At 39.9% G+C, this 72,089-nt stretch overlaps 2 long non-coding RNA genes across 4 annotated transcripts; both read left to right on the top strand.

Moving 5' to 3' along the window:
- The first annotated feature begins 35,038 nt into the window (after positions 1–35,038).
- LOC104876206 lies at positions 35,039–52,444 on the top strand. Of its 3 annotated transcripts, none has more exons than XR_784272.2 (5): positions 35,039–35,232; positions 38,817–38,917; positions 39,932–39,990; positions 52,228–52,311; positions 52,403–52,444. It is a non-coding gene; the product is annotated as an uncharacterized LOC104876206 (long non-coding RNA). The 3 variants fall into 3 exon arrangements; XR_784273.2 differs by having other exon boundaries at positions 39,915–39,990; XR_784271.2 differs by lacking the exons at positions 52,228–52,311; positions 52,403–52,444 and adding an exon at positions 49,137–49,293.
- A 6,710-nt stretch (positions 52,445–59,154) lies between these two features.
- On the top strand, positions 59,155–69,780 carry LOC104876207. Its single transcript, XR_784274.2, has 3 exons — positions 59,155–59,443; positions 62,456–62,594; positions 68,156–69,780. It is a non-coding gene; the product is annotated as an uncharacterized LOC104876207 (long non-coding RNA).
- The last annotated feature ends 2,309 nt before the right edge of the window (positions 69,781–72,089 follow it).

Raw genomic sequence — 72,089 nt, 5'->3', positions numbered from 1 at the left:
GGCCATATGATACAGATGAGGAATAGCATTTAATGAAAAGAGAAAACTCAGGTGTTAAAGGCTATAAAACGACAGTGATTCCTGGGGATGTGGCTTTGCGGTAGATTTCCTGCCAAACAGGCTCAGGGACCTGGATTCCATCTCTAGAACCACACTCCCCACGACCCCCACCCAAGAGACAGCAGAGGAATGGAAAGGAAAGCTTCTGAAGGCATTTCTGTGGACAAAAGAGGACAGGTGCTGTTGATATTTGCAGATCCAGCCTCAGCAATGGACACCACGATGTTTTACAATGTGGGCTCTGGAATCAAATACATGAGCTCAGTTCTGGATTACACTATTTGTGCAACAAAGCAGAGGATCTAAACTGAGGCAATTGTGTCCTCCAGGGGACAGGTGGCAATGACTCGTCATACTGGAGAGGAGGGATTTGCTTCGTAGAGATCAGGGACGATGCTAAATGTCCTATAGTGCCTGGGGAACCACCCACAACAAACAATAATTCAGCACAGACTGTCAGTCGTGCTGTGATTGATAGACCTGGTCACAGCAGGCTTACTTCCTAGAAGTAACAACACCCACTTCTTGGGTATTTGGGATTTAATGAGTTAGTATATGCAAAGTCATAGGTTGTCAAATCATTAAAGACAACACCACTGTTACTGCTATTTTATCATTGAGTGTGGCAGACCCAATTACTAATTAGAGGGGGTAAAATGCTAGAAGGAAGAGTATGGCTTTAGCAGTTATATAGTAGAACCTTTGGTTGTCCTGTCATCTTTTAGAGGGGGAAAGCAGTCAGGGCTAGAGAGAGGGAGGAAGCTGCCTCCGAAGACAGGTTCATTTGTGCTTCAACTCTGGAAACTCCACTGGGTGTTCCCCAGGCTTCGGATACAGACATGCTCCCTTGCAGTTATCTTTTCCCAGATAGGAAGTACTGATCACCATCACCCAGGTTAGTACTAAAACACTTTGGACAGAAATAGCTTAGAGGCAATCAAGCTGATTCCATTTCTGTCCCTGATGAGAGTGGGCTATTTTGTGGAAGGATGGAAAGATGGGTAGAAAGTAGATGATAGATAGACAGACAGACAGACAATGGATGAAATAGGTACTTTGGGGTACCTCTAATTATAATACAGCAGATTTACTAACAGAAGTGTGTATATTTGGATGACTGCATACATATGTTATGCTCGTGTATGTTTCTATTTTCAGGGGTGGCATAAAAGAGGTTGAATAGACCTTGGGACCTACAAATATTTCTGCAACAAGAGAGCCCTATGTGCATGTGCATGTGTGTGGAGCTGTGAGTGTGTGTCTATGTGATGGAACGAGAAATTGCCTGCAAGAGAGCTGGGTGAGAGGCTTGCATTTGAAAGATTCCTCCTCTAGTCAGACACACTTAGCCCCTTAATCCCTTCCATCGGCAACTGAATCCCAGGGATGTGTTCAGATGCACAGAGGAGTAATAAACAAACACATCTCAGACCTCTTGGCATCGTGGGGGGAAAAATCACCCATTTCTTTTAAATAGATTGCAATAAAACAATAGAGACTGAATGTTTAGTGCAAGAAAGAATCCACCAAAAGGAACTCTGACTTGGTGGCCTCAAACACAAAAGCATTGAAGTGGGCTCAGATAAATCCTTTCAAGACAATTAGTTTTGGAAGGTTGATTAATCTTCCTCTTGGCCAGAAGACTATTTTAACCAAGTGAAAGTAAAAGCAAACAATAAAAAGAAAAATTTCCACTGATCATCTTGAAGATAACGTATTTCAACATCACCAGTTAAACACTTATTTTTTTTCTGCTTTATTTTTGTGTGTATGCACTGGGCAGTTTTTGTCTCTCTCAGACTCAAACTAAAAGAAAAATGGGAAGATTGGCTGTTGTTCATAGACATTTGTGGTTGCACTTTTAGCATTTGCATGCCTTCTTCTTACCCAATACGATCTGGTTTTCATTTGGAGACGTACACGATGCTTTCTCCTTAAATGGAAGGGTATGGGTTGGGATGCATGACTTAAACCAAACCAATTAGGTCCTCACATTCTTTCTACAACTGGTTCCCCTTTGGCTTGCAATCTACTGTGGTCTTTTTTATTATACCAATCAATGTATGCCCTTCAGGATTAAGTCAGTTTTAATGGGATTTCTGTTATGTATAACCCAAAGGATACTTCTTGGCCCACTCCTCAATGTCTCTGTTGATGTCTGAAGTATTAGTGTCCTATTGGTGCTACAACAAATAACCATAAATGTAGTGGCTTAAAACAACACAAATTTGTTGCCTTGTTTACCTGGAGATCAGAAGTCTGGGCAATTTAAATTATTTATGTTGACCCAAGAGGTAGTTTAACAGCAAAAATTTGGAGTCAAATGGAATTGATGTGGGATTTGTTACATAAGGAATGTGTTATTTTGACTTTGTCATTTTTACATTTCTACATTGGAGCAGCTATGTAAACATTTTAGAAAGTAAGCTTTAAGAATTATGAAGGATTGTGTACTAAAGGATCCCCGACCTCTACCCCAATCCTACCTCTTGGAGTAAGAGATGAAAGAAAGGCAGAGAACCAATAGCAGGATAGAGACAAGAAATGGGGTTGGCAATGGAATGACATTCTCGTGATCAGGGCCAGGACCAGGTAATAGGAGCCTGATTTATAGACCTTCTTTAGAGAAGACAGCACACAAATATGAGCAAAAATGTGTCACAAAATTGAATGTTTACTTACAATTAGAACATAAACCACAGCAAATGGAATATTTTTACAAATTTAGACAAAAGCACAAACATTGGGAGATTCAGAGAAAAATAATCTCCTTGACACTCCTACAGGATAATTTTTTCTCACAACATTTTAGCTGCAAATTCGATTGCTTCTTTATATGACAACAGGTTAATAATGCTTTTCATAGAGAGAAAGGAAGATAATTGTTTTGTTGATTGGGGTACATTTCTAGTATTATCAGTGGTTATAAAACCTGTGGCTTTACATACGTTATCACTGTATGCAATAATGATACAGGCTTGGTCCCTAAACACTCAAAACCTCTAATGAAATTTTATTCACTGTATTTCCTTATATGACAAAAGAAAGATATGTAACATTCAAAATCATATAAGCTGTATCTTTCTAAGTATTCATGTTGGTAGTAAATTCTATTTTGATTTGAACTAAATAAGTTACATCAAATTTGACACATCTAATAATTGGGAAAATTTTCTACAGATTTATTCTCTCTTCCTCTCCCCTCCTTTTTTCTTTGCAGTGCTAGGGACTAAACCCAGAGTCTTGAGCATGCTAGGCAAATGCTCTACCACTGAGATATATTTCCAGCCCCAGTCCTTATTTCTTTATCGCCACTCCCATAATTCCAGGCCTGGGGGCTAAAAGACCCAGAGTTTAATGATTGTAGGGATCCAATGTGACTTGATTATAGCAATCTTGAACCATAACTGCAACGATTGCATCATAGTAACCTAGTGATGTTTTCCTGCATAGTTTCCCAGCAAACTACAAATAGATGAAACCATCTGAGTGGGAGGTAGAGTTTAGAAATATTCCTGACTCTTCAATAGGAACTTGAGATAAACCAAGTGCATCGCATCTGGAATGGGTCGTTTTAGTTCTGTCTACTTATACCTGACCTATGTCATGGGGATTCACTTGATCTTGCTACTATATGGAACCTTGCTTTTGTTGGTAAATGCCCCAATAAATTGTACTCCGTGAAGTCCTGGACCCACCTGCTTCTTTCGCTGGGACTGGTTCTTGCATGCTGGGGTAGTTATTCTGGAAAGATAATGCCTCTTTTGCTCAGCATTTTCATTCCCTGACTCTTGGCAAACATGCACAGTGGTTAGAACACATATGCTTTGAAACAATTCCTACACTGAAATGTAGCAATAATTTAATTCTCCAGGGGTGTAACTGAAAACTACATCAATATATCATGCTCATCCAAGTAAAACGTGTCCCCAGATCAAATTCTCTTGGGTGAATTCTCTTATCATTTTAAGGATACCTATCAGGAAGAGGGAGTGTGATAGAAAGAAAGGTTGATGGGATATAATCAATAACCGGAACCAATAGCAGGCAAGTATTTTCCTTAGACATTATTGGAAAATGTATGACCAGCAGAACATGTTGCTAGGTTTTGTCCCAGGATCTTGGGAAGCATCAGTGCAAATGAGAGACCTGAATGCATGATACGAGGTTCAGGAATTGTAAGATGTTCATATATGTGATAAAAGGAAGGGATTTTTATACAAATTATGTGATAAACTGAAAGTTTTGGGTAATGCTCTTTGTTTTATTGGCTGATTGAGTAGAAACATACCTTCATCTAAACCCATATGGTGTGGTACAGAAATATGAGGGTGGGTAATAGAATAGACGCAATCAAAATATATTCACTGAAATAACAAATGTGAAGCTATGAGAGAGAGCAGGGTAAAGGGACTAGGGAGAGCGGAAATGTTCAAAGTACATGCATGTACAAATCTGCCAAAACGAAACCCACTGATCTGTATAACCAATATGCACTAATAAAAAGAGACGCGAAAAAAAACCTGTATGGCACTAATTTGGAATGGATACCTTATCCTCTCATTCTCCAGTAGCTTGGCATTTTACCATTTTCAAAAACACTTTCACAGTCACAGTTTTGTTAGAATGCTGTTTCCTTGTCTTCTGATAAGATCCAGCTTATATTAAGGGACTTACATAATGAAAGTGGAGTGTGTGTGTGTGTGTGTGTGTGTGTGTGTGTGCACGCATGCGCACGCACCTGTGTGTGTCAGGTATGTGGGTCCTCATGATCAATACGGATATCATTTTGAGTGAGTGTTCTCCCAAGATTCTGGTGGAACCTCTCCAAGTGTCTGTGAGCCAGGGCAGATACAGCCCCTAAAGAAACATACAAAAGGTGGAAACTAGGAAGCAGCTACTGGGTACAAAACATATTTTCTTTTGATAAACATATCTGCAAAATAACTCTTTGTTTAATAAAACTTTACTTAGCATCTGTTATATCATGAGTTCTCTGCAAAGACAATGAGCAAACTAGGAAAAACTAGGAAATGCTTTGATATGAAACAAAAAGATCAGTCAACCCCCTGTCCGTTACTCTCTTCTGCATCATCTCAGCCTTTCCTTGTTTTTTGAGCTATCTCATAGCTCTTTAAATTGTGCAAAACTTGTAGTGTTGCAAATGAGTCTTGTTCATGAAGATGCAAATGTCTCCTGGAAAGCCGCTGATTTGTGCCTTGTGGATATGAACCAATTTGGCCAGTTTTGTTTCCTTTTATAAATTATTTTCCACATTTCTAAGGCCTATAGATTTTTTATCTGTCCTTTGGATTCTTCTTTGAATCATTCATAATGTTGTACAGATTCTTGCATTCATTAAAGGGTTAAATAAAGTTTTGGACATGCATTCTGGTAATTTCTGCAGGGGAGCCATGATTTTACCATTTCAAGCACTTTTCCTTTAGCGACAACACAGACTTCATGAAGGTTATAGGGAGGTTGACCATCTTATCTCCCACGATTACACACGGGCAGTGCTGAGTGGCCCTGAGAGTCTGTAACAGGATGGCGAACCTGGTATTGTCTTAGGATCAAAGCAGCATCCTCCATGAAAACTGACGCTGGAGCCAGTGAGTGGAGTTTCTGAGATGTGTGCAGCATGTGCAGGAACGAGGGAAGAACTCAGGAGCCAGCCAGTTTGTCACGGATGCAGCTCAATATCAGTTCTCCCAGGAGGAGAGCTGTGGTCCTGGGAAGGGCAGACATTGGACAACACTTTGGATAACCTGGAAGAGTGGGCAGCTGCCATGGCCTGTGCTTCCTAGGAGAGTCTGCTGCAAGTCATCTTTAAATAGGATGAGTCAAGGGTTTGGGGAGGTGGGAGCAGAGAACCCAGGGGCTGCTGTCACTCACCTCGATTTCCTGGGACTAGTATTCCAACCACTTGCTTTGACGATCAGTCACACAGCTTCCTTGGAAACACATTCATTCTGGGTCCACCATGGCGCATTTCAGACAGAAGGCGCTTGATTTGTCTGAGACATCAGTATAGCTCATTAAACCTGCATTCGCCAAATCCCATCATTGCTTTCAAAGGGCCATTACATAGTTTCCTGACTATTTGCATTCTGAATCTTGGGTTCAGGGGACGCCCTAGATAAACCCCATTCCCTGGCATGCCCTCACTTAGGGTGTGGACTTATTGCTATACTTTTGTTTTTCAACCCAGTGTCATCTCCTGGAAGTGGACTTTCTGGATGGCACCATCTCATTTGCATAGTTTCCTTGATTCTCATCATTTTACCCTACAGTGGTGCAGGCTGACAGCAATCTGCCATGGGCCAATCTCTTTCTCTTGCGCAAAAAGTTCTAGCTGAGGTCAAGGAGACAGCAGGAAGGTGAAACATCCATTAAAGTGCTTCTTTGTGCTCCTTTAAAACAAGTTTTCAGGGGATTCCTGTCCATCTGGTAACACACACACAAAAATAGCTTCCAAATGATCAAAAAGAGAGAAAAGATCCTTTTCTGAACCTTAGAGATTTGTCAGTGGAGTAAGTTTTTACCGATACCATGTTGGGAGCTGACTTCACTGGAGGGAAGACATTTCTGGAATCTAATGGTACCATGCAAAGTTTGAGAAATACCAGAGTCAGCAGGTCCTGATCACATAGATATGATCACCCTGATTAATGCTAGACTTGCCTTAACCTTGCTAATATTCCCTAAGAATGCGAATGATTTCATACACATCCTTTATGTTGTAATAACCAAAGCACACCTTCTCCCCACAAAGCACCCATTTGCTCTGTTACCTGCACTTCCCAGTTTGCAAATCTAGTCTGCATCCAAACAAAACTGCTTTTGCTTTTATTTTAGCCTGGTTTACGCTTCCTTGGTTTCCATATCTGTGGTGCAAAGTATTTCTTGTCTGAGAGACCCACTCATTAGCTGACTGGATTTATTCAAATGAAACACAACTGCAAGGAGGTTTTTCAAATGAAAGGATTTGGACAACCATAGCTCGTACACACATAATTATAAGATGTCGTCTTCAATGGGTTCTCCCAGCCCTGAAGAATCCCACTCCCCACCTAGATCACTGGTGAAGCTTCAAAATCTACTACTAGAATTCATTTCTCTTAGTCAAACAAAATTGCTGTGGGCAGCATAGAAATACACATATTCAAAGAATTGTTTGCACAGCTGCACATCTGCCTTGAGGAAGCTCACTTTTGACCTCGGCAAACATTTGCACCTAGGTGTGAATGGCATCATCAGAGTATTTACAACTTGTCAGACTTCTAAGAATATACTGGTTATATAGTTTGTGATTGCAATAGTAATACTTATGTTTATGAGATCCATATGCCAACCACCATTTTTCACAGATTATATCGCTTATCCCACTCAAACACCCTTGGGAAGTAGGTTTTACTGCCTCCCCATGTTCATAGGAGATAATATAACCAGAGAATCTATGTGGCCAATAATAAGTCACAATAAGATTTGGAGTCAGGGTTTCCATCAAGGTAATCTGGCTCCAGTAGCATAATCAGAACTCATGAGATTTCTTTTTCCTATTTATCCTCTTAGTCATGCAACCAATGTTGTAAAATATGGTACCTGTCACATTTGTTTGAAGTTATAAAAGTTGATACTTGGCCAGTGAAGTGATAGTTTTAATCCTGTCTACATAGCAGAATCACCCAGAGGTTTCAAAGTCCTTTCCTAGACCTACACTGATTCACCTGTTCTAGGTGAGGCCTGACGACTGATATGTATTATCCTCTTAGTCATGCAACCAATGTTGTAAAATATGGTACCTGTCACATTTGTTTGAAGTTATAAAAGTTGATACTTGGCCAGTGAAGTGATAGTTTTAATCCTGTCTACATAGCAGAATCACCCAGAGGTTTCAAAGTCCTTTCCTAGACCTACACTGATTCACCTGTTCTAGGTGAGGCCTGACGACTGATATGTATATAAAAATATGGATTCCTGTGTAGCCCAAGTTGGGAAGCACTAGACAAGCCTCACTAAGCAAAGATAAAACTTTTGACACAAATTATTGGACCAAACCTTTGGGCCTGCTCCAGAGAAGAGATCCTCAGAGTCCAGATGGAGTTTGGTGAGTTGTTCTATGTTGACTTCAAATACCAGGCACAAGGTGTCTTGGTAGCAGGGCTTGGGTCTTGCCCTCTACTGCCACCCACCACCACATCCCCTTGGGACCTCCATGGGCTACCTGCAGTGAAACCCTTGTAGCGTCTTCCAGGAAAACATCATCTTTCTGGTCTCCAGGCTGATAGTTCATCCTCCTCCTCCACTTCCCACTCACCCGTGAGGATCAGTGTCAGTTTCCGTGGGAAAGGGTCCTCGGTCTTGTTCTTCCTTCGCCTAACTCTAGATTCCTGGGATATCCTCCACGTCCCCACCACAGTTAGATCTGTTAGATCTCAGGGATCCTCAGTAACGTGCTACGCTCATTTATGTTTCCACGGAAGTAGGACTGGCAGGGTTAGCAAACGATAGGCAGGATTCGCAGCTCGAATTGAGTTGAAGACAAGCAACACCTTTCTTCTAGTATGCCTACACTGAAAATACCATACAGAACATACTCGTCCTCACGAAAACTTGTTACTTTACAAAATTTAAACTTGACTGTGTTTTACCTGATACAGACACCTTTCAGAACGGGAGAGGGATTTTTTTAATTTTTAAAATTTTATTGATACAATTTAGATTTGCATGATGGTCACATTCATCATAGGGAATTTGTACCTCTGCATGATGTATCTTGATTCTTTTTATTCCCTTGCCCCTCCCCTCCTTCAACTCCTTTTCTCCTTCCTTATATTCAAAAGTCCTATTTCCATTTTTCCTTCTTTTCTCATTTTTTCTTTTTCTTCTTTCCTTTTGCCCTCCCTCCTCTCTGGTTCTTCCTTCTTTGAAAAATTTTTCCTTATTTCAGTTTTCTGTTATGCAGTTTGGTCCCTATTTATCTTTTCAGTTTCTTAGACCAGAGAAATAATGTGATATTTATACATGAGTGTCCAATTTATTTCACTTAAGAGCATAGCTTCAAGGTGCATCCATTTAACTAAAATGTCTCAAGCTTATCCTTCTTTATCCACTCATTAATTGATGGACATTTGGGTTGTTTGTGCAAGGCTGAAGATTCCGTTAAGTTTCTCATAAGAAGACAGGACCTCAGAGAACCCTGCTAGTTGAAAAATGGGCCACAGGCCACTTATTCTTAACTATTCAGAAATAACGTATTAAAACTAAGATTCCTGAAACTGCTGTGGACTTGCTGGATCAGATCCTCAGAAGCTTCACCAGGATGTTTTGACAGAGTGAAAGTAAATTCTGTGTGTCAACCTGGTAAGTCTAAAGAATGATCAGATAGCTGGTAAAAAAAACATTATTCTGGGTATGTCCTTGAAGGTGTTTCTGCTTGAATCAATGGGAGAAGTAAAGGTGATTAGGTGATGAGGGTGATCACCCTCCAGACTATGGAGGAACTCAATGCCACTAAGAAGTAGGATGATCTCACTCTTTTGGCTTGAGCTGGGACAGTCATCTTCTCTTCTCCTTGGACACTGACGCTTGTGGCTCTCAGACTTTTGGATTCAGACCAGGTCTTATACCACTGCCCTCTAATTCTACAGACTGAGTGGCATTGCCACGTTTCCTGGTTCTCCAGTTGGCAGATGGCAGGTTGTGGGACTCTCTGTCAATTCCTCTAACAAATATCCTTTCATGTATTTCTCTATGTGGTCTATTGATTCTGTTTCTTGGGAGAACTCTCACTAATATTTACATTCATCTGCATTCCTTTTTTAAAATTATTTTTTTCATTACATTTATTGGTACATTTTAAGTATACAGTATAGTTACATTCATCGTTGGGATCTTGTACCTTTACATGATGTATCCAGGTTCTTATATTTTTTCCCATTCCCCTGTCCTTCCTTCACCCCCTCCATCCTTCCCTATTTACTATGACTTTGTTTCCAGTTATTACATTTTTCTCATATTTTCTTTTCCCTTCTTTCCTTTCCCCTACCCCTGTTTTCCCCTGCACCTTTAGACCTTTTCTTCCTATTTCACATTATCCATTATACCATTTGAACATTATTTACACTTTTAGTTTTTCACACCAGAAAACCTATTTGGTATTTACACATATGTGTCCTATTTATTTCACTTGAGTATATCCTCAATATGCATCCATTTAGCTATAAATGTCTCTAGTTTCTCATTCTTTATGGCTGAGAAGTACTCCATTTTATAGAAAAACTATGTCTTCTTTATCCAGTCTCCAGTTGATGGGCAATTGGGCTGTTTCCAAATTTGAGCTACTATAAACTGTGCCACTATAAACATGGGTAAGCACATAACACTGTGGTATGATTCATTTAATTATTTTGAAAAGATACCCAGCAGAGGAATAGCTGGGTCAAATGGGACCTCTAATCCTGTTTTTTTTTGAAGCATCTCCATATTGGTTTCCACAGTGGTTGCACCAGTCCGCACTTCTACAAACAATGGAGAAGGGTTCCTTTCTCCCCACAGCTCCACCAACATTTGTTATTGGTTGATTTCTGGATAGCAGCCATTCTTACTGGAGTGAGGTGAAATCTCAGTGTTTTCATCTGCATCTCTCAAATGACCAGAGATGTTGAACATTTTCTCATATGTTTATTTGTTGCTTTTACTTCTTTGTCTGAGAAATGTCTGTTCATTTCAGATGCCCATCTTTGATTTGGGTCTTTATATTTGAGGGGGGTCTGATTTTTTAATATTCTTTTTATAGATAGTAGTCCTTTGTCTGAGGAACAGCTGATACAAAATTTTTTCCTACATGATAGGTTGTCTCTTAGCTTTATTGGTGGTTTCTCTGGTAGTGCAGATTTTTAATAAGATGAAATCCCAGTTGTTTATTCTTTCTGCTAGTTCCTGTGTTACTAGGGTTTTGTTCATAAAGTCTTTTCCTCTGGCAATGTCTTCGAGAGTTCTACCTAACTTATCTTCCAGCAAGTTTAGTGTTTCTGTCTTAATATTTAGATCTTTATTCCACTTCAATTTTAGTTTAGAGATAGTAAAAGATAGGGGTCTAGTTTTAATCATTGCCAGGTTGAAATTCAGTTTCCCCATTTATTAAAGAAGCCATCTTTCCTCACACCAGAGAAACTATTCGGTATTTTCACATATGCGACTTATTTATTTCACTTAGGAGTATATCCTCAATATGTATCCATTCTCCTATGAATGAATCTAATTTCTCATTCTTTATGGCTGAGTAGTATTCCATTTTATAGAAAAACCACATCTTCTTTATCCACTTTCCAACTGATGGACAAATGAGCTGTTTCCAAGTCTTAGCTATTACAAACTGTGCCACTATAAACATAGGTGTGCGTATATCACTGTGATATGATTCTTTTAATTCTTTTGGAAAGATACCCAGCTGAGTCAAAAGGAACCTCTAGTTCCAGCTCTTTGAGGTATCTCCATATTGATTTCCATAGTGATCTACACTCACACCAACAATGGAGAAGGGTTCCTTTCTCCCCACAACCCTGCCAACATTTGTTATTGTTTGGTTTCTTGATAGCAGCCGTTCTTTGTGGGGTAAGGTGGAATCTCAGTGTTGGTTGACTTTTTGTCAAAGATGAGGTAGCTGAATATATCTTGAGTTATTTCTGTATCTTCTAATCTATTCCACTGATCCTTGGGTCTGTTTCTTTGCCAGTACCATGCTGTTTTTATCACAGTGGCTTTGTACTATAGTTTCAAGTTGGGGATTGTGATACCCCTGCAATATCACTGTTGCCGAGAATTGCTTTTGCTATTCTAGGTCTATTATGATTCAGAATGAATTTTTGGATTGTTTTCTCTAGTTCTGTGAAATATACTGTTGGGACTTCAATTGGTATTCACTGAATCTTTATAGCAGTTTTGAAAGTATGGCCATTTTCACTATATTGGCTCTTCCTACCCAGGAACAGGGGATGTCTTTCCATTTTCTTATATCCTCTTCAATCTCTTTTTTCAGAGTGAGGTAGTTCTCAATGTAAAGGTCTTTTGCTTCCTTAATTAGATTAATTCCTAGATATTTCACTTTTGGATGCAATTGTGAAAGGAATTGTTACCCTAATTTCTCTCTCAGTGAGTCCGTTATTTGTGTACAAGAAGGCTATTGATTTTTGAGTGTTGGCCTTCTATCCAGCTACTCTGCTGAATCTGTCAATTAAGTCTAGAAGTCTTTTGGCAGAGTTTTGTTCAGTCTTCTATGTAGAGTATCATATCATCAACATATAATAACAGTTTAACTTCTTCCTTTATGATCTTTACTCCTCTTATTTCTCTTGTCTAATTGCTGTGGCTAATGTTTCCAGAACTATACTGAACAGGAGTGTGATAGTGGACATCTTCATCTTCTTTCTGATTTTACCATAAAGGTTTTCAGATTTTGACCATTTAGTATAATGTTGGCTGTTGATTTTTCATAGCTATCCTTTATCAGGTAGAGATAAAGACCATCTGTTCCACTTCTTAATTAACAACTCAGGCAACTCTGATGAACTGTGAAGTCTGAAAATCTATGTCAAGAAAATCACTTTGTTATGGAACTTTGAGACCTAATTCCCAAATGTGCATAGGTAGAAAAAGTCAAGGCTCATTTCAGTTTTATCTCTATTTTTCCCCTTTAGATCAAATTTATCCTATTCACTCTTCTATTCCTACCAACTAGCATAGTGCCTGCCATGTCATAGTGGTAAGCTGACTACACACACACACACACACACACACACACACACACACAATAAATAAATATTGAATTGTGATAAAAGTCATTTAACAAACAAAGTTCTTTTCAACAAATAAGATTTATTTAGCATTTACTGTGTTCCAAACAGTGTTAAGGAATGAAGATACTACTGTGAGCAACGCAGGCTCATGCCTGCCCTTACTAAGTCTATATTTTAGTAGAAAAACATCATCATTGAACAAAGTAAATTTAGTCTCAGAGAAAAGTACAATGAAAAAAATAAAATAGAAATTTGATATCAAAGGCAGGTGGGTTGTTTATCTAACATTTCTTTCCTCGTTTTTATTTTGTTCTAATATCTAACCCCCGAGCGAGTATACTTTGATTAGCAATTGGTTATGGTAATCCCATTCTCCATGGCATTAGCTGCTTTATAGTTGAGCAGGAGACACATTTCTGGAAGGTGAAAAATGAAGTAAAATCTATTGCTGGGGCAAGGCTTGCTTGAGTAGTTTCTTTTCACTTCAGATAAAATACACATAGGAGCAATGGTCTTTTCCTCCAAGGAGTTTGTGTTTGCATAGAATACCTGGAGTTCTGCATCCTTTTTATGCCCATGAGGAAAGACACAAAAATGGGACATACCTTGGTTTTTGACAGTTCCACTGAGCACCTGAATTTACCCATTGTGGTTTGCTTCCATCTATTTTTCTTATGTAACATGATATGTAGTTTTGATTTCTTCAACTAGTTTGAATGGAATTGTCTCGGCTTATATCACAAATACTCTAATAAGGACAATGAAATTGAGCATGATGTGTGGGCAGAGGATGTGAGTAGTCCAAAGACTACTGGGAGTTTTTTATGGTCTGTTAACAGTTGAGCTGGAAATTTACATAGTGAGAAAACAACAACAGCAACAATGAACCCTCTGAATAGCTGGGAAGAACAAATTTAAACAAAGAGTATATAAAGTTCAAAAATTCTAATTTGGTAATAAACTGTGTTCAAATCTTTGAAAGATCAGCTGAGGTGGGGAATGAACTTGTGTTATATGTATGGATCCAACAATGTTATCATTTAAGATCCCAAAGGTGAAAATGGAGACTAAATTACACAGGTTTCACAGGCTAGTTTCTGTTTCCTTTCCAAAGATGGCTACAGTCTAATTCCGGGAATGTGTGAAGATGTTACCTTGAAGCGGTTGTAAGAAAGACTGAGCAAACATTATTAAGTTTGAGATCATGTGATGATCCTGGATTATCCTCAGAAACCAATGTAATCAAAAGAGGTGGCTTAAAAGTTCTTGTAAGGTGTGGAGGATCAGAATTGGAAGACAATGCAACCACAGAGCAGGGGGAGAAAAGGCTGTGTTGTCAGATCATAAGCCAAAAAATGAGGGGGTTCAGAAAAGCTGTGGAAACAGGCTTTTATCCAGAGACTCTAAATGGAAATACTCCTGCCCACCTACTGCCTGCAGGCCCATAAAACTGATTTGGGGTTTCTGACCTCTACAATTGTAAGATAATAACTTATGTTTACAATTGTAAGATAATAATTTATGTTTTCAAAGATGCTGATTTGTGACAATTTTGTTACAGCAGAAATAGGAAACTAATAAATGAATCATTGTGCACTATGGAAAGCAGTTGAACCTAATAGAAGGAGCGTAGCAGGCGAGGAGAGCTAACTTTGGGACAGAAGAACAGGATCGGACCCTGCTGTAGTCGTGGGGAAGAGGGGACTCTGGGCATGGAGTAGAAATGAAGTGGTAACAGGAAGGGTGACTAACTGCTTACATTAGCCAAAGATTGAAGGGGTTTCCCAGTACATAGAAATTTCTGTTTTAAAGTAGAGATGGTCCTGACATGCCACATGGACAGAAGTTGCTGAATTTTGGGGAGTAAGAGATAGAGGAGCTGAGTAATCCCTGGATTTGGGTAAGAAATTGAGTAAACGGTGGGTCCATTTAAGGAAATGAGGGAGGCTGATTGGGGCATATGTTGGAAGGGTGGTGAAGAGGCCAGTGACACCCATGGTTGGGAGATGGGAGACAGGACCCTGACCAAGAAAGGGTGCAACAAAAATCAGCTAATTCCACTTTATCATCGTGCTGAGCACCAGCCCCGAAGTTACCCAGTCCAGAGGCTACTTTTCTTCATTTGAAATAATCACGATAACAGCTTTGTCCTTACAAATTGAGTTTGTCTTCCAAAGTGTTTGCTAGAGTTTTACAAGAAGTTTAATCAGTTTCACATGAATTAATGATGGCTATCAAATGGGGGTGGAGAATGAATTCCAAATAAATACTTATTGCATCATTGAAGTTGCAAGAATCTACTATGAATAAAATATATTTGTATTTGCAAGGCATAATCTGATGGTGAAACTGTGGGGTGATGCACAGCTTTTTTATAAGAACCCCGAACAGTGTTAAATTAGGAATAGGCTGAATACATTTCTTAATTATGTCACAGGTATTGTGCTTGGGAATATTGTTTGCAATAAATTGAGTCCCATTTGTATGCATGCAGCACAAGAAGAAAGTGTCGGTATTGTGGAAATCCTAATGAACTCATGGGAATACAGGTTAATGTCATCTGCTGTTCAAATGAGTCCTTGGCTTCAGAGTTTGCAATTGTATTAAGACTTACCATGCACCCTTTCATCAAAGTAATAATCACTATAGATTTACACATCCTGCCACAACAGAAACATGAGCCCTTCAGGGCTTTTCAAAGGGGGATGCAATGACATGAGAGAAGTATATATGTATTTTTAAATAAAAATATACAAATAAACATTTTTTCTTATTGAAATGACTGTGAAATAGGTGAAGATAAAATGACAAAAATTAAAAAGCACTGTGTAGTAGGTTAAATAGTGAAACAAACAAGCAAACATATCCTAATCCCTGGAACTTCTGAATTTAACTTTAAAAGAGCTTTGTAGATGTAATCAAATTAAAGAACACAATAGAGAGCCCTAAATCCAATGACAAGTGTCTTTGTAAGAAAGCTTTGAGATTTGAGACCTAGTGCTGACCCAGAGTTGGGGCTCAGCTTCTGTGGAAGCCGTGTGTAATAGAAGAAAGGATGTAAAAAATTGGAGGCAGAGATTAGAGTCATGTGTGTGCAAGCCAAGGAACATGGAGCATCACCAGGAGACCCCAGAAACTGGGGTAGTCTTGGAATTTAGTTACATAATACAGCTATAGTGTAAGAATTGAATACTTGAGTGATAACTCATTCTGTGCAATGAGTGTTTAATAATTTACTATAATAATGAACTCCATGTAATAACTGGTTCTTCATGCAATAATTAACTACTTGTGTGATAATTTTCAGTGCAGTAATTAATTCTGGTGAGAAATTAATTCTGTGTAGTAACTGATTCTGTATTGTAACTGATTGTGTGTAATAATGGATGAGTTCTTTCTACAATAATAGTGTAACTGTTAGTTTTTAGTTCTGTCATCAAATACCTGAGAAGAGCAAATTAACAGGTGAAAGGTTTATTCTGGCTCATGGTTTCAGAGGTTTCAGTCCATGGTGATCTGACTTGAGGTCTGTGGTGGGGCAGAACGTCATAGTAGAAGGGACAGCAGAGGAAAGTTGTGTCATTTATGGGGGCCAGGAAAAAAGACAATGAGAGAGCCAGATAAGAATGAGCTAGGGAGAAGGCCAGGAATTTGGTTTAGTGGCACTGTATTTGCCTCACAAGTGCAAGATCCTGAGTTTGATTGACCGGAAAATAAGAAGAAAAGAAGAAGGTGGAGGAGGAGAGGAAAAGGAAGAGGAAGCAACAGCAGCAGCAGCTGGGAAAAGATTCTGCCCCAAAGTCACAGTTCCATCATGTGCTCCCATTAACTAGGACCCCGTCTCCTAAGTGCCATGACTTCCCAATAATGCCAGCAAAGTATTAATCCATCAATGAATTAGTCTGTTGATATAGGTAGAGACTAATGATCCATTCACCTTCCAAAAGCCAAACCTGTAAGCCTATGAGCCTTTTAGATCCAAAGCATAACAAATGAGCTTTCTAATTATAGGCACAAGCATGCAAATGTTGGATTAGCAGAGATTCCAATAATGGGGCTCTTCTAATTTCACGCAATAGAAGACCAATGTATATCAGTTTAAGATGCAGAGAAAAGATAAGAATCATTAGTCCATATGCCTGGAAAGTCAATATGGTACTTGACCTCCAGCCTGGGTAGATCTACAGTGCCCATGAGCTCTTTGGGACTCTATGTGCCTTTTAGCTCTGGATTCTTGGCTTTACTTCCAAAAGGGTCCCCTCTCTATATGACGGGAGATGACCCTAGCAGGCTTCGATGGCACACATTATGTTTAATCCCAAGGAATTTAAGAAACAAAGGTCTGTTTCCTTTCCAGCATCCATGTCTACTCCCGAGGATATGATGGCCAGCCCCGTCTACATGCCCACATCTAAGACTGCAGAGGCAGACATCTTGATGGACAGGTACATCGTTATCACGGAGGTGAGCATATTCGCAAAATAAATGACTGTGGAGCAAAACAAGCAAGTAACAGATGTCTCTTCCTGTTCACAACTTGTGAGCTGCAGCCTCCCCGAAGGGTGAACATGAGCTTCTTGAATTTGTTCCAGCAAGTTCTTCAGTCTTCAGGTGAGCCACGCACTGCCTAAAAACACTGATAGTTGAATATCTACATATTTATCTGGAAATTTTTTAAATAAGCATAATTGCTGTTATGAAGAATATCATGCAAAAATCACTGAAGGTGACAAGTTTATAGTAATAACTTGTCTTTTTGAGTTTTCTAAATCAGTGGCTACTGACTGCCCACGGACTGCCCACAGTGCCACAGACTATATATTCTTTTTTAGAAGACATCCTATGAAGCGCCTGTAAAACCTGGAAGTGTATTGTATATTTTTACCACCTTTTTGTGCCTTTTATGCCATGAATGTAAAATTTTTACAAATATAGAAAAAACTGCAAATATTGTCTATGTATGCTCAGATTGGGACGGTAAAGATGAGGATCAATGAAAGAATCCTCAACTGTCTTTATAACCTTTTCTATTCTTTAGATACAACATAAGCATTTATTCATAAGGACAGCCTTCCAATTTCTCTATGTCTATCGTGCCTTGTGGTTTCTCTCAGAATGACGTGTGCTGTCATTTCCATCCCCACTTTTAATACATGTGCTGACATTTATTGTAGGTGTCTGCATGGCTGAATAGACTGTAGCTGCAAGGACAGAAGGACTGAGAGAAGGGTGACTTGGTCTTATTCGAGTCTCTGACATAGTGCCTGGGACCTCATGGGTCCTCACTAAATACTCACTGAATAAATAAATCAGTCCATCCATACGTAAGCACTAAAGAAAAATCACAGGGAAAAATCTAATTTTCTTCTTAAAACCTTATACAATCAGAAGATACAATGCCCAATTTATAACAATCCTGAGGAAACAGATGTCTAAAGATTTTACGGTGTAACATCTTTCCAGTTCGTGGGGAAATTGTGTTAGTCTTAAAAATGCGTCTAGAAAAAAAAAAAGCATTGTAAATAATGAGAGGTGAATAGAGACAACTCAAAGAGAGGACTGAAAACAATTGCCCAAATATGCTTGCTTGATGAAGAACTTCAACACCATTGATTAATTTAGAGGGTTAAAATTTTACTTTTGAGTTATGCAGAAGCATAAATCTCAGGTCACATCAAGGTAAAATCCACCAAAGAATGGACTTCGGTATGGTTAGTGGAGAGTACCCCAAATAGGCTAGCAAGCTGTGCATGGAAATGCTACCCTCAAGAGACCCAACACCAATGGTAGTAGTTGGTCCCATATTTACCAGCCCAGCATGTCTTCTTTTTCTACTGCAGCAATGGATTTTTCTCAAGGGGAAGCCATCCCACAGGCTCGGTACTCTGTCTGGCTTCCTACCATCCAAGTCAGAGCGCTCTGTAGCATTGGTCAGTCATTGACTCTCGAGTGGACACGTGAGCTGAGCTGAGCCAGTCAGAGTCTTCTCAGGCACTTACCTGCCAAAGCTAAGAGGAAGTCACAATCATTTTCATGGGTGGAATAAGCTTTGCTAGTTGAATTTGGGAAGGCCAGCAAATTTTGTGTCTGCCACATGCACACATTTGTCTAAGAAATAGTGAGAAGTGAATGCTTGCTGGTCTCCTGTGGGACTTTCGCTAAAGCAGGTGAGGCCAAAGTCACAAACACCTTGCTTGGGACTTCTCACTTATTTGAGTTCATCAGTTGATTTTTTTTCTTTAGTTTTGCTTGGGTTGTGTCACTTTCACTTTTGACTTGAAAATCTATAGCTTATATCATGCTAATGTGGATTTTTAAAATTTCGAGGCCTGGCTAAGCAATGTTTTATGATTGTTTGGACCAAAGGAAGACAGCTTCATAGGACTATCCATGACTGACTTCAAACAGACTGATACGAAGTTTCTCCCCATGTTTTGGGTTTCCATTTAATCCTGCCAGAGAATTCCAAGTGGCCTATAAAACAGTAGAGCCAGACAATGCCTCCAAAAAGCACCCTGAGTGTACGCCTGTTTCTCTGTGTGCGTGTGGCGGGTATTCTTTTTAAAGCTTAGGAAGAAAGTAGGACATTTTCCACATCTCTGGCAGCTCCATTATGATACATTTGGACATTTTTGATAAAATTATGAGGCATAAAAAGTTTGAAGCATTGAAGATTAATTTTCCTCCATAAATATATAGATCATAGTCAAATTCTATATGAAGAGTTGTGCCCAGAGCAAAAACATATTTTCAATGTAATTTCATGGCAATACGGAAGCAGATGATAGGACAACGGCACTGAAAAAGGCTTTTGTGGATTGTAGGTGTCAGGTTAACACTCATAGCCTGATGAATCGAGCAGAGGCTGCTGTGAAAATGGAGGGTTTTGTTGTTTTAAAGTTTTTTTAAAAAAAGTCTGGAGCTGGTGCAGAGGTAAAATTAAAGTAAAAGAAAATAAATAATCCATATCTCTTCTGTTCTGTTTAAATATTAAAGTGTCAGCTGAAATTTAGAAGTGACACAAGAGGCTTGCTGAGCTGAAAAAGTGCTTTATTTGTTGGGTTCCCGTGCTGTCTGAACTGCATTTTCATTTCAGGGTAAGATGAGGCTGTGCTGTACAGTCTTTTACAGGTTAAGAGTCAAGTGCACTGCTCACTTGATGTTTTTTGTTTGTTCTTTGAATTATTCTCTGAGCTCATGGCTGTTTTCAGGAGCCTAGTAGAGTGAGGCGCCCAGTAGAGTGAAGGCACTCACTCTAGTTAGAATTTCAATTCCTTCCCAGCACTTCCAGCTGCCCTATTTGTTCTGGCTCACTGGTTGTCTCATTCTTCATGGGATTCATAAGGACCAAAAAATGAAGGGCTAAAATAGTTCCTGTCATTCCAACCATCAGGGGATCCCTCTGGGGCCATTTACTCTTGAGACACAGTCTTGGACAGAAAGATAGATATTTGGCCCTAAATGTTTGTGTCTTTGTTAGAATCAGCCCAGGAACTTTGAAAACTAGAAATACACACCTGGGGTCCTGGTATGGTGTGTTCTCTCCCTGTGCAATTAACAACTTTGTTCAGAAAACCATAAAGGAAGGTGAAACGGTATTGGAGCTTTGCGTTGCTTGAAGGTGGTCTCATAGCATAAGATTCTAAGTGCTACAGGGCTCTCTTAGAACAGATAGAAGGGGGAAGCCACTATAGTCAAGCAAAAGTGATACGAACAGTCAAGAACCCAAACTGCACTGAGTCCAAAGGCAAATTTATGAATACTGGATAAGACTCAGGTCAAAGGATTTGGAGAGGGACTGAGATAGGATTGCAGCATGTAGATATCAGGAATGAGTGAGGAGGTTTCTAGGAGACAAACAAAGATGGCTTTGCAGCATCTATCTACAGTTGGGCATTTTGTTTTGTTTTGTTCTGTTTTACAAGAGATCCCCCTTGTCTTATCCATCTCATAAAGTTTCATGGGAAGCAGAGAGCTCAGCTCTCACAATAGAACATAAACTCTTCAGATAAATAATTTTTCCAAAATTTCTTTCATCTAGAGCAGTGTTCCTCATGCTTAGCATGGTTGTCATCTTAGGCAAGACAGTCTTTTGTTGTGAAAAGCCTTCCTGTGCATTGTACAATGGTGAGCAACATCACTGGCTTTTAAGGGTGACATCTCAGCAGGCAGGATCTCCCCGCTAGTGTGACAGCCAAATAGCCTCTGAAGGCAAATTGCTCTCTGTCATGTGACTCATGGTCTAGACTCAGCTGATCAGACACATCTTCTCCAGAACTGGAAGTTAGAGAGTCAGTGAAGCTCACTCCAGAAGCTTTTTCACCTCTACACCAGAGAAAATAGCACCAGCAGCACACAGCTCTGACATTAGAACCAGCCAGGGGATTTTGCAGAGAGAACCAGTAGTGTTCAGAGCTAGTCAAGCTAGCTAGCTAGCATTGAACATCTGGGACATTGTCACCAACTGAATTCTGGACTGTGCTTTTGGATGAGTCAGTCTACCTAACTTCTTTTCTGCTTTTCTCTTAAGTCTAATTCTCCGTTTTTTTCTGGTGACTCCATGAGCAACTCAAATAGTCTGTTGATAAATCCCTTTTCTGCTTAAATGAGCTATGGCTCATTTCTCTTGCTTAAACCAAGGACCATAATTGATAGACCAGCCCTGATACTTCACAGAAAAAATAACTAGATCAGAGAATTGCAAAAGACTTTCATTCACAGGTCATCATGGATGGAGAAGCAGCTGAATTCAGACCCAAGGTCCAGTGGATTTAGAATGAAACAATGTTGCCAGAATTTTCTCCACTGCTCTTCCTTCCACCGGCTTTCTCTCTAAATCTGAACCTTCAAGAAATTTTTAAAAATTAAATAAAATGAAAGGATGCATAAGGTTTCTTTGCAGAACCCTTGTGTACTTAGGAGTGCATTTAGAGGCCGCCTGTGTGAGTTTAATCTAGACATTTAATAACAGGTATCTTTGAGTATCTAACTGCCCCAGGCTTCAGTCTTCTCATCTACAAAATGCAGACAAATCTTCCAGTGTTAATGATTGTAACGGACAGGAAGGCTTGGAGCAGTTCTCAAATGGTTTTTGCTTTTGTTTGCCTGTGTGGCATGTATTTCTCTTCTGTTTGTTTTTCTCCTTAGGAAAATCACATCAGCCCAGGACATTAACCTAAGCCAGCCAGTCAGTGTGGTCTATTTCCTAAACTTCAATGACTGGTTTAAGGATGAACTCATGACTCGAGTTTGTATAATGAGATCCATATATATGTTCCATGGCTGAAGCAAACAGCAAGAAGGATTTCCTGTCTGCAGAGCAGCTCCAGAGAGGCTATAAGTACAAGCCCGAAGCAACTGGCAACCGTCTTGTCATTGAGAAGTGGGATCAACCTGAGAATAGAGAGGTAAGGAGAAAAGTACAGAGAAGAGAGTGAAACAACCGCCTTGATCTCGATGTCCACATTTGTACTTCCAGATCCAGCTGTACCTTCATCAGGTTGTCGGCATGGCGTCTCTAACATATTTCTTATCTTGCTTGGGTCAGTTTGAGCTAAGTTTCTGTCTTTTACAACAAAGAGAGGCTGGATTATATTTCCCCTTGACGTGTGCTTAGTGGTCAGAACATAAGAACCAACAACAAAACTGTAATACAAGTCTGAAGAACCAATCATGGTAACTACTGTTTAAGTTTCCTGTGAAGCACCTTGTGTAGCAAACATCAATAAGCATGTATTATTTTTGGAGTTTAATTGCATGAAAGCAAGGAGAAGGATCTCATGGTGCTGTATGATGAATTGCCATTTGTCCGGGCTTTGGTTTGGGGATAAAGTCTTTAGGAAAAATGAACCTCTTGCACTTTCATGGATAATACTTGTGTTTCTCAAACACTCCGTAGCTTTCTAACTCTGTGGGGAGTACACTTCCTACGTCCAGGGAGCTTTTAGGGTAATGAAATTACAACAAAGGATACCAATCTGGGAGTGCCGCCTAGGGCTTAGTCATACCTCCTTCTCTTCCAGTGCTGTAGCTCTGAGATCCAACGTGATCTCGGGCACCCAGTGCCCAGATTTCAAAGTGACTGCCAAAGGGCCTGCCGATCAATATTACACCCCACCCCGTAGTCTTTCCTCACATATTACTTTAAAAAGGTCCATCCCTTGGGGAGTTGTAAAGATGTTTGAGTGTAGAGCATATATTATGAATGTTTCATCGTTATTCCTGAGGATTTATTTAACATTTTCCTCAACAGTCCCTTTGGATTTCTGATTGATTACTAGGCAAATTAGATAAGAAAACTCTTTCTGTCAGAGATTTCCACACAGTATCTGTAGTGGTGGCGCTGATGAGAATAGCGGTGGATTATCTTCTCACGTCAACAACTCTGCCAAGCATTTCCCGGGTACTCTTTGGAGGAAAATGCTTTATCTCCATTTTAGAGGAATTGAAATTCAGAGAGTTTAGGCGTCAAGCTCGGAGCTTCGGCCAGGGTCTGTCTCCCTTCACAGCCAGTGATGTCGATGCACACAGTCCAGAGCACAGCCCTGAGGGGCCGTGTTTCTGCACCAAGAGGGTAGTGAGTCTCCAAACACACGGCTCACACTGCCCGAGCCTGGCTTGATCCCACGCTGGTGTGGGAAACTGCGATCCTCGTCTTCCCGGGTGTCACCATGCTTCCAGGGGTTCGTGACCCGGCATTAATATAGCCTGGAGGATAGAGCGTCAGATCGGGTGAGTTGGAGGAGGGTGGTTTACCCTCTGCCTCTCTTTGGGATTCACAAACATATGACTCACTTAAATGCTACAAGATGTCCTACAGGGAAGAATCAAGTTTAAATTGATTTTACAAATGCTTTCAAAATGGCTCACTTCTGGAACCTTCTGAAGGTTGTTTCCATCCAATGATGACAGTTGCTGAGTATATTAGAGAAACTCTTCGGCTTTTGGCTTCTCCCCTTAAGGCCCCTCAGGCAACAATGCAAGGAGAGAAATTGGTCTGATGTTGATGTACGAAACCCCCAGTCTAGAGGGAGGTTTTCAGTTTCTTTGAAAGTCGCATCATAATTGTGAGACTGACTGGACTCACTTTTCTTCTCTCCATGGGCACATCAACCTCAAGGGTCTATGGATCACAGTTACACTGCCAACACTGTTAAGTGATAGAACATTGCCAAGCAGTGGCACCTTGGTCAGTTTCTGAAGTACTTTGTGGGGTCCATAGCTCAATTCGCACAGTATTTCAATAAGCCTGCAGGCCATTAGGACTCTGTGCACACTTAGTCTCTCTGTGGAGCAGCACAGATTCTCTCTGGGAATGATGCTTTCCACCCCGGAGGACGGTGGGCGATGTCTGGAGCCAGTGCTGCTGTCACAACTAGGGAAGTGCTGCCGGCACTAACAGGTAGAGCTATATATATGTCTTAGCAGGCACGGGTTAGCCTTTACCACAAGTAAATGTCCAGCTCAAAATATCAACAGTGCCAAGGTCAGGAACACTTAGGCTAGGCTGTGTTGGGAGAACACAAAACCATGCAGTCTGGTCTCGGAGACTTAGTAGGCTGTGAGATTCTGTGGTTATTGTTTTCTCATTGAGGCAAGATGAATTGTAACCTGACGTTTGTAACCTGTCACCCCCCTGAGACACTTTCCTCCAAGGTGATAGTCAAATGATGTAGGCTTCCTGTATCTCAGGGTTTCACTGTCTCAGAAGCCATGGTTACCAACCAAGGACACAGGGGAAAGAGCACATAGATGATGAGATGTTATCTTTTGCAGTCCAAAGCCCCAAAAGGATGCAGATTCTTTCCACCTATGATACCAAGATCTCAGTAATGTGGGTAGAGCAAGACTCAGAGGGACAGAGAAATAGCCTGATTGCATTCTCAAACAGAAAATTAGATGTTTTGATGAGGAACACATTATATTATCTCTGGCAAGCACCGAAAGTTCATTTTGAATAAATGCCAAATAAATTGTTGTGGAAGGAATTGGTAAAGTGACAAAATAAGGGACAAGAGCCAGAATGTTTACACAGCAATTAAACAGTGGGAAACTAATGCTGCTTTTGGGAACAGCTCTCAGGCCCATACATAAGGATTGAGGCAAGGCAACTAGTATTTATTAAAGACCCACAACCATCAGTCACTTGGAGTACACTCACTCATTAAATCACTCTGTGACATAGTTATTATGCTTGTTTCATAGATAAGGTAACAGATGATCAGAGAAGTCAAGACACCAGTGTAAATACACACAGCAAATAAGTTACAGTTTAGGTACAAAAATCAAAGATTACAAAACCCACACTCTTTTATTTTCACACTAGCCTTTGTCACCTATTATTCCTATGAAAATGACACTTGCTAAAACAGACCTATTAGCTAAGGCACTTGAAAAATTCTGAATACTGTATTTTCCTCTAGAAAAAGTTGCAATACCTCTAAGGATATTTAAAGTACATGTCTTGGGCCAGGGATTTAGCTCAGTGGTTCCACCACCTGCCTTGCAAGTGCAAAGTCCCAAGTTCCATCTCTGGTAAAAACAAAACAAAACAAAAAAAACTCACCAACAACAATAAAGCATATGTCTTGCTTCAGAGACAAATTAAACCAATTAGATAAAAGATTTCTGTATATTTCATTACAAATATTAATATTCCATGCAATTAACTGGAGCGAATCTTGGGGAATGCTGCTTTCTCACAATATTTCTGTTTTCAAATTGGCATTTAATTTTACACCCACACTCATCCATATAAAATGCACCATGCTATCTGAAAGCTCGTTTGAGGGAGCATCATGGTGTACCACATTGGCATTCGCTGGGGAACTTAGTGGTAGAAGTCTGGCTCTTGGGCATGGTTAGAATAAGTTTCCTTCATTAGATTTTAGTTTCATCCCACATAGTTGTGGTGACACTGAATTAGCTCAGATGTGGTACATAGGTCTTAGTATCTACCCCAAATCAAACACGTTTTGTTTTGCTGTGTGTTATTTTGTTCATTTGTGTCTTTGTGGACTTACTCCTGCATTCATAATCAATATCACCTAAAGCCATCCCCCAAGACAAAGGTGTTTACTTTGGTCCTCCAGTCTTGCTGATAAGTGTTCCCACAGTGCCCCTGTGTTCACCTCTCAGGGCCCTTTGGGGCTCTGAGTATGTGAAGTAGCTTAGGTCTAGAAACTAAAGAGAAGGCCAAGATTCATCAGTACTGTGAATCAATTGGGCCTCTGCCTACTAAATCTAGACTCACTGCCTGAATACATCCAGAAACACTACGCAGACTGGCCCTTGTATTTAATCCCTAAGATCTCGTGACCAATTATACATTGCCACAGATCCCTGGGCCATGCACTCTGCTGTTTGGTCCCTGTGGGTCATTCTGTAATTGTATTCTCATTGTGGACTGCATGTGTGGGTCCCCCTAGAGTTCCCCAGGCCTACTGATGTTGAATGTGGCTATCTGGAACCATGTGTTGATGAGGATTTTAAGGCCAGGCTCAGTGGAAGAGAAGAGTACTCTGGGTGGAGAGTAGTATTCCAGGTGCTATAAATTTTCCATCTCTGAAATAAAGGAAGCCTAAGACATCTTCAACTCGAACATTCTTGGATTCAATTTGATGGCAAATGTAAGAATTTCTTCTCCTCCTACCTACAAGTAAAATGTGGTGAGGAAAGAAGGATAGATTGTTCACCTATGCCTAAGGTATGGGACTCCCGGCACACCCTCAGGTCCAAAGGAGAGGAAAAGATGCTACACAGATCGCAGATGTGCATGGCTGATCGGTACTGGACAGCATTTTCTAAGAAGGGATATTTGAGCTGGGTTTTGAAGGTTGTGGGGGATCTTGGCAGGCAGAAATGGGGAAAAGTCCTCCAGGCAGAAGTAACAGAAAGATGTCTTTGAAGTTGGTGAATGCCTGGACCACTGGGAATATTTGGTAACTCTGAGCATGAAACAGGGACAAGTAAAGGAAGAGAAACAGATGAGTCAGGGAGGTGGGAGGTTCCCAGGTACCCCCACATGCCAAATTCCGGAGTTGGCTCACTTTCTGGTATTCTGAGACAGAGAAGCCTCATGGTCACTGGGATGATGGAAAAGCCAGCAGGGTCTACACACAGGAACTGATCGGCAAGAGAGCTTCTAGCTCTCCACTGCCAACTGAATTGGCTTGTGGCATCTGGTCCCCTCTGCTTCCTTACATGGCCCGAGGCACCCTTCCTGGGACCAGGCCTAATGAAATGTTTCCCATTTAATTTCAGCTCTGCTGGGAGGAGCCCTTTTATCTCGGCTGCTTCTCTGCCATCAAAGCCTACTCAGCCTTGAGTAGCTGCCCGCCCCTTTGCTGGTCCTGTCCTCCCCAGAATCCTGCCTGGAGGTTTTAATTCAGAGTCTCAGAAGACAAGCAAGGGGGCTGCTTTTGATTGATCCGTCAAACACAATCCCTTCACAATTGTCTTTGGAGACTCGGGCTCTAGACATGAAAGAAAGGAAAAAAAAAAAAGCAAGAGATGCCAGCTTGGTTTGAGATGGAAGAGCATGCCGGATCCTTCTGTTTTTCCTTCAACTCAGAAAAAAATATATAACATAAAACAAAAGCTCCCTCTCTCAGCTCAGTCAGTGCTGTGTTTTCCTATCTATCCATCTTGTTTCATTTCTCAAATGAATTTTTACTCATTTCAGAAGTAATAAAAGTCATCTAACATTTGTTGAGGTTCCAACATTTATTGAGGCTCCTCTAATCGGTTGATGTACATTCTAGACTCTACATATATTAACCCATTTCATCTTAACCACTGTCTTATGAAGTGGGCATGATTATTAACTTCATTTGATGGAAGAAGAAACTGCATCGTGGAAAGCCGAGTCATCTGTCCCCGACCACACAGCTTTTAAGTGATGGAGCTGGGTTTTAACACCAGGCAACATGATCCAGAGACCCTGCTCTTTGCCAACATGCTAAGCCATATCCCAGGAAGTCCATCTGTAGGGTGACAATACATGGCTTTGGTCCAGCAAGGAAAGTTATTACTTCAGCATCAAGGTAGCTCCTGGATGCAGAGACAAATAGTGAAAAATAATTCATGGATTGAAAGAACTAAGACATATGGTCAAGTGACTGAGATCAACACTGAAAGAAATCACCCAGGCATGCCTATTTTTTTAATCTATAAAATGGAAAAATAAAATATGCAAAGTCTTTCAACTCTGGGGACAGATGAGATACCCCATAGCTGGGTAATGAACCAACATAGTGTGATAGGAAGCACAGCCTGAGATTGCCTAAAGATCAGCTGAGAAAAATCCAATTCCCTTCCTATAGTTTCAGCCAAAGTTTGGGGCTGAGCACACATTAAGTGGTTGAATCTACCACAATGAACCTTTCTTTGGGTAAATAGGCCATGTACATGTATCCAAAACCGACTGTAACATGCATGGGAAGCAAAGTCAGGAGGCAGATGGACAATATGACAGGAACAAAAGATTAAATGCACTTGAGGTTAAAGCAGCTTCATGTTGGATGAGATTTTCCAGGTTCTGGGATTGTATAAACAAAATGCTATCAGAGGTTATAAACTCACAGCTTCCAAATCAGAAGTGCTTGGGTGGAGACTTTTTTGGCATGACCAACTCAGACTTTGTTCTAACTGGATTACTTGAACCATTTAAATTTTGATTCAGCTACACCTTGTTAATGCAACAAAATATTCTTAAAAATTTTTAAAGCTCTTAGAAAATTTCTCACCATCATGTCCAGCTATTGCAGTCATCTCAAAGTTCATTTGCTCGATTCGGATGGAAATTATGAATCTGCAAGGTGCAGCTCTGTTAGTAGTCCTGATGTCACCACTTGACATCAGGTCATCCGGGATGCCAACAGTTGGCACTGTCAGCCAGCTGTTGGTCACTGACACTGCCAGCTATCACCCTCTGGAGTCATAGGTCAACCCTAGACACCACAGGTCAGCTCTGCTGAGTGTTGGATCACTGCTGCTACTGGTCTTCACTGGCTGCTGTACTTCGTTAGCTGTTGGTCTCTGGAGCTGGTCAGTGTTAACAACTTTGTTTATTCACTTTGTGCACACTACTCAGGATAAAATTCCAAGTAGATTTACAGGACTGTTGGAGCCCACACTGCGCAATAAGTAAATCACAGAGAGATTTGCATGAACACCAATGCAACAGCTTTATTTTAACAGGGTCTATGCTGTAGCAGAAGGGCGCTAATGCAGAAGAGGGAGTCTGCCTAGAGCAAAACCCAAAATGTTTGGGAAGTGCTATTGATGTAGCAGCCTGTAGGTCTGTTACAGTCAGGGTGAGGGCTGGAACCAAGGAATCTTTTAGAAGGGTTGCTGTGAATCCTGGATGTACAAATCAGGGGCCTAGACCCCTACTTTCCTCATGTAGACACTCCAGGGTGCCCACTCTGTTTTCAGAAAAATTGAACAGCATGGATAGAAGGGCTGGAGCAGGGGAGAGGCATCACACTGTCTGGCTGCACTCGTGTTGGAGAATGGTTCTTCTACGGCCAGAGAGGAAACTGCCAGACAGCCGTAGAGGACACTGAAGCAAACTGCCCCTGACCATTGTGGTGCAAGGGGGAGCAAAGGAAAGCCAGGCAGAGACACAGATAGCCACCAGCTAAACCACACCTCTGCTCCCACCCAGCCTGGAGAAATGAGTCAGGCACTTCTCTGTCTCACCAACCGGCCACCTCTTTTAATACAGTGCTTGTGATCTTCGATTCACCAAGGGCATTGGCACTATGTATCTGTTCTCCCGTGGACTCGTCTTTTACTCGCACACTTTGAGGAAGATGCCTTACAGACTCCTCACGTGTATCTGCTCTAGGGAAGCTGTAAGCCAGACTCCCCCTAGAATGTATGATACGTTAGGGTTCAGAATGACGAAGAACAGATAGAAAATATGCAAAGTTGGATAATGGTTGTTCTGTACGGACCTAAAGGAATGACTGGGGAGAAGCTCAGGAAGATCATTAGGCCTAGAAAGTATTTGTCCTTCTTGGCCATATCTATTAGACCTGGGATGGGTTATTTTAGGTGATATGTAATTTTCTTAGAGAAAGCTAATGAATTGCACCTGGTTGCCATGTTTCCAGAAGATTGCAGGCATTATGTAGACAGTTAAGTAAGAATTGTTGCTGGAAAGAACCGTCAATAGATGTTTTGACTAGGGGGCAAAAGCGTGACAAAAATGGGATATTGGAGTGATCTTAAAGCATCTCCCTACAAGACACTTACTAATTATATAAAGGAAAATATCACCCTTGCAATGGAGGGCTTCAACAGACACTGCCTGAACCAAAGGATCAGAGCAGCCATGCCCAGTGATGGGACATCAACTTAATGCTGAGGTGCTTGACTGAGGAGTATACATCATTCCGGTGGCATTTGTGCCCTAGGAGCAAAACAACCCAAAAGGAATGAGCAAACATCAGGTAAACCCAAATGGAGGGGCCTTTTACAAAACATCCTCCAAAGGGTTCCAAGTCATGCGAGGCCAAGAAAGCCTCAGGAATTGTTTTAATTTCAAGGAAGCAGCAACAACAACCACAATTAAATGCAATTTAGGAGCCTGTGCCAGATCCTGGAACAGAAAAGAAGCATTAAAAGCAATGGACATTGGAAAAACTAATGAATACAAGTAAGGCCTGGACATTAGTTAGTGTCATTGATTCCACGGTCATGATCACTGTGCCTTGAGAATTCCTTGTAGTGTTTCATCGACTTTCTCTGAGTCTAAAATAATTTCAAAGTTAAAAAGTTGCTTTTAAAAAATGATGCTGGAGATCATATTTATGAAATGTATTTTTTTTAAAAAACCTTGATGTTTTTTAGTATCTTTCCATGGTTGAATTTTCTAACCTTTTTGTTTTATATTTCTTTGCTAATTTTTTAAAAAGATTAGCTTTGATATAAAAAACTTTAGTCAAAGTAATATATTTTATGGTTTATCAAGTTATTAGTGCTAAATGTTGAAGACTGAAAATAGTATTTCAAATCTTACTCCTTCAAAGCAATCATTTCCATTTTTATTTTTATTTTTTTCCATTTAAAAAAATATATATTTTTTGGTACTGGGGATCAAACTCAAAACCTTGTGCTTGCAAAGCAGGTGGCAGCACCACTGAGCTAAACCTCCAGCCCTATTTTTCTTTAATATTCCTTCTCCTCCCCATCTTTTCTTTCCTTCTTCTTTCCCTGTCCCTTTATCTCTTTCTATCTTATGCATTTTTAAGAATCCACTAAAACATTTGCCAAATGTTAGCAGAAAGTACTGTAAATTACCTCACCAGCCTCTGTAGAGGAGGCCACTGCCGAGAGGCACCAGCCAGGGGAATAAGGAAACAGAGGCCAGGTGAACCTGGAAGGGAGGGGTGCTTCCTCAGGCTGACACTGTTGTCAGAGATACCAGACCTGCATCGTGAGGAGAGAGAAGCAAACACTAATATGTTTCTGATAACGCCGGATACACCAAGCACGGAGTGATTGGCTGCGTAACAAAGGTTCTGATTATTTTCAAGGCTCTGTAGACACAGAGCATGAATAACTGGTGAGCTATAGAAAAAGCGCACGAACTTGGTTCTACTAACCGTGGCTATATATATATATCTATATATCTATAGATATATATATATGACCAACTTCCGGTCACTTCCGCTATTTCTCCCACCATAGGGTGCTCCCCTTCCCCCAGCGAGTCTCTCCTGCCCCACACATTGAGCCCTCTACCCCAGTGAAGACTCCACCCCTTGCTTCACTCTGACACTTTAATGCCAACCAGGCTGCTTATAGATGTTGCCCTCTCCTGCGAGCATGCTGCAACCCCAGCAAGGGGTCTAAATGGGAATGCCCGTCTCTCCACTGGGGCCAGTTCTCCCAAAGCCAACGTAATTTCTCTCCGGCAGGGTTTTCCACTTCGACCTAGACAGACCCCAAGATAGATAAATAATAGGCGCTAGGATAGGGACCTGAGTAAATGGACAGAAGCCCTCGGAAAGTAGAACACAGGTGAAAGAGGTTCACTGAAGCCCGCCCCGGAAAGCTGGAGGGCAGCAGAGGGCAGAAGCCGAGTTAAAAATAGCAACCGCGTTGTTTCATTTTCACAAAACGGACCAACAAAATGCGCATAAATCCTTGAGTTTGGGCAGCTTCTCACCACCCTCCTTTGGAGCCCCTCTACACTAGTGAGAGCTTTTCTCTGTTCTCTCTAATAAACTACATCTGAGTCATTCCCTACAGCTACTTTCGTGGACTCTGTTTCACATCCTCTTCTGAACAAGAACCCAGAGAGAGAGAGAGCTGGGAACAGTAGCCTCCCGTGGGGATTCCCTCTAAAACCTTGCTCCATTCTCTCTCCCTGTGTTGATTGCTTCTTCCCCCCAACCACCACCAGGACGTTTACACTACTCAGCCCCTGTATAACAGCTTTTGAACTGAAGACAGAAGAAGAGGAGGAAGATGACCTGTCCCTTTCACTCATGCTTTTTATTCTGTCTGGAAAACGTCTTTAAAAGCCCGCAGGTGTTTGTCTTCAGACTCACTAGCCAACTTTCCTCCCACCTCACCAACCAAAACAGGTTGAAGGGGGGAGGGGAGGGGAAAGGAAATAAGTAAAAGAAAAAAATGTGGAAAAAATGGAATCAAAGTCTTTGTAAATAGGGAAGGCTGAAGGGGGTGAAGGGAGGGCAGGGGTGTGGGTGCAAAACAAGAACCAAGACATATCTTGTAAAGGTACAAGATCCCAAAGATGAACGTAACTGTGTTGTTTGCTTCGAATGTACCAGTAAACTTAATGAGGAAAAAATAGGTTGAATGCAATCCAGCTCAGCCACCACAATAGTCTTGGCTTCTCTTTGTCACCTCCTAGATCCTTCTTATTGTCACTTCAACTTTTATCACAAAACAGTCTAGGGAATGATAGGGCAATTAATGAAATAAGACTGGGTATGCTGACCTTCCAAGGGCCATTGATGGTACACACATCCTCCTTTTGTGAATTAGGAAGAAACCCTCCTTCATGGTAGAATTTGGGGAATGGGCAAGTACTCAGTAAGTGGCTTTTACAAGATCACTATGTTGTACTTTGGATGCACTTTAAACGCGCCCCCCTCGGTCATTAAGAGTCACAAGGCAATGGTTATGCTTGACCTATATTTTGTTGTATTACCTGCACCCAAAACATTATCAGATATCTGATGGATATTTGATAAAAATAAAGTAAATGAATGAGAACTTTGTGATCAGATAACACACACACATATTGTTGGACAGATGCTCATATAGGTATAGATTATCAAACCACTCTCCTTTTAAAATTCATTTCAAATTTCAGATGCTCTCTGACCTCTGCCTTTAATTTTTCCTCAAGGTTTCAAGTATATATGTTCATCACTTCAAGTATTTATAAATCATAAAATATTAACTATACAGTACATCACTTCATATTATTGGAGTGCTTGTGCATATGTGTATGGAGGTCACAGTGGGGTGTGCAGCTCCCAAGATGGCCCCTGTGATCCTCGGCTCCTGGGATTTGCATTCTTGGGTAGTTTGCCAACCTAAGCCAGGTCTGGCTGGTGAAGAGATGGGAATAGAGGAGGTGGTCTGTGACTGCCAAGGCTACATCCTAACAAGCTCTATGGCTCCTGTCTTTGTTTCCTGAAACTTTGACTCTGGGTGCTGTCTTTAAGATGCTTAGGCAGCCCTCTGAGATCAGGGGAAAGAGCTGAGGCCCCTCCCCAGCAGCCACCACTAACTTGACAACACAGATGTGACCCTTCTGGAGCGTGACTCCTTCAACCTGACAAGCTTGGCCAGCTGCCACCTGTAGTGAAACTTCAGGACAGACCCCAAGTGACCCTCACCCAGTCAAGCCATTCCAAATCCTGACCCATGGAAGAGGTGGGAATTAATAAATCCTTATTGATTTGGGGGATATTTGGTTATTCGGCAGAAGATATTGGCATCACTCAGTCTGATTTTTTGGAGTGATAGCTTCAATTTGTAATTTTCTGCCCAGCTGCACAATCATGTTTTAACTGAGAAATCATGCGTCTTTGCTGAGAAAATGTCTTTTAAAGTGTCAGTGACTTTCTTACTGTTTCAGATGTTGGAGGATGCTAATGTTCAGGACAGTTCTATGAAGTTAACTCCTGTTAAAACCACTTTCTAGATGGGAACACAGAGGTTCACAGTGACTGCAATGCTGCAGGTCAGGCAGCCTGTAAGTGGAGCAAGCCAGAGTTGGGTTTAGTTCTTTCCAAATCTATGACCCATGGTCTCAACTATTGTGCCAAATCCGCTTTCTGTAGGATGGTTCTTGATTGTTGGCCAAGGCCTGGGATAAGTCCGAAATATGCATTATCAAATTTGAACCTTACCAATGTGACGGTTATTTTAAACATGACAAAGCGATACCACTGGGAGCGCATGTTCCCATAGATTGGTTGGGATAAATAACGATACAACAAGAACTGCCACATGCTACAGGTGCTAAGCCGCATGACTTTCCTGTAGGTCATTTCCTATGGGTGCAAACACGGGAGACACATTGACAGGAGAGGGAGAAAGAGAAGGGGAGTTTGGGAAAGAGGAAGGAAGGAAAGCTTGAGAATTGTAAGACCTCCTCCCCTTAAGTCCCAATCCGGAGTGAGGCACAATGAAGACATTTTGCCCCAAGACGGGAATGAAGAGTATTGCAAAGCAGAAGTCTGAAAAAGGACTCGAGTGGGGAAACACGTGGTAGGAGTTTGGCAGAACTTTCAAGAGAACTGATAATGGGTGATGACGTACTTTTTTGGTGTAAAGAAGACAGAATTTGTATATTCTTCCCATTGCAATCAATAGGTACCCTGGCCCAGGGCTACAAATTGTTCTGTCTGTCTGTCTGTCTGTCTGTCTGTCTGTCTTCCCTCTTTCCTCCCTCCTTCACTTCTTTCTTTTTCCCTTTCTACCTTCCTCCTTTCCTTCTTGCTTCTCTCACTGTCCTCTTCCCTTCCTTCCTTCTTTTCTTCTATCCTCTTTCCTTTCTTTTCTTTTCCTTTTCCTTTTCCTCCCTTCCTCCCTTGGGCTTCCCTAAGAAACTGCCTAATTTTTAAAAGTTAACAGCTAACTCTTTTCATGTTACTTTTTAAACACAATGTGGGTGAGCAGAACCTGCCTGGCGGCCTGAGGTGCCCCACAGGCTGCCTGTCTGTGGCGTCTTCTGCAAAGAAGCTCAAGGTCAGGAGGGGGCAAGGCTGAAGGACCAACTGCCAAGACAGAGAACAAAGAGAGGGAGAAAACAAGGGGAGCTCTGTACCGCTTCTAGCCCACAGGCTGTTGATCAGCCATCAGAAAGTGGACCAAGGTGGGTGAGATATCCAGAGGCTGCTGGACAGAGAATAAGCAGTGGCCTATCCTCATAGCTGTGAACTTGGTGGACTATGATCTCGGGGAGAGAAAGTGCTGTCAAATCAGAAAGGCGTTTCAGAGCAGAAGTCCCTTGGCGGGCATGGGTTCTGTTCTCTGTTAAAGCATCTGATCACTGGCGGTTTTATTCCCTCTTCAGTTCGCTTTTGACTCTTGAACATAAGGGATTGCATGCAAACTGGCAGGGAATGATCTCCTGCCCGACTTCAGATGATTATGTGCGTTAATAATGATGAGCGTGTCAGTGTAATATTTGCATGAAAAACTATAGACATCTGGTGGCATGTGCTTGTGTGTGTGGTGTTTGTTGGGAAACAGAATCAAAAGCTAAATGCGGGTGAAATGTGAAATCTAACCATTTCGATGAAGACTAAAAATAAAGTGGGCAGCTTTATGGTTTCTGCGTGCCTGCAGTTTTGAACCTTTCACACCTGAGACTGGAGACTCAGGTTACCGTGGAAACACTGGGCTATGCATATACGGCGAATTGAGTACACGATTTGTGGGGCTGGCCCTTGGGGGTCCTATTACAGAATTTCGTATGTTTAGAAATATTTTGTAACTGGGCCCCTGGCATCACTTTTTAGTAATAAAATGTACAACTGCCTTCATCCTCATCAACCACAAATTTGTTTCTTATGGAAATGAATCAGCATGCGTTCAGGTGAAAGCATGTGTGTGAGTGCCCGTATAATTTTAACTCCCTCCAAGTGTGATGCTACAGTTGATATTTTTCTAGGTAATTCTTCCTTTTTTCTAAGCTGCAGAACCACTCAGAAATCTCTAAATTTTGTACAGAGCCCCAGGTTAGAAGGAGAGACCCAGGGAAGGATGCAGGAAGCTGGGGATCTGCAGGTGTTTTCTTTGAAAGTGCAGATTTTTAGGTAATGGCTGATGTTCACCATCACTAGCATTGCAAAATCCAGGAGACCTGGTTGGGCAAACCTTCATTCCATTGTAAATGTTGTGCTGCTTCAGTGTGGTTAGAGTAATATTCATATAAAAGAAATAAAAGTGAAAAGAAGGCTGTGATTTTTGTTTTCATTACCTGCTCTGAGTGGCCAGGAGAAAATGATATTTACCTCCTTGGTTCTTTTCCAAAGTGTTCATCTAACTGTCTTCGGTAGCAGAAGAAATGTTCCTCTCTGTGAATGGTTTTCAGCCCATTTCAGGAAGGCCTGCAGTTTAATATTCCCTGGTGGCCTCTGTGGCGTTATCAGAAGGCTGTGCCTCCCGGAAACTGCAGATAGCCTGGCACTGTTTCCAGATGCTATGGCCACCTGAGCTGGTTGGGGGTTCGAGCTCTTCTTGCAAAGTGCAACTGATTCATGGTAGAGCAGGGAGAGCTGGGTCCTGGGGTTCATCCGACCTAGAGCGCAATGCTTCTGCCGTTCACTTACCATGACCCTGGACATTTTTGTAATTGTCCTGTGCTTTCTCCTCATCTGAAAAGCTGGAGCACTAATACTTACATCATGGAACAGATGAAAGGGTGAGGAGCTATGTAGCCAATAAAAAAATTAAAATGGATAAGAATAATGATTAACACTTAAGTGGAGCACATTCTGCACAAGACACACTATGCTGAACACTTAATGTTTCAGCCTCACCATAATCCTTTCAGGTGAGTAATGTGATTTCTGCCATTTTTATAGCTGGAAGAAAAATAAAGGCTTAGGGCAGTAAATACTCAGCCTAAGGTTTATAAAACCTTTTGAGTTAAGGCTCAAACATAGAGCTGGCTACATTAAGGACATTTTTTATTCTACTAAATGAAGGCAAAGCAATGTTTTTATTAATAACAGAGGTGAGGGTGATAATTAGAAAATTAGCCCTGCAATTTTTAAGAGGCTAGAGGAAGGGACTGGAGAATTAAAGCTCTTCGGAGATTAAGACTGGTGGAATGTTTACCAGGCAAAAGATTCCATTTGTAATCCTAAAGTGAAGCAAAAAGATTATTAGCTTGGCAATTTCATATTGGAATCTGGAACCTATCAGATCAAATGATGAGGGCGCTGGTGTAGACATTTCTTACTGCAATATTTGTGTGGAGGGTCTGAGGATGTTTTCTCTGGGATTCAGGAATTGTCACTGTCTCCTCTCCCTGGCGTTGGGGTCAAGGTCAAAGAGAGACATCCTGATCAGAGCTGTATACTCCAGAGTGAGATTGGGACTATTAGATCTAATGCCATACTTGCTCATCTCATGTGCTCAAAAGAAACCACATTTAAATTTGAGATAACATGTAAGAAAAATAAGCCAAAATAGCAAGGGTCTGGTTCCCCATAGACAGCTTTGCTGAGCTGCATAGTCAAAAGTACTAGGGAATTTGGGATGAAGAAAGTCCCTCACTGCCCACCACCTCCAGGATTTTCTGTGATGGTGCACATGTTTTAGATCTCAGTGACTCGCTATAGTTACTGAACCCCTGCCATGTGGTCAGTGTAAGTGTGATGAAACTGAACGCTTGATTTCTTTTAATTAACTAAATTTTAAAATTCACTAAACGTAGTGGAGGAATAGACCCAAAAACTGAGCTGGGGGTGTGTAAACCAGACCATGATGAAGGCTGTAATCTCAAGGTCTGGAGGAGGTACACGACGTGACCCTTCCCCTCTTCAAGACTTGGGAAAGTTCAGTTGTTTATCTAAGCTTAGGGCAGCCATCTATAAAATGGGGGCAATTTTAGCAAAATCATTTTGAGTTTGTTGTGAGAAGGGAATATTTTACACGAGGCTCTTAAGGTTTAAAACAGAGTTAACAGAGTACTAGCAGTTATTAATAGCATTATGACTATTATTAGCATTTTGTAATCAAATAATGCACAGGTTGTTGCAAAGAGGAGAGAGAGAGAGAGAGAGAGAGAGAGAGAGAATATAAACAACTCTATGGTGATGAGGAAGGCAGATGTGGGAGGAATGCCAGAACAAAATTCACACAAGGGGTGATATTTGTGCTTCACTGGTCACAGATGATGGCTGTATAGTTGCTCAACAAGGTGACAGAGAGTGAATCCAGTTGAAGGTGTTTTGGGATGTCTACTGTGTTTTGAAGGACTCTGGCTTGTTTGGGGAACTGGGCACCCCAAATATTGAATGCATAGAGTTAGATATGAGCAAGGTCCTAAGGTCTAACAACCACAGTGGATATTCTGTAGATTATAGTGATCTATTGGATGGATTTATGGAGGGAGGCGAGACCAGATTTTCATATCAAGAATAAATCTGGCTGCTCTGGGCGAATGAGTGAAGGGGGAAGGAGGCCAAAGAGTGAGATATCAGTAAGAAGGAGGTGTGAGGTGATAAGCCTCTGAATTAAGTCAGTGGTCTTGGTGATGGGGAAGAGGTGCATCTGAGATGCAAGCTAGAGGAAAACATGGCAGGACTTGGGAGGAAAGTGAAATTGAAATATTCATAATCAAGAACCAGATTAAAGTAAATAACAGTAATGGTGATCACATTGGTTAGTTTGTTCACGGTGCTTTTTATCTTGCAAACCATTTATCTCCTTCTATCCTTCCAGTAGCCAAATGGATACCCTGAAAATTAAAAGAAAGGATGTGTCAGAAGCGTCCAGGCTTCAGTGAGATGCTCAGCACACAGCAAGTGATTATCATGGTCGAGGTTAGTGTTAATCCTTGTTGCTGTCACTAATGCTGTTGAAAGCTTACATTTTATTCACTTAAAAGAGACAAGTCCAGACCAGAGAGGACCCTTGAGAGACTAGAGAATGGAATGTTACATAAAACAAAGAATTCAGAGGGCCCTTCGCCTCCAGGCAGAGATACTTTGAGGACCTTGGGGCATGTAGTTCTTCATGGGCTTTCCTTGTCCTGCATGTAAAAATATGAATATTTTAGCTGATACTCTGCCTGGCCCCTTGTGTGCCCCCCGCAAGCTTTTGGATTGTGTCTTTATTTGGAATTATTCTTAATGAACTTAGCATAATGAAAAGAATTCTGGTTAGGAGTTAGCCAGTAACAACAGATTTGCATACGATTTCTATTAAGTGGATTTTTTTTTCCACTTGCTTATTTGATGGAGGGAACAGCTAAGGAGAAATAGCAAGACATTTCAGTATTTTTTTTTTCTCATTGGTCCAAATCAGGATAGTATTATTCAAATTGGAGCATTTGTTTCATGTTGGTAACATCCTACTTTTATTGGAAAAAAAGTGGGGGAGGTGGGGAGACACACAGAGACAGAGACATCCAATGATCACAATTTATTTTTGTTCTGCTTTATGGTATTTCTATGGCTTATACGGCCCTAAGATTTTGGCTAGTAAATCTGAGAGAGGAGCCCAAATGAAACTAATCCTGTTTAAAACAGCCTTCAAGGCAGTTTGCTTTAAAAACTAGTTAGCTGGAGATGGTGAAACAGGAGGCTTCATACACACTTCCAGCCTCAGAGCTAAAGCGCGCTCCTGAGAATCAGTCCTTGAGCACTTACTCCTGGTGGCCTTCTCTCTCAGATGGGCAGGGCTGGCAAATCTTTTCTTTGATGTTGTTCTCAGTTGTGAACCAGAATAAATCTAACAGTCAAGCTAGCCCTGGCAACCGTGCCACAGTAGGCAAATGAGGCCAAAGCGAGTAATTGTTTTTTTCAATTTGGATTTCAGAAAGCTTTATATTTCAGGATAAAGAGGCATCAAAAGAGTTGCAACTCTATCTCAGAATCACTGCCGCCCTTTGGAGGTAGGTTGCTCCCCTTTCCCACCATGGCAGCACTTGGGGCTTTTTCTGAAGAGTCACTGACTAGGCAACATGGGAAAGTGAACCGTTCCATGAAAGTTAAAGCCCAAGTACTTAAAAACATTTCTTTAAATATTCAAGCTCTTTCTTCTCATTTTGGGTTTTAATGATAGGAACATTTTAAATAATTATTTCACTTTCCACCCTGTCTTCTTTTTTAGTTTTACCTTATATTTTTACTAGTACAAGTTTGCAGACGTGATTACTTTCATTGCAGGGAGTCGGTCCATGTGCAAACACATCTTATTTCTTTTTACTTTCTCTTTTCTGACCTTTCCCCTGCTCCATCTCTAGATACCCTTATACAAAAGATCTATCTCTCTGTTTCTGATTATCTAGCCTTTATCTTCCTCTTTAAATTATTTTTGCTTTGTGTTTTTCACATAATTGAAACCATGCAATATTTAAGTTTGTGGTCTCATTTATTTCACTTAACATTATTATGGTCTCAAAGTGCATCCATTTTCCTACAAATGACTTACAAGTATCCTTCTTTATAGCACAGCAGCACTCCCTTGTGCATAAATATATTTTCTTCTATACATTCATCTGTTGATGGATATATAGGCTACTTCTAAGATTTAACTATTATGAATTGTGCTGCTGTAAATATGACTGTGCATGTATCATTGTAAATACAATGTCTTCAGCTCTTTTGAAAAGGTACTCAGAAATTTAGCTGAGAGTTGAATGGGATTTCTATTTTTGTTTTTTGGAGGAATCTTCATACTGATATCCATAATGGATTTACTAGTTTGCTTTTCTACCAACAATGTAAAAATGTTTCTTTTCTCCCCCATAGACTCACCAGCATTTATTAGTATCTGATTTCTTGATAATAGCTATTCTTCCCATGGTAAGATAAAAATCTCAGTGTTTTAATTTGCATTTCTCTAATGGGTAGAGATGTTGGACATTTTTTCATATATCTCTTGGCCATTCACACTTCTGTTAAGAAGTCCCCTCTTCTCTCTTAAGTAAAGTTCATTCAACACAACATAGCCTTTCTCTAGTGAGTCAAGGTAAGTGTCAAACACATTCTTTGTTGACCTGATATATATTTGCTCAAGAGGGAAGTATGTTCATTCTTGGAATAGACATCACTGCACAAGCTCAGCTTTTTGAACAACTGTGGTGGCGTTTCTTGGTATCTTTTTAAAGATTTACTCTCCTTGAGGGCAACATCCAGACACCAGGGTCCGTCCAGGCTGACCTGGAAAACAGCTGCATAGGCACAGCCAGAGGCCCGCGCAGATACCATCAGTAAGTGCTCTCACAGACCCAGCCAGAAGTCCACTCATACACCAGCAACTCAGGTGCACAACCCCCAGCCAAAAGCCCTTCCAGCCAACAGCTACACAGTTGGGCAGGCCCCAGCCAGAGGCACATCCAGATACCACCCTAAGTATGCATAGGCCCAGCCAGAGCCTGCCTGGACAACAACGCAGAGCAGGGATCCACAAAGTCACCATTCTGAACTCAGGAATTGGCATGGTGGTGAGCAGCAGAGAGAAGGCTTCTCTGAGGCTGGCTGAGAATTGAAGTCCACTGGGTGAACAAAGAATCACCTCAACAAAGACACAGTGGGCTGCAAGTGTTGAAATGAGAAGACACATAAAGAAGACTTAAAACCAGACTTCCAGATAGCCTAAGGCAACCCCAAGGGGGAACAAGATGGAACAATCTGATACTCAACCATCTGGACTCCCTGAACTAGCAAAGAAAGAGGACCTGGAAAAAATGAAATCAGAAATTACTTCTCAGATAAAAACAGAGACTGTGTCCATAGTGAAAGACATGATTAATAATTCTAGAGCAGACACAGATAAAAAATAGAGGAGCAAAGGAGCATGATGGAATCCCAGCATAGGAAGCAAATGGAATCCATAAGACAGGTGCAAATAAATATCAAATCCATTGCCAGTCTGTGCACCAGAATTAGCCAGTGTGAGGACAGAATATCAGATATGGAAAACAGGATTGCAATTAGTGACCAGGAAAAGAAAAATTTCTTAAAAATAGTAAGGGATCAAGAGAAATCAATTCAGCAGCTGCTAAGAAAATGCAAAGAATAACATAAGACTGATTGGAGTCGATGAAGAAATAGGAGAATGTAAATGACACAAAAAATTGTTCATAGGGCTGAGATGTAGCTCAGTGGCACCACGCCTGTCACAAGGTCCCAAGTTCAATCCCCAGTGCCAAACAAATAAGCAAACAAAACAACAAAACTGTTTACAGAAGTAATGGCAGAAAACTTCCCAAGCAGGGGAAAAGAATTTGACATACAGATGAGTGAGGCATATAGGACTCAAAAAAAATCTATACCTAGGCATATAATAGTTAAGATTTCAGAAATCCAATAGAAGAACAAAATACTACAGGCAGTTGGAGAAAAGAAACAAATCATATACAAAGTCCATCAGAATCAGAGCAGATTTCTCAACACAAACCCTCAAGCCGAGGAGCCCACAGTGAAGTATTTCAATCCCTAAAAGAAAACAACCTCCAACCCAGACTGATGTACTCTGCAAAACTATCTTTTAAAGTGGATGGAGAAATAAGATATTTTCATCATGACAAAAACACCTGAGGAACTTCATGAATACCAAACCAGCACTCCAAAATATTTTAAACAATATCCTAGAAAAAGACAATGAGGATCACAATCCCAGGAAGCCCAGCAGAATGAATCCACTAGGCAAAACAAGAAATTAAATTCAAGGGGGGAGAATCCAACAAAAAGAAAGGTCGTGACAAGGATAAATATATATCAGTTATAGCCATCAATACTAATGGTCTCAATTCACCAATCAAAGCAAATAGACTAACAGAATGGGTCAAGAAGCAAGATCCAACAATATGCCGCATACAAGAAACACACTTAATACAAAAAGAAACTCATAGATGGAAAGTTAAGGGGTAGAAAACAATATACCATGTGACAGGAATCCCCAAAAATGCAAGAGTAGCTATCCTATTTTCAGATCAAATACATATCAAACCAACACTAATTAAAAGAGACAAAAATGGACACTACATTTTGGTAAAGAAAAGAATCCAAAAGGAAGAGAAGACAACCATAAATACACAGGAACCAAATATTAGTGCACCCAACTCTATGAAACAAATAATAATGGGTGTGAAAAATCAAGTAAGTACTAATACAATAGTAATGGAGAACCTCAATATCCCACTATAACAAAAAGATAGATGAATTAGACAAAAAATAAACAACAAAAAACTAGAACTCAATTAAACTTTTGAACAAATGGACTTACCCAATATTTATAGTGTTCCACACCACAAAATCAGTATACACATTCTTCTCAGCTGCACATGGTTTGTTCCCCAAAACAGATCATGTACTTGCTCATAGAACATGTTTAAGTAAGAGCAAAGGAAGTTATCCCCTGTATATTATAAGACCATAGTGCGATGAAATTGGAGATCAATAGCAAATGAAACCACAATAATTCCATAAACACATGGAGATTAAACAACTTTTTTCTGATTAACTAATAGGTTACAGAGGAAACTAAAGAAGAAATCAGTTTCTTCAATTAAAAGACAATGCCAATAAAACAATTGGAATCTATGGGACACATTGAAAGCAATCATATGAGAGAAATTCATAGCAGTTAATACTCATATTAGTAAAACAGAATGAGCTCAAATAAACAACCTAATGATGAACCTCAAGCTTCCAGAAAAGGAAGATCAGGACAAACCCAAAGCTCATACAAGGGAGGAAATTATAAAAATCAGAGCTGAAATCAATTCAATGGAAACTAAGAAAAATATACCAAAAAAATGAAGCAAAGAGTTGGTTCTTCAAAAGTATAAACACAATTGATAAATCCTTAGCCAACCTTATCAAAAAAAAAAAAATGAGGATCACAATCCCAGGAAGCCCAGCAGAATGAATCCACTAGGCAAAACAAGAAATTAAATTCAAGGGGGGAGAATCCAACAAAAAGAAAGGTCGTGACAAGGATAAATATATATCAGTTATAGCCATCAATACTAATGGTCTCAATTCACCAATCAAAGCAAATAGACTAACAGAATGGGTCAAGAAGCAAGATCCAACAATATGCCGCATACAAGAAACACACTTAATACAAAAAGAAACTCATAGATGGAAAGTTAAGGGGTAGAAAACAATATACCATGTGACAGGAATCCCCAAAAATGCAAGAGTAGCTATCCTATTTTCAGATCAAATACATATCAAACCAACACTAATTAAAAGAGACAAAAATGGACACTACATTTTGGTAAAGAAAAGAATCCAAAAGGAAGAGAAGACAACCATAAATACACAGGAACCAAATATTAGTGCACCCAACTCTATGAAACAAATAATAATGGGTGTGAAAAATCAAGTAAGTACTAATACAATAGTAATGGAGAACCTCAATATCCCACTATAACAAAAAGATAGATGAATTAGACAAAAAATAAACAACAAAAAACTAGAACTCAATTAAACTTTTGAACAAATGGACTTACCCAATATTTATAGTGTTCCACACCACAAAATCAGTATACACATTCTTCTCAGCTGCACATGGTTTGTTCCCCAAAACAGATCATGTACTTGCTCATAGAACATGTTTAAGTAAGAGCAAAGGAAGTTATCCCCTGTATATTATAAGACCATAGTGCGATGAAATTGGAGATCAATAGCAAATGAAACCACAATAATTCCATAAACACATGGAGATTAAACAACTTTTTTCTGATTAACTAATAGGTTACAGAGGAAACTAAAGAAGAAATCAGTTTCTTCAATTAAAAGACAATGCCAATAAAACAATTGGAATCTATGGGACACATTGAAAGCAATCATATGAGAGAAATTCATAGCAGTTAATACTCATATTAGTAAAACAGAATGAGCTCAAATAAACAACCTAATGATGAACCTCAAGCTTCCAGAAAAGGAAGATCAGGACAAACCCAAAGCTCATACAAGGGAGGAAATTATAAAAATCAGAGCTGAAATCAATTCAATGGAAACTAAGAAAAATATACCAAAAAAATGAAGCAAAGAGTTGGTTCTTCAAAAGTATAAACACAATTGATAAATCCTTAGCCAACCTTATCAAAAAAAAAAAAGGAAAGCAAAGACCCAAATCCATGCAATTAGGAGTGAAATGGGTAAAATTACAGCAGAAACCCAGAGGATCATCAGTACCTTCTTTGAAAACCTATTTGACAATGAGGTGGAAAACACAGAAGAAATGGACATATTTCTAGGTACATATGAATTACCAAAGTTGAACAAGCCAATATCAATCAATGAAATTGAAAACATAATTAAAAACTTACCTACTAAAATAAATAAATAAACCTACCAACTGAGAAAAGCCTGGTGCCTGATGGCTTCACTGCTGAATTCTATGAGTAATTTAGAGAAGAACTATTGTTGCTATTGTTGAAACTCTTCAGTGAAATTGAGAGGGAAGAAATACTCCCAAATTCATTCCTGGAAGCAAGCATTACCATGATCCCCAAAGCAGAGAAAAACCAAACCAAAAAAGAGAACTATAGTCCAATGTCATTAATGAATATGGATGCAAAAATCTTTAATAAGATACTGGCAAAAATAATTCAAAAGATCATCAAGAGTATCATACACCCTGACCAAGTGGGATTCATCCCAGGGATGCAGGAATGATTCAACACATGCAAATCTATAAATGTAATACACTATATTAACAGAATTAAAGAAAAACACAATATGACCATCTCATGGACGCAGAAAAAGCATTCAACAAAATCTATCATCCAGTTACAATTAAAACCCTATAGAAAATTGAGGTACACAGTCTCAATCTTAACCTGATAAAAGCCATCTATGAAAATCCAACAGCCAATATCATACTAATTGTCAAAAGCTGAAATCCTTGCTGCTAAAATCAGGAAGAAGACAAGGATGTCCACTAGCACCATTACTACTCAATATAGTTTGTGAAACATTAGCCATAGCAATTAGAAAAGAGAAAGAAATAAAAGGAATAAAGATAGGAAACAAAGAAGTTAAATTGTCATTATTTGCAGATGACATAATACTCTATAAAGAAGACACCAAGAACTCCACCAAAAGTCTTCTAGACTTAACAACCAAATTCAGTAGAGTAGCTGGATACAGGATCAACACACAAATATCAATAACCTTCCTATGCACAAACAAGAGACTCTCTTAGACAGAAAAAACAGAAACAACTGCTTTCACAATAGCATCCAAAAAATGAAATACCTAGGAATCAACCTAACAAAGGAAATCAAAGACCTTACTCTGTAAACTACAGCACACTGAAAAAAGAGATCAAAGAGGATATCAGAAAATGGAAAAATATCCCTTCTTCCTGGGTAGGAAGAACCAATATAGTGAAAATGGAAATACTTCCATAACTGCTATATAGATTCAATGAAATCCCAACTAGAATTCCAACAGCCTACTTCACAGAACTTGAGAAAACAATCCACAAATGCATTTGGAACCAGAAGAGACCCAGAAGAGCAAAAGAAATTCTAGGTAACAAAGACAAGGTAGGAGGTATCACATCCCCTACTTGAAACTATACTACAAAGCTACTGTGACAAAACAGCATGGTACTGGCAAAGAAGCAGACCCGTGGATCAGTGGAACAGATTAGAAGATGAAGAAACAAGCCCAGGCACACTCAGCCACTTCATCTTTGACAAAAGATCCAAACACCCTCACTGGAGGAAAGATAACCTCTTTAACAAATGGTGTTGGAAAAATTGAGTTTCATCTTGCCAAAGATTAAAACTAGACCTATATCTTTCACCATGCACTAAACTAAAACTGAAATGGATTAAAGCATAAACACTAAACCAGTTGAAACAGAGATTAGGTAGAACTCTTGAAGACATTGGTACAGGAAAAGATTTCATGAACAAAAAGTCATACAAGAACTAGCACAAAGAAACAACAAGTAGGATCTCTTCTTATTAAAAAGCTCTGCACAGCAAGAGAAACCACCAACAGTGTGAAGAGACAACCTAAGATGTGGAGAAAAAAATTTTACCACCTGTTCCTCACACGAAGGTCTGCTATCTAGAATATGTAAAGAACTTTAAAAAATCGGACCTCCTAAATTTAAAAACTCAATCCAAAAATGGACATCTGAAATGAACAGACATTTATCAAAGATATATAAATAGCAAATAAACATATGAAAACATGCTCAACATCACCGGTCTTTCAAAAGATACAAATGAAAACCATGCTGAGATTCCACCTCACCCCAGAAAGAATGGCTGCTATCAAGAAATCAACCAATAACAAATGCTTGTGGGGCTGTGGGGACAAAGGAACCCTTTTGCACTGTGGGTGGGAGTGCAGACTGGGGAAACCACTGCGGAAATCAGTACAGAGAATCATGCCACAGCAATATATGCACACCCATATTTATAGTGGCAGTTTGTAATAGCTAAAATTTGGAAACAGCCCAATTGTCCATAAATGTATACAGGGTAAAGAAAATGTGTGTGTGTGTGTGTGTGTGTGTGTGTGTGCGAGTGTGTGTGTGTGTGTGTTTAATAATATGGAGGTTACTACCCAGCCATAAAGAATGAGAAGCTAGAGACATTTATAGCTAAATGGATGCACATTAAGCTTTACTTTTAAGTGAACTAAGTAGGATACACATATGTAAATACTGAAGAGTTTCTCTGGTGTGAGAAACTGAAAGTATAAACCAGGATCAAGATGTATAACAGATAATGTGAAATGGGAAGAAAAGGTTCAAGGGAGAAGGGTAAGTGGGAAGAACAGGGGAAAGGAAAGAAAGAAAAGGAATAAATACGAGAAAAGAAAAAATGGAAACAAAGTCTTTGTAAATAGGAAGGGGAGGAGAGACTGATGAGAGGCCAGGGGAATGGGGAAAAACAGGAACCAAGATATATTACATAAAGGTACAAATTCCAAATAACGAATGCCAGCATATTGTATACCTAAGCTGCACTAATAGAATTAATGAATTAAAAGAAAAATTTGCTCTCTTTTTTCCCACTGGATGTCTGGCATCTGATTTCCTTTCCCATTATCAACTTGCAGGAAACACCTTTCTTCTTCTGATGTGTGGCCTCTAATCTGTTTCCCAGGGTGAAACTGGATTATGAATTCTTGTTATAATTGTTATGAACGTACAAACACTTGGAGAAAGAATATCAAGCACAAACTTCCCTGGGACAAAGTGTGGGAATCCAGTCTATCTCTTTGGTGAAATATTCTCCAATTACTCAGAAGCTTGGCTATGTTTTTTTAATAGTTTCTATCTATTGAAAGGTGGTTCTCCCAAATTCATGTTGAAATTGTACCTGCAAAGCAACTGTCTTAAGAGGTTCAGCCTTTCAGAAGGTTGAAATTAATATCCTGTGACATCCTGCCAACTTGATTGGCTTGAAAGACATCTAAGAGATCAGTAGATCACACTTCTGGGCGTGTCTGGGAGAGCCAGAGCTGTTACCTTGGGGACTGGCCCTTTTCTTCCTGGCCCTTCTCCTCTGCTTTTATTTCTTGTTGCCATTCCTCCACTATGCCCTTCTCAATGAAGTTTGTACATCACAGCCACCCAAACATGGTTGAACCCCCTGAAACTGGAGCTAAAATAAAGCTTTTCCCTTTAAATAGTATATTTTGTCCCATTAATCAAAAAGTGACTAAAACACACCCTTCTTGCAGGGCATGGAGTAGCAGGGAACACAGCAAAGAGACACCATCTTGAATGCAGAGAGTAGCCCCCACTGGAAGTCAGTGCTGCTGCCTTGATCTTGGACTTGCTGGCCAAATGCAGCATAGAAACTGGACTAGAATTTCATAATCCTGGCTTGGCTAGATTAACATTCTAAGCCATTCCTGGATAGGACAGGAGTTGTCATTGAATAGATGAGCCCAGATCATATGAATGTTGGTTCAGTTTCATCTAAATAAGGAGGAGGGCTTGGGTTCTGAGGGGGAAATGTATGTTCTGTCATGAAACAAAGGGAAGTGAGTACTGATAGATAAAACAACAGGTGTTTAATTCATTCTTCTCTTCCTTTCATTATAGAACAGAACTGCGACATTCTGAAGGATTATCTTCAGTGTTTGCCTGAAACTAACATTAAAAGTTTGAGCAGCACTTTATGAGCTCAAAGAATCCTTCACAGCAGAGTCTACAAAGCCATTCCAACTACTTTTTTATGTTTAGATGAAAGACAGTGAACTCCTTGGCTGATCTTAATGCATACATTAATTCATTTAATTGACTTAAGCGTTGTTCTTACATAAGATGTTACTCGAATTGTTTTAAAAGACATCAATTTGTCATTAAAAGGGAAAATACTGTACAGTAGCTTTAAATATTTTTCTTTCCAATTCCTTTAACGTCTGTTTTCCTAAACACTGAGTGACAAAAGTGAGTAAGGGCTTCCTTACCAAGATAGAAATAATCTAAAACTTAGATGTGTCTAGCGCGATGAAGGCAGTGTAAATTAATTAGCCACACTGAGTCTGAATCAACAGCATCTCCAAATCAATCTTTCTTTTATGCCACTCTCTTTTCTAAAATGTGTTCACACTCAAGAGTAGCCCTTCTAGTTACCACTTCTCTTTTTCAAGCCAAAATCACAGTCAGTAAGAAATTCTATGTTTTTGCAGTTGTAGTTAATAATTCATTAATAAATATTGGAATTTAGACTTTATGCCAGAGGCCAAGCTGAGGGCTAACTGCCAAAGGTGAAAATATGAAAATAAAGAAGAGATTATCCCTATCCTGAGGGGGTTCATATTCTTTTGGCAAAATATTAAAGTATGTATACCCAAGGTTAAATTGTACTATATCAAACAACTACCAGTGTCATAAAGCAGGATAATTTTCAGCACCAAAATATAACTGCAAATAGAGTTGCACAGAGTTGACACTTCATGCTGTGTGACTGAAGAGTCGGAGAAAAATTTCTGAATGGAAAGAGATAAAGTAACAGTAATGTCTTCCACGTCAAGTTCCATGGTAAAACTTGATACATCTTTTTTTTTTTTTACCAGCTTCATGAAGGTATTTATTTTAAGTGTATGATTCAATGACTTTACATGAATATACAGAGTTGTGCAACCACCATCAAAATAAAGTTTTATAACATTTTCATCACCCTGAAAATTACCTTAAGCCCCTTTTTCAATTAATTATTGTCTCTATTCCTCACGCCACAACACTAGGAATTTATTACTTCTGTACAATTTCCTTTATTTGATCAACTTACATATGAATGAAATAGTATAATATGGAGTGTTGACATCCAATTTTTTCACTTACTATGATAATTTTTGAGGTTCACCTATGTAGTTGTATGTATCAGCACCTTTTTTCTATTTTTGAATGACTTTCACTGTACAGACAGATTACGTCTTATTTATCCAGTCATTACCTGATGCACATTCTGATTGTTGCCACTTTCTGGCTGTTACAAGTAATGCTGCTATGAATATTCCCATACATTTAAATCATATTTTTATTTTATTTAATTTTTTTCTCATTGAGTTTATTGGTACTTTTTAAATATACAGTACAGTTACATTTAAATGCCAAAAAAAATCCCATACAAGCTTTTTCACGTGGATATATGTTTTCATTTTTGTTAAGTAGGTATTCAGAATACAATTGCTAGGACATATGGCAAGCTTATGGTCAACTTTTAAAGAAATTGCTTGTCTTCCAAAGTGGCGGTATCACTTTGTACTCCCACCAGCTTTGTCTGAGGCAGAACATTACCTACCTCACTTCATGTAATTATCATGTGAGCTCTACGGGAAAGAGGATTAGATGAAAAAAGACAGGTAGGTTGCCTTGCCCAAGGCTGTGCATGACATAATGGTAGAGGCTGCCTTTTAATGAAAATTTGACTGATTTCAAAGTTTTCTTTCTTTCTCATGCTAGGACTCCAGGATTTTGAAGATTTTCTTCTTCTCCTCCTCCTCCTCCTCCTCCTCCTTCTTCTTTTTATAGGAAGGCTTTCAAATCCAGGTTCAAAACGAAATAAGGATGGATTAATAATGCCTGTCACAGGCACAGGCATCAGGCCTGTGGCACCTGTGCTGCCGACACTGACTACAGACAAGAGCACATCTCCTAATACTCTGCAGTAATATGTGATTAGCCCTTGATTTCTCATCACCTTTGCTGATATTAAACTCAAGATTATTTTAGTATAATTTTCTTCTCAACTCTTCAAGTGCAAGGGATATTCTATCAACTTAGAATTTTCTGCTTAATTGATGTGTTTCTCCTGGGGACTCAGAGCACCTGCTAGAAAGATGCTCTATTTTTCTCAGTATCCCTGTGAAACAACAGAATGTCAGGGGGTGGAAATGAAGCCCAATGCATGTTGCTTTGATTGAAAGAATCCAAGAATAAAAGTGAGCATAAAACTACACTTTTCTTTCCATTTTAAGTATGGTAAAGCAAAGGGATAGAGACTTTGAATAATGGACTACATCTCAAGAGCCAAAGAAAGATGGAGAGAAGCACTGAGTGCCCAAATTTCTCAATCCTTGAGCACCAGCTTACGGCTTGAGAGAAATTGGCCTGTGCTTGTGATTTGCTAAACGATTGATGTGGCCCGTTACATTCTGCTGATGCTGGAGTGTACTGAGGAGAAGGCTTCCAAGATGCAAGGCTCTCTCTCTCTCTCTCTCTCTCTCTCTCTCTCTCTCTCTCTCTCTCTCTCTCCCTCTCTGTCTTAGTTTATAATGAGCAGGCCATGGTTTTCATGGTGTGCGGAGAAGAAATTACTGCACAGAAATTTTTCTAGCAATCCTTAAATAAAAAATTAAGAAGATGAAATATTGTCCTAATCCAGTTTGTCAGTGAGGTGGCCTGTGAGCACCATACAATTTTATGATCAACAAAGAAAGATGAAAAATAATATCATTCATCCAGCAAGATAACAGAGCCCACTTGCCTGCCTCTCTCTCTTTCCTCTCTGTCATGAAAAAGACAAAAAAAAATGCTAATAGTAGTCAGCATTAAATGATGAAACAGATTTATGCTCTGTTTTTCTCTGTATTTCTCAAAATCTTCATAAAGAATGTTAAAGATGGCCAAGTTAAATATTATTTCTCGAGCTTTGATAATCCTTTACGTGGATTCATTTCCATCATAGAAATGGAGAGGCAAGATGCTGGGGAACCAGAAAGCCCTGAAGGAAGACAGGCTCTCCAGTCCTGTGAGGTCCTTGGTCACACAGGTAAGGGTGGAGGAGTGGTCTGGGTAGAGTCTGTGGGAGGACCTGCATGGTGAACTAAAGAGATTCAAAAGTAAGATGTTTGGCTTCCTAGATTCCAGAGTGAGGAGCTATGTCAGCAAGGCAAGCATGCAGGTAGGTATCTACCACTCTTGTATGAACTCATTTCCTCTGGGCTTTTGGTAGATCAGGCAACTTTGTATTTTTTAAATTTTACTTTATTATTTTAGTTTATTTTTTGAGACAGGGTTGTGTTCTATTGTCCAATCGTGGACTCACATGAGTCTCCTTTATCCTCCTTGTATCTAGGACTACAGCTGTGTTCCTGCTCCTGGTTATATTTTTATATTACATCAAAGTTAGAGAAGAGATGCTAGAAAGCACAAAAATATCCTTTATCCAATTATTTACTCTTGGTTCAAGTATTTCCTTTATGAATCATTGACATTTTGTCCTATTTACCTTATCTCTATTTGTCTGTGTATGTGTATACACGTGTATATCTTAGGATCTGCAGCAGATTGGTTCCCAGACCCTTGTGGATTCCAAACTCTAGGCATGTTCAAGTCCGCATAAATTGGTATTTGCAAATGACATATACACATCTGTCTGTATACTTTAAACCTACGTTATTTATAACGTCGAATGCAATGTGAATATAAGTTGATAGTTGTTATACTTTACAGTTTAGGGAAGAGGGAGAATTTTTTGTATTATAAAACATACAAACATTTTATATAAAGTTCTATAGTATAAAACAGAAACATTTTTCTAGCCACCAATGTATCTGTTGCCTCTCTAATCAACATGTCATTTTCTTCCTGAATTGTTTGAAATAATTGGATTATCCTGCCCCTTTCTTGAAATTCTGCAATGCTCATTCACTAAAAATGAGACTGTTCTACTACATAATACAACACAGAGATAAAAGGGAAAAGGAAATTTGAGTTTGGTGTGTGGTATTTAACCCACAGCCTGCATTCCACATGATTATCCAAATCCTGTCTCTTCTGGATATTGTTCTCTCTCTCCAGGATACACTCTGTTCCAGTCTCTAATCTGGAACATTTCCTCAGGTTTTCTTTGCTTTTCGTGACCTTGACAGTTTAGAAGAGTCCTGATTGATTGTTTGTATAAAAACCCTCAGCTCAGTGTATTCTGGTGCTTTCTTCTAACAGAGCTCATGGGGCTCCCTCTCTGTCCCTACCGGAACCATGAGGGTGGTGGTGACTCCTTCTCAGTGCCACACATCAGGCCAGTTTGTTTAGATCTTGGGGAATCTAAATTTGACTATTTAGTCAAGTTGGTCTCTACCAGGTTGTCCCCTCATAAAATTACTATTGTACCCTTTGTAATTTGAAATCATTTGATGGCACATAATATCCTATCCTTCATCAATCTTTCATTCTCCCATTCTGGCATCCTCTGGTGTTATTTCTAAGTCTGTCAGTGTCTCAGTATGTTGTGATTTGGATTAACATTTTCCCAAAGGCTCAGTGTTCGGAGGTGGGGCTTTTGGAGAGTCACAGATAACAGAGCACTAAACTCATCCACACTGAGAAGTCCCGAGCTGAGTGCACTGTTAGAAGGCAGACTGACGGAGGAAGTGGATCGCGGGAAATGCTCCCTGGAAGAGTACGTTCCCCTTCCCCACCTCTTCTGTTCTTCCTGGTTCTTTCCCACTCACCTTGCTTTCTGGCTGTCTTGAGTGAGCTGCTTTCGTCTGCCGTGCCCTGCTGCCACGGTGTGCCTGCCTTCAAGCCAGCCAATCGTGCACTGAAATCTCTGGGCCAAATTAAACCTTTCTTCATTTAAGTTGCTTTTGTGTGGGATTTGTTCACAGTGATAAAAAGTTCACTAGTAAATAAGGTAAGGAAAAGTGACTCCTTCCCCCAGCATTTAATTTATAAATATCATATGGATTCATGGATTCTTGTTTCTTTTTCATGAGTCAAAAACTCATTTCTATCTTTACCATTTGAAAGTTCAAATTATCCCATATTTGACGAATTTACAGGATATTAGCCTTTTTGCCTCGGGCAATGGGAAACATCTTGCAGGGATCTAGACAGATGGGTATGAAAAGCAGATCTATTCAGGCAATTACTTCAGCTAAGGCATACAGAGCAATTGAGGAAGATTACATTTTAAATTATTTTGGTCTTTATTTTATTGTAGTAAGAACCCTTCGTATGGGATCTATTCTCATAACAGTTTAAGTGTGCAGTAGAGTGTCCTTGACTATAGGCAGAGTGTTGCATAGCAGATCTCTAAAACTTTTTCACCTTGCTTAAATGGAACTTTACAAACACTTTACTTCCTCACTCTGCTTTACCACTGGCCCTGGGAACTGCCATTCAGCTCTCTACTTCTCTGAGTTTAACTACGTTTGATAATTCATGTAAACGGGACCTGGCTGATCATAATGTTCCAAAAGTTCATTTTTTATTATAGTGTGTGTCAAAATTTTCTTTCTTTCAAAAACAGAAGAATATTTCATTTTATGTACTTTGTCAGTTCAGTTTGACTGTATCGACTTGATTGGCCCAGATTGGTGGAACACACTTCTGGATGTGTCCGGGTCATGGAAACGTGACCTTGGGTAGTATTATCTGGTTTCTCTCCTTTTCCTCTCTGACACTGTTGCCCTCCTCTGCTTCCGACTACCATGAACAAAGTAGCTTTGGTCCACCACACCCTTCTGCTAGGATGTTTCCACCTTGGACCCACCTGACCATAGAGTAAATCCCCTTAAAACAAGAACCAAATTAAACTCCTCCCTTTTTGGTTATGAACATGAGGCATTGTGTACAGCAATGGGAAGACTAAATAATTCACACAGCCACCACCACATTATGCCTATTCGTTCACCCGTCAGTGAAAATTTAGGTTGCTTTTATGATTTAGGCATTGCAAATAATACTGCCATAAACATGGATTATAAAAGTTCTCTTGCTTTTTTGGCTAGGTACCTCAAAGTATAACTTCTATATCATATGGAAATTCTACTTTTAATTTTTTGAGGAACTTTTATATTGTTTTCCATAGCATCTGTACCATTTTTACATTCCCACCAGGAGTTCACAAAGGTCCCAATACCTCTATATCCTCCCAAACACGTGCTGTCCTTTAAAATCTCTTAATAATCATTCTATCAGGTATGGAGTGATATCTCCTGTGGTTCTGACCTGTGTTTCCCCGACATTGTATCTTTTCACATATGTTTTCCCCTTCTGCAGAAATGTCTATTCGAGTCCTTTGCCCCCTTTTAGTTAAACTGTTAAGAGTTGTTGTTTTTTTTTTTCTATTGAATTGTAGAGTTCCTTATACGTTTAGGAAATTAACCCCTTATCTGGTATATAGCTTGCAAGTATTCTCTTTAGTCTGTAGACTTCCTTCTACTCTGATTGTTTCCCTTGCTGTGCAGAATCTCTGTAGCTTGGAGTTACTCCTACGTGTGGGTTTTGCTGCCTGTGCTTTGGGTTGTGATCTCCATGAACTTATTGCCAAGACCAATGTCATGAAATCTCTCCCCATGTTTTCTTCTAGGCATTCTGTAGTTTCACTTCTTATGTTCATGCCTCTAATCCATATTGAGTTGATTTTTGTGTATGATGATGTAAGATAAGGGTTCAAATTCACTCTTCTGCCCGTGGATGTGGAGGGAGGACTGTAAGAGTGCAAGTGTGTAAGAGCTATGTAGTGTGGGAGTAGCCCAACAGAAGCTCTCTACCTCTTTCTCCTTCCCCCAGCTGAATGTGTGACTCGTGCTCTTTGTACTCCTATCTTTTACGTGTGTGACTGTGTGTGTGTGTGTGTGTGTGTGTGTGTGTGTGTGTTCTGTGTTTCTCTGTGTAGGTCACTGTCTCTCTTTTATGTGGATTCATTGTTTCTTTAAAAGTGTATACTCTCTCCCCAAACATTGTACCCTGATGCCTTTGGAAATCCTCTGAAATGCTTTTCCTTTTACTATGGTAATAAGCCTTCAAACACATAACTGAATTCAGATATTAAATACTGTAAACGCTATCATTTAGCTTCTGATGAAAATGTGCATTATTGTGTTTGAAATGACAAAAAAGTCGTGAATCAAAACAACATCTTTTTCCTTCCCCCTGTGAAGTCTTTGTGTGGAATAACTCAATCTCTTTTAGGCTGCATTCTCTGTGATGTGGGAAATAGAACCAGAGCTATTATGCAGTGATAAGATGTGGTTTCCAATTCTGCAGCACTGTAGGAATCTGCTCCATTGTAGGTTTTATCACCTTTCGATTTGCCAACTATTTCTAGTAGAGAGAGCATGATGGTCATCGTGGTAGGAGACAATACAGGAGAAGAATATGAGATCCGGAGTGATCCATCCACTCATTCATTCAATCAAACAATGTCTTATTATCACACAAGCTGGACACTCAGTTTGGTGCAGTGGACATAATATCAGACAAGATCCACTTCACATAGTTTTCTAAAGCTGCCTCTGCTACAGGGTAGGGGTTTTCTTTTCTTTCTCTTTTTTCCTTTTCCTTTTTCGTTTGTTAAGTAACTCAGCTTTCCTGCACTTGGTTTATGCAGTTCTGTCATGCTACAAACAATATTGAGGGCATAGCAAGAACTGCCTGCGTAAACAGGATGTGATACATTGACCCATGTTTTCTTATTGACTCCATGGAGCCCGAAGAGAGAATCAGACCATTTCTTCTAGGTTGATGCAGGATCTATATACAATGGTGGCAGTGAGTAAGACTTTGCAGGTTCCTATCCTAAAGAGGCTAGGGGATCCTTAATCTTTACTGTTTGGGGCACATAAAACATCATCAAAACCTAGACACTTTCTCAAGAAAATAGGTATTAGAAGGAAAAGAGAGACATTTCTGAGGTGATCTATTTAATCTTCTTTCTCCTGAGAGTGTTTCTATCCTATTTCCTTTAATAAAATGAAAGTGTTTAAGCCAAGTGTGGTGGCGCACACCTGGAATCTCAGCACTCTGAGAGGTGGAGGCAACAGGATCACAAGTTCAAGCCCAGCCTGGGCAATTTAGCAAAATTATGTCTCAAAATAGAAAAGGGGGGTAAGAATGTTGCTCAGTGAAAAAGGTCTGGATTCAATCCCCTGTACTAGAAAAGAGAAGAGCAAATAAAAGAAAAGAAGAGAAGAGAAGAGAAGAGGAATAAATAAAAGAAAATAAAGGAATGCAGGTGTTAATACATGGAGGTTGGGAGAGGTATGAAACTGGGAAAGCTCTGCAGGTTGGGATCATTGTTATCTCTGTGAGGCTTAGCAAAATAATATGTTCAAAAATAAACAAAAGAATTCGCATTGTCTTTTTTGTAGTTAATTTGTGGAATAAAAGTACTATGATACAGAGCCAGGGATTTAGCTCAGTGGTGTTACCACTTGCTTTGCAAGCATAAGGTCCAGAGTGCAATCCTCAGTACCAAAAACAAAAGCAAAAGGTACTATGATATTCTACATCAATCTCAGGCAAATTTAACTTTGCTTCTCTTCTAGCCTCTAGGGTACCCATGATCTGGAGCTCTGTAACAGAGACTGCCAGATGTTTTTTACTATATAGCCTCCCTATTATTCTTCCTTAGGGAAATAATTTTGATCTGCAGCTAAGCACAAGATTTTTGAGCCAAAAATTTACTTTATAAAATGTCCCTTATAGTTAAATGAATCTGCAACTAAAATCTGAATAAAAGGTAATACATAATAAAATATCATGTAGGTCTCCTGGAACATCTTCTTGGAAAAAAAAAAAAAGAGTATGCCTTTTCTCATGTTTAGCGGCTGGAACCTGGTTGTGATGGTAGGAGCTGAAGCATCCCTCTGGTGCTATGAAATCTCTATGTTGAGGATAGTAAAACAACAAGATGGAACTAGGTTAAGTCTCTGAAACTGTAGCGCTGCTACGCCAGGCTTGGTTTGCCTCTGGACTATCTTTACACAAAATAGAAATAAACTTTTTCTTTTCCTTCCTCCCTCTCTCCCTTCCTTGCTCCTTCTGCCCTTTCCTCTTTCTGTCTTGTTATATATAAGTGAAACTCTCAATACCTGATTATTTTAAGCCCAGAGAAACAGCCCAGAGAAAGCATGTGACTTATTCAGGGTCTCAGTGTCAGGGCTGTGATTACAATCCAAGTTCCCTGGAAGACACATAATCTCAAATTGCTTCTGAGTCCATTGTAAAAATAAAACACAGGACAAGTTAGATCTATATTACTGAGATTATCGGATGACAGAAAGGCCGTGCTGAAGGAATATATTGGACCTATTTTGGCTATTCTGGAGCTTGTGAATGTCTAAAAATGAGTAGATTTCTTTCTCATTTTCCTTTTTGTTTTAAAGAATGAAGTAAGACAAATTGAGAGATTAGTCCATCAGCCAATATTGATTTCCTTGAAAATGGCTGGTGCCAAACAATTACACGTACTGACTGGTTGATGTAACAAGTTGTGAGTTGAAATGAAGTGGAATAGGTTGGTTTTAGCTGGTGTCCCAGGGGTTTATGTACTTAGAGAATTGAGTAGACTTCATAATGGTGCTTTTAGGGACAATTCCTTTCGAAGGTTGAGCTAGATGAAGCAGGGGACCTAACAGCCCTCTTGGATATGTACAGACAATTAAGTGGCTTTTCCTGCTGGATTGGTCTTCTCGTCATGTTGTGAAGACATTTCTTTCTTATTCAGAGGTTTTACTTTTTAAACCATGCAATGGTTGATAAAGTAGGAATGTATTTCATAGCTTAGATCAATATATGAAAATATTAAGAACTGGTGATGATGGGCTTAATGTGAACAACAAAAGTAAATGCTTTTTCTGATGGATGGTTCCTTTTTAGAGACAGGGCACTATTTAAAACATCCTCAGTGACTTAGAATGTGACTTGCAGAGCTGCAATTGGAGCTGCTAAGGTTCTCTGAAGCATGAGCGATGAGAGCGAACTGGAACCGTTCTGTTCAGAGACTGTGTCCTCCAGGAAGCCTGCCAAGATGGGCTATCCTTGTCTGCTGGACCCTCCCTCAGGCTTCCAGGCATTCAGGAAGGATTACTCTTCGAATAGATATTGCAGGAGCCTTCAGTATGTGCCAAAACCCCACCCCACCGCTGCCCTGCTCACCACAAAAATATAAGGTAGCATTTTTTATTATTACTATTTTTATTAGCACTATTTTGCCAGTATTTACAATCTCTCAGTGACTTGCTCAGGGTCAGAGAGCAAATAAATATAAAAGATAAAATTTAAACCTATACATTTTGCTTCCTACTCAACTAAGAACAATGAAAAATTAAAGAAATGAAGAAAAATTCAGAAAGCTAAAGACTGGTGCAATTTAGCAATGTTTGTCAAAGGCTTTAAAATGTGCATAACCTCTGAATTGTCATTTCTATTTCAAGGAATGTAGCCTTAGAAAACAGTTGGAAAGGCTGCGTCTGTGTTGTAGATAAAAAAATAAAGTAGAAGATGATATTTTATAATAGAAAGATTAAATTAAAATATACAATGTCAGTTATGCATTTGTTGTTTTTACTTCTAAAGATCAGCTAGAATCCACATTTGTCTAAACAAAGGTGACCTCCAAGAGAAATGAAGCTGTGATAATTAAGAGCACAACTGAATTCTGAGTATTTCCTTGCTGTGACGTTCTCTGAAAGTTTTTTCTTTTTTAAGAGTAGGAAAAATTTATTGAGGAAAAGAAAGCTTCTGTCTAAGAAAGACAAAAGGGGGACCGGAAAATGGGTTGCCCACTCACCCCACTCCTCCAAGATGTTTTATACAGCAAAACCCATGTGGTGAGGCAGGTACAAAGTGGGACAAAACTATAAGACCCAATGGAAAATTACAAGGTGGGCATGAGGTGGGGCAAAACTATGACCAACCAATAAGATTACAAGTACAGTCACCCAGCTAATATTGATTAAATGGGAATCAAATGGGGGAGCAATTCACATAGCAAGCATACAAGAATTTTCAGTAAGGCTAGGGGTCAGAGATATTTCCTGGAAAGTCTAGTCAAGACCTTGGCTCCCCACCTAGCTGATTGAAACCTATTTACAATATCAATCACTGCTATTTATCCCCAGGGGAGGCACAAAGGTATAGTAGTTTCTGTCCTTCTACAATTCTGGCCTTCAGTGAATGTGTCTCGATTGTCCTCCATGATGGTTCCTTGCTGTGTTGGTTCCTTGAAGCCAGGCCCTGTCTAACTGCCTACAAGATGTCTAATTAACTTACCTATCTGAAGTATTCCCCCCTCTGAAGATGTACCCCTAACTGCTTTGAAGAGGCAAAGGACAAAGACAACTCTGGCTACTTCCAGCTGAAGAGGGTTGTAGTTGCGATCAGCAATTAGACTTACTCTACAGAGAGTCTATCTAAAGGCCTTCAGTAGGTACCTGGTATTGCAATCTTGGTAGCTGCATAACTTTTAAGTCTGGAAGAGACAAAGCCAAAGAAACAGTGAAGAGTGCAAGGGCTGAATTATAAGGTCAGCAGGATTGCTATGAATATAGCCCACAAAGAGGCTAAGGAGAAGGTCCAGGGGACTTCAGAATCCAACATACAAATCATATTGTTTAGTTTAGCAGGTCTGAGCTGTTTACAAGTTTGATCTGGTAGATCCCAGTAAAAGAAGTCTAGTACATTTCTCATTGGTTCCATTTGTATGACCACTTGGAGTTTGGTAGCCTCTAGGCAAGAATAAACAAGACTTTTAAGAAATTAGAGTATGCATAATCTAAGCATGAGAACACTAGAATGAAAGGGCAGGTTGGGGAGAAAGTCACACTTAGAAATTAAAATAGTGATTGAACCTGCTGGACATAGATTCTTTCATTGATAGAGGTTATCTATAAGTCTTATACTTTGTCATAAGTCTCTCTAGTTTTAGCTGTAAGAAAAGAGACAATTTGAAGAGCCAATTTCGCAAATATAAAACTCTAGCTGAGCTCTTTTTTTTACCATAATTTTTTCCTAATGGTCCATAACCATGGTCAGCTACTGGTAGAGCTGGAAACTGCCAGAAGGGGTCAGTGACTGGAGCCCCTTTTTATATCTACCTTTATTACTATGGCATTATTTTATACCTCTTTGGGTTATTCTTTTCTGCTGGATGTTTAAGATCAAGTTAAAGTAGACTTGTCAATCAACATGAACCTCTTGCTATCTCTCAAGGTCAGTCAATATCAACCAGTTTTACAAATACAGTACATATTGCTGTCTATATATAATAACTCAGGAATGGGTTTAGGAAAACTACTTGGCAGGACTCCCCTTGATAAACAAAGGAGCAGCTGCCTGGGAAAATTTTATTCTAGCCTTTGTTCACAAAGGGGACCCCGATAATTTCCATAGCCTTGTAGAAAATACATTGCTAAACATATTATTGTGATATATATACATTGGTCATGGTTAAATGGCTAAGTTTTCTAAGGGAAACAGTAAGGTTTCTTTTAAAGTGCTCTTGGTACAAAACAAAATTAAAGAACAAAGAGTTTCAAGTAACTGCTACTCATTGTTATTTCATAGTGTATATATTCATGCCTTCTGGATGTACAAGTCTTCTAGGATACTGTTTATGGTAATGATCTTTTATCAGAAGCAGCTGAAGTACAAGAGAAAGGCAGATACTTGAGTCAAAAAGATCTGATAAAAGATACATATCAAGCAAGCATGAGATAACCAGTCAAATAATAGTTTTCTTAAACTTATGTGATGTGTGTTATGTGTCACCATGCTTAGGGATGCTCAATCACCAAACAGTCAAAACAATGTCACACACTAAAATTAGAGGTTGGACCTTATGAACTCCTAAGGTACATTTATGTCTTGTGATCAGATGGAGGTGTTTAACTGAAAGACTATTTCATACTAAGATGAACATGTAATTGTTACAAAGAAAATGTTATGATTGTCATGATAAAATACTATGTGTAGCCCTTGATCTTAAGTTTTTCTATAATTTATAACTGTTTTCTGTTAACATTCTACAGGGGTTCAACTACTAGAACAATCATGGTTGATAAGAAATAACAGCCCCTGCAATTGTGTTTTATACTTCAAAGTGCTTAATGTTCAGACAGAATTATAATAGTTAAGCTCACTGCTCCTACCACACTACTAATGTCACTGATCTTCTCTTCTAGGTGTTCAACAACTAAAGTTTGGAGATCAAAGCCAGAAAGGTAACTAGGCTAAGGACTACCAATGTTTTGGGCCTAGCCCCTCAAGGTCTACAAGATCCAGTACACAAAGGAACCTTTCCTATTGGATCCTACATCTTTGGTAAGTCACTCAACCTCTTGAGCAGGGAGATTGCTCGGCACCAGTGGACAAATACACTGTGTGACAAAGGAGGGTCACCACGAGGAGTCTCCCATGCTTTCACTGAAAGCAATGTTGTCAAGCAAGGCTGTGACCCATCCTAATGGCTGACGCTGACAGAGGAGCTGAGAATTTCTATGCATGGCTCCAAAGTAATGTTTGAAAGTTTTTTGAATGCCTGCAATGCAGTTAGGGTATTAACTTCAAATGGCTACTTAGCACTATGGCTACATTAATGCTGGAGGACAACAGCACACTGATTTCCTTTGCAGGTTTCTTGATTCCATTTCCTTGGCCACCCTCTTGGCCTTGCGTGGTGGTCTCGGGCTATCAGCACCCTTCTGATGTACTTTTCCTTTTCCACATTTGCCTCCCCTTGAAGCCCAGTAATGAGGAATCCAGAACAGAGTAATTAGACTTGATGTGATGGAGGTGCCTGCCAATTATGCTGATAGAACAGGAGTCTTATTAGCCTAATAAAGTTTTCTAAATTGGATTTAAGGTTCTTGGTGAGGTGAGAATTCCTGTGAGAAGCTGCCTGTTTACAATGAGGTTACCTAAGGAAAAATGTTCACCGTGGATGAACTAGAGTGGGCTTTGGAGCCAAGTGGAAGTGGGTTCACACTCCGATTCTGCCCTTCATCAGCTGTTTGACCACAGGCAAACATTGAGCCTTTCAGAATCTCCAGGCTCATCTGTAAAATGGCAGTATTAATTCCCACCCACCTGAGAAGATTGTGGTGATAATTAAGTGGGTAAAAATACCAGCATGATGTTTGATATTTTATATGAATTAGTTTGGACATGGTAACTTAATTAGGCTACATGGCAAACAATAAAATACATCTAATCATGTTATAATTTAAAATATCTCATAATCTTGGAAAGCTTTGGAGATAGGACTGCATATGTATCTCATTCCCAACAATGAAAAATGCTGACAATTTCACTGCACTTGACCTCATTTTTTTTCTTTAAATGAGAATGAAAACAATAACAATATGAGGTATGTCTTGGGTTGTCATAAAGTATAAACCAATGACTATTTGAAAGTATTTACTCTAATGCCTGGCTTAGGAAAGGCACTTTCTATTTGTGACGAGACCAAAGTATTACTGACATAACTATTTTCATTTGAGCCTGAAATATATTGGTGGTGCAAGTTCCAATTTGAAGTTATCCAAACATATAAGTCATCTATATTTGGACTGTGAAATTATTCATATTATGTGTAATTCCATGAGTAAAGATTGTTTTAGCAATAATTAAGTCAAATTGGCTTAAGAAGTGTGTGTGTGTGTGTGTGTGTGTGTGTGTGTGTGTGTGTGTGTGTAAAATACTTAAGTCTAGGGTTAACTGGAGCCAGGAGCTCAAGTCACATCAATAAAAATGTCCCTTCATCTCTTGACTCTACCTTTGATTATGGATTGCCATGTAAATCTAAGCACTCCAGGTGGGACAAGACATGCACTATTCAGATAAAAATTGCAGAAAACACTGATTTGCTCCTGACTAGGCTTAATTCATTTTGAAGAATTCTAGTTGGATGATCTGTGAAGTTGCTGTCCCTATATGTGGTCCTGAAAACCCAGTCACCTCCAAATCATCCAATATTTCATTACCTACCCCAGTAGGCCCTAACGCTACAACACCCAGACTCCCCTCTAAGGATTTCTTTTTATCCCATACTGCCCTGACAATGGGAATTAAGAAGGGAATGGAGTGTATCTCTGGAACATAGTGTTGGATTTTTCCTTCCTTGAGAAGAGCAGCAATTTTAGCAAGAACTGGAGAATGTCCACTTATTCTGTAAGCATATGAACTATCTCATATGCCTTTGGAAGACTTCTCTAGACTGAGATTTAAGGCACAAAGACCTGATAATTTACTCTGTGAGACACTCATAGCTAGAGTGGCAAAAGTTACACCATGAGTGACCAATATTAATTGTGAGGAGTTTACTACTAACTACAGTTAGTAGCAGACAAATGAACCAACTAGAGCTGTGTTTGGAGCAACTAAGGTCTTGTACTTATTCTTCTGGGTCCTGTGAAATGAGCAGAAGTCAGTTTGTATTGGAAGGCATAGCAAAACCATTCTGTCTGGTTGGCACTCTCCGACCTGAGGTCTCTTGGACAGGTTTGAAGAGCTGATTCATTGGTGGTCTACAAATCCCCTAGTTGTATAAAGGGAACTTCTGCTTGATCATATCAATGAGTCAAGAAGAAGGAGATGTTTTTAAAAAATAGCAGAAAAGAAAATGAGAGAAAATAGAAAGAAGCAAAACTTGTTTACCCAGTGCCTGTGTCTCAGTGAGAAGAGATAGAGCTGCCAATAATTGAGCAAGGCTCTCTGATGATATAGATTAAACCAGAAGGGCCAACAGTAAACAAGATGAACTTCAAAAGAGGAGCATCTCTGCTCTCTGGGGACCTCCATTAACGAGTCACCAGATAGGCAATTACTGTACAGTTCTTGTAATGACCGGGATCAAACACAAGCATTCTGCACAGTAGGCAGTCAGAAAGCAGGCAGACAAAAAAACTGTGAAAATATGCCATTAAATCTTAATTATTCTTCAAAGGAAAACAAGCACAACCAAGGGGCAGAGAAGGAAGGAATAGTCTGAGTCTCACCAATGCCTGGGGCGCAGAGCAATAGTACAGCTACTGTTTCAACTCTCATGTTTGCTTAAAACTGAATATCTCATTCTGACTTCTGAGTGGAGCTCAGGAATTCATTTTACATAAGCATCTCAGGTTCTTGGGCCTCGTATATCTTTGTCTGGAATATATGAAGGCAGTAGTAATGGGCCAGATTTGGAACAGAAGGTGTAAATAAAAATGACTGATATTTATATTACTCAGAGCAAATATGTCACCACCTAGGGCTGCCCACTGATAACACTTGAATTCAGAATAGTCTCTTAACACCCTTGGAATTGATAACATGCATTTATTAATTCACGAGCATCAAGTGTCATGCTTGTCAGGTGTCATGTCTCTCAGGCATACATACGAGATGTCCTTGACTGCTATGTGGAAACCATTGCACTCCAAACTTAATACATGTCTCTAGTTAAATGGAAGACTGAAAAAAGTGCAAAGGGTATTGATGTGGAATGCTAATTTGGAGTCCTGTACATATCTCTGTGTTGCATGTTTCTGTGCATTTTTAAGAGATGTGGATGTTTTACACGTTCTACACATTTAGTTACTATTTTTGATCACTTGATAATGTAGTTTAAATATTCTGTATCTATAAGAAAGGCTGGCCCAGGACTCATATTAGAAATACAATGTGAAAAAAACAATACATGCAATTTTAAATTTTGTAATAGCTACATTCAAAAAAGGAAGAAAAGGGCTGGGGATTTAGCTTAGTAGTTCCAGTGCCTGCCTTGCAAGCGCAAGGACCCAAGTTCGATCCCCAGTACCAAAAAAAAAAAAAAAGAAAAGGAAGAAAAGAAACTGGTAAAATTGACCTTAACCTCTATAATATGTGTTATGTTTTACTGAATCAAAAAAATCTACAGTATCATCATATCAATATAAAGTAGAAAGATGAACAGTGAAATATTTTACATTCTGTGTCTTTCGGTGCTGCCTGAAGGCACATCTGCATTTTACAATTCCAACCCCGCTCCATTTGAACAAATCACATTTTGTGGGCACATGGAGCTGACGGTTAACGTATCACGCAGCCCAGGGCTGGACTGTGTCTGCAGTTCCATTCTGCGGATTTCCACTTTTATATATGATCCAAGTAAGATCTAGGCTCCACAGGTCTAGTACAGGTATTGTGCGGCTCCTTGAAGCCTCACACAACAAATTAGACATCACCTAACCTCAGACCTGCTGAACTAAAAAAAAAAAATGTGGTCAACCATGATGTCTTTGACATGGACAGCTTCAAGATTGAGGTATGCGGTCACTGGCCCATATGGACTGCTCTAGTGGAGTCCAGTGCCAGCCAGTTTCCTAGTACAGGTACAAGATATCTGACACCTGAAACTTGAAGCAGAAGAGGCTTAGTTTGGCTCATGATTTCATTTCGTCATTGTCTCGCTTTAAGGTAGACATGGCATGGCAGAGGGGCACTGAGGGGGAAAAGCTACTCACTCTGTGGCAGCCAGGAAGCAGAGAGAGAGAAGAGTGAAAGACAAGAACACACCCTCCAATCCATGCCCCTGAGTGACCCACTTCCACAGGAACCACCTCCTAACAACATTTAGCAGCTGCGCTTATCAGTGGACGGACTCACTGATGAGTATAGTGCCCCCCACGAGATCCAGTCTCCTTCCACGCACATGAAACTTTGGGAGGACACTTAGACGTAAGCCATCACAGGTCCTCTCCGCTGGGGAATTTGAACTTGATACAGAGGGAAACACTCCTATTCTGTTCGCTTCACTCTCTATCCTCCAATCAGCAGGACTCCGTGAAAAGGGAGCGGGGTTCCTAGAAAATGAATATGCATAATAATCATCGGGTATGAAACACAGATGCTAAGCCCTATTGCTCAGCTTGAAAGTAAATATCTCACTTTGGAGTTAGAAAAGGGCTGACCAAAACATACAATGTGTATTTAAATTTTTTAATGTATTGTAGTAAAAGACATGTTACCTTTAACCTCCTCAAAATCTTCTCCCAGTTAGAACACACCTTATCCCATGATTCTTATCTCTTACTGAAGCAGTTCCAGAAGTCCTCTGTCCCGGGTGACTTTAGTCATACTGTCATGGCTGCCAGGAGGTCCTGAATATATTCAAAATGTCTACCTTTTGTGGTCATGCTGGCTTTGGGAAATGCTGGGAGTGGCGTGGTGGTAGATCCATGAGAGTGGATAAGGATGTACTGTAATGTTTTTATTTTATAGTAATTGCCATAAGTATTTTGAATTGATTCAGGACATCCAGATAGCCGTGACAAAAGAGGACTTTCAGAACTGCTTCAGAAAGTGGCAAGAACAATATTATAAGTGTATTAGACTTGAGGGGAAGTATTTTTAGGGGGATGAATGACAATGTGTCGTTTATTATAATACATTTTTAAGCATTCATTGTACTTAGGAACATACTTAATATGTTTTTGCAAAAACATCACTTTTCTAACTTTAATAAAAACTCCATTATAGAAGTAGCCAGTAGTCCTGCCCCTGCCTGGCAAGTGCAGTGTTCTGAGTTCAAATGCAGTCCCAGAAAAAAAAAAGAAAAGAAATAACCAGGTGAACTTCGAGGTACTGGCTAGGGACACACACAACTCCATCACCCTATTCTGTGACCCATCTTGTTTATCCCAAAATCTCTGATGTTTGGGGGTGGGAGGAATGAAGAGGGAAAATGCAAGTGATCCCTCGTCTTCATCACTGATTAGAGCAATTGATTCCCTCTCCTCTCTTCATCCCATCTTTTGCTGCACCGTGTGATTTCATTTATAATGTGAAAAACGTTCTGAAATATTGTATTACTTAGATGTCATCCACCTAAGTGTTTATTTCCCACATTTCTTATATGTTTTCAGTCCCTTTCACAACCTGTAGGTGTTTGTAAAGTCAAGGAACAAGATTTCTGCTCCAAGGGTAATTGTAGAAGAAAGAACCACCCAGGAGAAGATCGTGACCCATGGGGATCCACAGGAAACAAACATGTGAGAGCCACTGGAGACCAAGGGAGTTCTTATGTTTTATATCTTGATGCCCCCACAAAGCCTCTTGTGCTCATAGATTGGGGCTTTTTGGAGGTGATGGGTCATCACTGAATGACCCTCATCAGTGGATTGGTCTAGTGGTGAGTTTCTAGATACATGTGACGCTGGGAAGTGAATCCTGGTGGGAGGAGGCGGATCACTGGGGATACTGGCTGTGTGGGAAGATAGCCTTGCCTCTTCTCTTGAGTGTTCTTTTGTCCCACTGCCATGCCATGAGCTATTTCTCCTATGCGTGCTCTTCTGCCAGGCTCCCCTACGCCAGAGCCAGCTGACTATCGACCAAAACTGTCAGCCACAACAAACTGTTCCTTCCTTAAGTTTTGGGTGTTGGACATTGTGTCTCAGTGGCAAGGAAGTAAAGAGGACAGGGTGATTGGGATCAGCGAATACGTCTTCTTATTAGTTCATCACCAGCTAGATGCTCAATAATCACAACATGAACTGCAAGTCCTCGTTCTTCTACTTGTCTGTATCATCTCCAAGTTCTTCAACCTAACCACAGAGTTCTCCAGAAAAACAAAATAACTAAATGTCTAAACCACCATAGCATTGTTATTTACTGTAATAAACAGTAAAGCCTTTAATTTTGTTATGAAATCCTTGCTTACCAATGGCTCAGAACCACTCACATTGGCACACGTGGCTATAGTACATGAGGAGTTGAACTGCTACAAAGCAAACACTGACTTGCTTCACAGAATATCTGACTGCTCAGGGAACTTCTGCACACATGCATTCCATCTTCCTACCCTTGAAGCATCCCTCGTGTGGTTGGAAAGAGCAGACAGAAGAACCATGTTGTAGTCAAGGACAATGAGGTCAGTGAGTGTCAACTGTGAAATCACAGAACAATTGCTTATCACAGTCAAGGCAAAGATGCTTTCCTTTCATTGCAAATGTTGGTTCTTTTCTTTCGCCTCTTGCTACCACATTCTCAGAGAGGAGATTCCCATACATGCCCAGCATCTATGTTCTTTACCACCTCTCTCTAAAATGATGCTTTCCAGACGAGATCAGGCCTGACCATGGGGCTCTGGAAGTGGTGACAGTGAGCGACAGTGATAACAGCTCCCAGATCACTTCGGTTTCACGTCTCCTCACAGAAAAGGCAGAGAACCAGGAAGTGTTTCCCTTTATTCAAACTCTAGCTTGCCCAATGGACAGGGAGAGAATACTTTCCATTGTATGGTTTGAGCGCAGTAACGAAGGCTGTGAAGGGAAACGGCCCTTCTCTGTCCTTTTCATCTCAACATTAGTGACATGAAGCTATGACAAGCTGAGGATTGGCCTGTGAAGAAGTCCGTAGGAAATTCTGCCCAATCCAGGACCTGGTAAAAAGAATGTGCCCCGTGGAGAGACGTTTTTTGTGCCACTTCAGATGAAAGTTGTCGGAAGAGCAGGAGGAATACTCTTCAGCAAGCAGCAGACTCAGAGGTTGTAAAGGTAAATCCTCTCTTGTGCACCTGAGAGTAGATGTCACAGCTGGGACCATGCTGGGATCACAGGCCAACCCTGTAGAGTGAGACTCCAGCTTACGCAACCTCTTCTCATGTTGCGTGGCAAGCCTAACATCCCCTGCTGTCCAGTGGATGTGGTCAGGCCACAGTGGTTCCATATTTGGTCAAGTAAAGTGAAGCTTAATTGCCTGCATCTTATGTTAATCGTCACTGAGCATTAATTGGTTGTGTTATCTCGAGACAGCAGATACTAAAGATCAGTATGGAAGGCATCTTGCAACTGTGTCCAGTTCTCTCCCTCGGCAAAGATAAACACGAAACCTTGAGAAGGAATATAATTTTCTAAAATCACAAAGAGGGAAAATACCGTTCTCCCGTCTTCTGGTCTCAGCCAGTTTTTCTCTTCTAGACTCGCCATGCCCCTGTCACAGAGTGTTTACCAGTCCATGTCTGGACCCTTAGAATAAAATCCCACCCCTTTTTCTAGGTTGACACAGCTCTGAATGTGCTCCAACCCCATCTGCTGTATCTACCTATTTATTTCTCTTTAGTTACTTGCCTTAGTTCCAGTGGCTGTGCTGTCTTTATTGAGCTCAATGTCCCAGCCTCAGAGCACTTTCCCCTCCCTTTCTAGAAATGCAGGACTCTTCCTTCGGTGCATTTGTAACTTTTTTTTTCTTCCCATTCTGCTGAATTTAACTCCCAAGTCTGTGTGCAGAGAGATCCTTTCTTCATCATAAAGTCGCCCACACTTTTCTTACATTCTCTGCTTCATTGCCCTTTTAATATCAACATCTGGAATTTATCTTTTTGATATGTGTATTTAATTGATTTCCACTTCTGTTCCTCTCCCCATAGACAGCAATCACCAAGAGTATTTTTTTTCACTGTTATATCTCCACTAACCAGAACAATGCCTTTCCAATAGGAAATGTTCAGTTAACAAATCAGATGCACTTTTTATTTGCATGCAATTTTAATGAATTAATAAATAAGATGCATTATTTGTGTACAATTTTTTGAAATCAGGATGCATCTTGAAATCGATATCTACATTTTACGTAGCAATATTGCCTCTTACTATATGTCTATAAATCTAACACTTATACTTACCTGTGATAATGCCTATAAACTTATCAACATCTTGCCTATTTATAATTGCACTTGAGGTTTTCCTTCCCGAAGCTAGCTTTGTACTCTGTAGTCTTCTTCAACTTGTTTCAGAGTTGACACCCCAGATTTGATTGATGTTATAGTTTGCTTCTAGGTGTGTCCCCAAAGTTTCATGCACTCTGAGGCAGGTTCTAGGGAGGTGACTGGATCATGGATTAGTGATATTCATCAGTGGCTTGGTTTACTGATGAATTTATAGCTAAATGTGATATTGGCAGGTGAACCCTCAAAGGACGAGGTGGCCGGGAAAAGTCTAACTCTATCTTCCTCTCTGTGCTTGCTTCCATGCCATGAGCTCTTTCTCCTCTGCCATGCCTTGCTGCCCTGCCACCTTATCTTACAGCCAGCTGACTTTGGACTGAAACCCGTCCGTACAAAGTGAGTCAAAATATACCTTTCCTCCATCGAGTTGCAGGTGCTGAGTATTGTGTCTCAGTGACAAGAGAAGTACGGTAGCTAAGAAAATGGATGAAACAATTTTTTCAGCCCTAGCACACAGCTGCTACATTGATGAATTTTGATGTTCAAATAGAAATAAATTTCAATTCTTAAAATTTTCTTTTGGGGACTTTTGAGAGCTTAGTGAAAATTATGGCAATAATGAGAGACATCTTTTAATGGCATTAAGTCAGACAAAGTCCCAAGCATAGATAAAATTTCCGTTTTCTTGATTATGAAAATTAAAAGCAGATAGATGATTTAGTCACTACTATTTCTGTGTGGAAAGTGATATAATGCGACTAGAGACACCTCCTTCCCCATAATTCTCTACACTTGCAAGGCATCCACTTCCTCATCTTTTTCTCTCACCTTTAACTGTTTTTTCCATCTTCCTCTTCTTTTATTGGCTCTTTCTCTATTTCCACATCTTCCTTACCAAAAGGGATTTCTGAACAGTAAAACTACAGCCTAAAATGAATGCAAGCTCACATTCTTCAACAGAGAAGTGATTTTCAAAAAGCTTACCCCCACCGCAGTTTTTTACAAGAAATCTTCACTTTCTCAATACAAAAATCATTCTTGTCAGAGGAGCTCCAGAGATAAAGATGAAGTGATCACTGTGCCCCCAATTATACCAGATGTTGTATTTTTACAAAGGAGCTTACCTCGCAGATGAA

Source organism: Fukomys damarensis, unplaced genomic scaffold (assembly GCF_012274545.1).
Source record: "Fukomys damarensis isolate Sample0158 unplaced genomic scaffold, DMR_v1.0_HiC HiC_scaffold_34, whole genome shotgun sequence".
In the NCBI taxonomy this organism is placed as follows: Eukaryota; Metazoa; Chordata; class Mammalia; order Rodentia; family Bathyergidae; genus Fukomys; species Fukomys damarensis.
Note: the sequence above shows the minus strand (reverse complement) of the source record. Positions and strands in the feature narration are given on the sequence as shown.